General features: G+C 41.3%; 1 protein-coding gene across 1 annotated transcript; it reads left to right on the forward strand.

The window, feature by feature from the left end:
* The first annotated feature begins 9,017 nt into the window (after nucleotides 1-9,017).
* MYLK4 (myosin light chain kinase family member 4) lies at nucleotides 9,018-34,695 on the forward strand. The gene is made up of 13 exons (XM_086469372.1): nucleotides 9,018-9,677; nucleotides 20,400-20,466; nucleotides 20,952-21,417; nucleotides 22,259-22,293; nucleotides 25,039-25,144; nucleotides 25,997-26,090; nucleotides 27,226-27,335; nucleotides 28,463-28,604; nucleotides 31,032-31,102; nucleotides 31,841-31,969; nucleotides 32,494-32,646; nucleotides 33,000-33,072; nucleotides 34,648-34,695. Exons 1-13 carry the CDS (start codon nucleotides 9,018-9,020, stop codon nucleotides 34,693-34,695), a joined length of 2,154 nt encoding a protein of 717 aa, XP_086325498.1.
* The last annotated feature ends 37,394 nt before the right edge of the window (nucleotides 34,696-72,089 follow it).

Below are 72,089 nucleotides of genomic sequence, written 5' to 3' on the forward strand. Positions count from 1 at the left end.
TGCAAGTTACAATCTATTAAAATATCAACTAATATTCGCCAGAATTAGCCAACTCTACAAATAAAACCAGCTCAAATTACCCCTTCCCTAAAAACACTGGTCTCCAGAATATGCATCTCATGGTGCTTTCCCTTCTTCTTCTACACAGCCTTGGATTCTGACATTCATGCTGAATATGAATGTGCCATTTATTTCACTTTTTTGACACAAGACTTTCAAGAAGAAGAAGAGACGGTTCAAGGTATTTTCTGCACTAGCTTTTCGTGCTGATTTGTTTAGTTAAAGTCTGTTTATTCCAACTCTGATTGCAGTCAAACTGGTAAAAAAATGTTTGCTTCAGCAGAGCCTGCCTGGATAAATAACCAATGCCCTGGCTCACCTGCAGAAGGAGTGGATTCCTGGTTTTGGTACAGTGCCTTAGCAGTGGAGCAGGATAAAATAATTTCTTAGTGAGTATGTGATGCAGAAATAGTCCAATAGTAGTTGTGGAGAGCGTTTACTGGTATTTAAAAAAAAACAAGCAAAAATCGCCAAACCTTCCTTCTCACTTCTGCACTCCCTTAGCCGGTCTCATAGTAGAAGGAAGCAGGGAACAAACCACCACAAGTGAAAATGAATCAGTAGTAATTCAGCAAATGAGCACTACGTTCACCTCGTTGCCACGCTGGGACCTTCACTAGCCTGGGTGTTGTTATCTTTGCAGTGTTCTTACAGCAGAGAAAATAGGTTAACTCATAATAAATCCGAAGGTAATTGCCTTTGCTTTTTAAAGGTTAGTTTCATAAAGCTAGCTGATCACGGAGTGACAGCCTGAGACACATGTGGATCTCAACTGCTCTTTCTATTGATACTGCCTGTTGAGTGGGCAGCCACCACACAGGATATCCGCTCTTTCTGATCGGGGCTCTGATACCGTGGGCTGGACAGTAGATAAGTTTTGCAGCTTGAAGGAAGCCGAGCTATCAGAATGTTTCTTCTGGAGAAGATAATACATCCTTTGTAAAACTTCTACCTCCCAACAGGCCAGGGAGCTTTGGGGCTCTTCTCCACAGCTCTTTTAAAAATCTTTAAATCAATACAGTTTCCCTTTCTCCCTGAAATTACATTTACTGTATTTTTAGTATGTTCTGATGGAGCAAAAGGTGTTACATCCAATTTTCCATATAACCACTTCTGATGACTGTCCCTTTCAAGTCTTTTCAGCCTATCCATCCTGAATTAACTTTTTTGTAAGAAAAGGCCTTTCGTGGTTTATAAATTTTAATACAGGATGCTAGCTGCCAGAAAGTTTTGGATTGCAACCAAAGATTTTAACCAGTCTACCCAGCAGATGAAATGAGGTACAGCTCCTGCTGCACCTGGAGACAGTGCTTCTTTCATTGCTCTGTTTCAGAATTATGACACCTCTGCTTTAGCCTCAGAAAGTCAGGAATTTTCCTCTAAACAGGCTTCCTGGAAATAGAGTTTTAGGTTATTAATGGGTAATTTATCACACAGTATTTTTCAGTCTTAAGAAACTCTGGGTTTTGAGGTTTGTTTTGTTTTTAGTGTAGTAAATTGGGGACAGCTAAACAGAGGTGAGACTCTTGATGTGATATCTTGACAGCAGGAGATGATGATAGTGGAGACCAACCCTCAGTGAAAGAACATAGTGCACTTTGACAGTGAAGTGCTTTGAACTTTAGCTTCAGCTGTGAAGCAGACAGATGTTGGTTATGGTGGCTTTCACATGTGGTGTGCAGTTCTTATTCACCCAAAGAAACCCAGTAACAGTGGGATGCTATGTGAGTGAATTGTGCCTGACCTGGATAAATGCTGCACCGTGCAACTTGCAGTGGTTACCTCTCCTGTGCAGATGCTTTTCCACGTGAAAGAGATCTGCAGAGCTCCAGCGTATGAGGAGTATCACCCCTGGCACATGGATAGTGTCTTCCATTATCATTTTCATCTTCAAAGATCTAGATATTTTCTACAGAGAGATATACATCTCAATTAATGCTTTTTTTTTTTTCTGCAAAAAGTGGTCAGAGAGGCTCAAAATTTGAAGGTGGGAGTATATGTAAAAGGCATCTGCAGATTGATCACTGAACTGTAACCAGGGTCTCTCTGTAGTTTGTTTCTGGGACTTGCTCTCATCATTTATCACTTGGGTATCTCCAGGATACTTGGTTACCAGGGTCATTGTAGTAAAGGAAGTCAGAATTCGTAATTAATTAACAGGTCGTAGAGTAGTTGTATGCAGAGAGCCCTGTAGAGCAGTAAATTCCCTACTTCTACCTCATGAAGTTCAGTGCCAGACTTTTCTTGCTGTATGCTCCTACCCTGTATAAAGCTGTTTCCTTTTCTGACCTTTAGCAGAGTTCCAGACTAGTGTTTTGGGCAGACCCCAGGGGAGCCATAAAGGTATATCACTTATGACACAGTATGTCACTTAATCTTAGGCATACAGTTATTTCAGCCCCATGGTGAAAGACTCCTACGTGAGCGCTGATTGTAAAATGTATCATTTTGGATAAATTCCCCCATCCATGTTGATGTATGTTTTTTGGTTGGGAAGGGTGGGAGGGAGGAGTGGAGTGGGAAGAGAATGGCTTTTCTGTTCTACCATGATGGACATCTGTGGACTTTCAGTAAACAGCATGACTTTCTGAATCTGGTTCATAGCTTTCATGCTTGCTTTCTAATCTGTTTCAGAGCTGAGCAGCTGTAACTTTATATTGTTTCTCAGGGAGCTGCTGTTGTGTGCTAGAGAAAGAGCAGGCGTGCTTTAGCTCTCGCTAGTGCACTACTGTGTACAGTACTTTCTCTGCTTCATGACTAGCATATAGCAATCCTTTAATATTTTACATAGTAGCTCTCCTGTTCCCTCAAGTCTAAAGTTGTTTCTTCTTTGAGGCTTATTGAGATTTGAATTCTACTGACATTTCTACGAAATATTCTGTAAATTATATAAAGGTCTTCTTCAAAACATCTTATTTGCAAATGATTAAAGGAGGCAGGCTTCTTTGCTAGGGATGTCTACAGTTTATTACTGGTATCACAATGAGGAAAAATACAAAGATATGATTTATCTCTAAAACACAATTGATGATTCAGATATAAAAGATATTATTGGAACTTCTCTGCTAGTTCCTATGACCAGTCCAGCCACAAAATGTGCATCTCTATGGCCAATCAGAGAAAAAATTCTGCGTCTCTCTTGATCAGAGTTTCAGATTATTTTTTTTTTTTTGCTTATTTGTAAAAGATACAGCATTAGAATGCAGAATTTGAACTAGAACTTTATAAAAGTAGGCGAACATATATTCCCTGTCTTTCTTAGTTTATGATTGAGTTTTCATGAAGTGGAAGAGTACAGATCAATGGTAAGATAAAAGCTAAAGACAAGAAGGTGGTCAAGGTTGCTGGAGAGAAATAATTTTTCGGGGAGGAAGAGGAACATGGAAGTTCCAGGTATATAGGGCAGGGATATATAAAGTATGAAATCGATACTGAAGGGAATAAGAACAAGTAAAAAGTCAGCAGAAAAGTAAGAGAGTGGTAGATAAGGATAATCTTACAAAGGTCTTAATTGAAGTAATTAAAATATAAACCAGAAGATAATAATTTTATTATCTGGGTTTCTGAAAAGTTGATTCCTGCTGTACGTTTATGAGTTGATGTTTTTCTTTTATCTGTCCTGAGATTTAATTTTTAGGGATTTGAGCAATTTTTTTAGTAGAAGAGGAAATGAACATGTTCAAAGGAAAGTCAAGTCTTATTTTTTTTTTCTGGGAGATACAGCATAACATGTTGACTTGTACCATTTTCACAAAGGAACTTATATATCCACAGACATATACAGACTGTCTTCAATTTCTTTTCATGTAGGAAGGCAACTTCTTCAGAAGAATATTCAAGAAAATTTTTCCCCTTTTTTCTCAGTACTGATCACTTCTAGAAAATTGTAATATATTTTTGTGTGCAATATAACTATATACTTGAGAGAATACTGGGAGGGGAGATGCAATAATAATCTTCAAGTACATAAGAGGTATCTGCAAAAGAGAAGAGAATAAACTGTTCTTGTCATCCATGGATGGGGCAAGAAGAAATCAACTTTGATTGCACCAAGGGAAATTTAGATCATGCTTTAGGAAAACTCTAACAGAGAAAGTTGTCAGCACTGCATCAGGTTGCTTAGAGAAGTTATGGAAGCTCCAGCACTGGGAGTTTTCAAGAATAAGCTCAATGTGTGAAACAAACGTTCGTACAACTTCAAGAATGGTATTTGGTCCACGTTGTCTTTTAACTGCGTGAAGACAGCTGACTTTCCTCCACATCTTTCCACTATTTTAGTAATAGATGTGTAGGAAAATTCAGTATAGATATAACTTGAAATACATCATGCACTATCCACTTTTACCTAGATTCCATACAATTTCATATAACGCGTCTCTGAGTGATCGAGGGAGGTTGTTCTGTGTTCTCTGGATAAGGTTCAGCGATAGCAGTCTTCACGAAATGCAGCATATCCCAGTACATGGCTTACAGCTCAAGACAGATGGAGTAAGACTCGACAACTCAAACATTTTCACTTGTGCTCTGTTTATAATGTTTGCTGCCAGGAGCCATAAACTTATGAGGTGCTCTGTCTGGGCCTTTAATTGTTAGGAAGTACGAAGAACTGAACTGAATGACATTGAAAAGACAGGCTAAAAAAGCAGGGAAGGGTAGGAAAACTTTTAATGTGGGTCCAGTAGAAGAAGTTAAGGTAAGGCAGAGTAGTTAACATCTCAGAAGTGTGATCAGAGGACTAAGAGTTGCTGAAGCTAAGTGAACAACTTTTTAAAACAGAAAGCAGTCTTTCTTTGCACTGATAAGTTGTCATGAGAAGTTAAAAAAAGCAAATATTACCACTTTTTACTTTTAGAGACTGTTTGAATGTTTTTCTTTGGTGCCTATGAGACTGACATCCAGATGCTGTGAAACTTGAGGTCCTTGTGTCCGTCACAGGCTTTGGGTCAGAACATGCTAAAAGCTCAGTTCAGGTATCTGAACCAGAGACTCGCTGTTCAGAAGCAGACAGCTAACAGAGCAGGGGTAGCAAACAGACTTGACTGTGATAATTTCCTAGTGCTAGCCAGCTTTCCATATTTGTGTGTGCAGCGAAAATAACACTGACAGCAGTTTGAGTTCAAGAGAGAAAGCAAAAGGAAGTCTTTAGTTTCTACCATGTCCGATCTTCACCTTTATCTATGTCTATACAAAGTACAGAGTTTTGTCACATCTCTTGCAGACTCGCTATCACATCTGCAGACAGGTTAAAAACGTGAAAGGCACAGTAGCAGCAGCTTATCCAGTGCTACTTTGTTGCTCTTTCTTCCAAATTTTAGGTGCCTCTATACTTTGAAAATTACACATGCCGCTTCAAGGCCTTTTTTAACTGAACTTGAAATAAAAAGAAATATGGGTTAATTTTTTGTATAAAAGCCACTCAAAGAATTCAACATTGATAGAGCAGCAATTGTATGGAAGAAATAAAACTCTTTTGGCAGATTATAAATACCATCCATTTTCACAGTTGATTAGCACTATATTATATAGTGCAGGTGTTTGTTACACCTTTGTGCAAAAATTCCCAGGGTTCAGCATCAGCCGTTGGGCTGACATTGTCACTGCCATGGTGCAGTGGCCTAGTGTTACTACTCTGAAATGTAGCATTAGGCGATGTTAGGCATATGAGGAATTGTGTTATCTTCAAAACTGGAATTGTTTGCTTTTTACAGTATTTTGGTTAGTTGTGTTTCTTTGTTTTCAGTTCATGAAGGGTAACCATTGCTGCAGCTTGTACCCTTAATCTCCACCAGACTCTTCAGCAGTTTTGGTGCTGGGCGTATCCAATGGCCAGCCATCACTAAAATTTCTGAGGTGAAAATAAGAAAGCTTATTTTGTGCATTGATGATATGTGCAGTTGCCAAGAGATTCTTTTAATGACTAGTAAAAGTGCATTCAGGTATTTAGTTATTTAAAAATTCTCAAAATATTTACATATAGTATTATTGAATTTCATAAAGTAGCTGCGGTAATAATCCACTGCACAAAGAAATAAATGTCAAACTATTTTTTACAGAAGACTTTCCTTTAAGTAGTTCATTCTCACTGAACTCTTGAAAGGTATCTGAACATGTAAGGTTATTTCCAGTTTACAGATCAAGAGGCAGGGATCATAGATTCCCAGCTGTGAAGAAGTTACAGGCAAGAGCTTTCTGAGCCCAGAAAGCAAGCTGATGTTAGCTTTCTTTCGTTTAGTCCTCTTTTCTAGCCACTATGCAGCAGTTCTCTCTTCCAGTTCATTTCAGCTTCAGACAGAACTACTAACACATACTGATGAGTTTTTAATGAAGCATTTTTGTAGTTTGCTTTCTACATTTTAAAAGTGTCCGGCATTTTTGTATGTCATGGCATAATATTAAATCAATAGGACTTTACAGATGATACTTGATAATAGAATCTTACCTCACAGAGCTTAAAATTTTTATTAGTGTTTATAGTATTGGTTTGAGGTGTTTCACATAACGTTTCCCTGGGCAACTGTTAGGAGAGATTTAAATGTTTAACATATGTGGCTGTGTGCACTAATATAACACATGATTTTACCATTGCTATCTGTATCTCTTTTTTTAAAAAATAATTTTCTTGCTTTTACAAGATAATGTTCTTTTAGAGAGGATCCTTGTGGCTGACAGGCTTTGCCTATTAAATCCCCCCAAAGCAGGAGACCTAGCTGGATGCAAATAAACCTTTAATGTTCTTTTTGTGCGGGGGGTGTGGGGGACAGGGGGAAAGCTTGCTGTGAACTCCTGCAGGGATGTTTCATCCAAGATAAATAGCTCTTCAAACCTGGCCATTTTACAGACATGCAAACACCTCTCCTGGAAGTTTCTGTCTAACAGAGGCTTCTGCAGATGTGAAACTGTCAGGAGGGTTTAGTTCCTGTTTCTGATGGAAATGAATGGAAGAAGGCAAAGGGGATCCAACACAACTGCTCTCTGCTAGAACCGACGTGATGTTCTTTGCTTCGGTATTCTTTTATTTTTTTAACTGCTGTCCTGTATGTTATTCTTTCCATGAAATAGGGATCCCTTAACTCCGTGTCTTTTTTTGTTTGTTTCTTATTTAAAAATCATTTAGCCTTCTCAGTCTACTGAGTGAACATGCTGTGCACAATAACACGTGGTGGTCACCTCTTGGTAATGTCTGTTATGTAAAGAAGAGATTTCAATCCATGTTTTAGGGTCGTGCATGGACACAGTTCACCTTTCACTCACAGTAACATGCTGCTCTCAGAAGGTGACAAATGTACCTAGGAACTTCTTTCCTTTATTAACCTGTGGTAATTGGAGAACAAGCTCCTGAATTAGCTTATCAACACTGAGTACATGTTGATTCATAAATGACTGTGGGAGAATGCCTTTGGAAACTTTTGAAAACTTCAGCTGTGATTGACTCTAAAAGACATCTTTGGTACCTAAAAATGAAATGAAGACCTTTCATGTTCTTCTTTTAGTGAACAGATGCAATTTTGAAGGCTATTTAGTGTGTTAGATATTCAGAACTTGCTATATGCTTTAACTGCTCAAACTCCCTGTTTAAAGGATGGAGAACTGAAATTGGCAAAAGAAATAATGCACCAGGATCACAAAAAGTCACTTATCCTTTGAGTAAAGCAGCAGTCTGGCTGTTTTCCAACCACCTGGCTGACTTTACTTGTTGATTTCTATAAGAGGTACAGCACAAGTGCAGACTGACATATGTGTGGTCAATCTATGACCGTCATTTGTCCAAGGTAACCTTTTCTTTGTATTTCAGAGGCAGCGTTTCTCCGTCAAGGTGATCCATACTGATTTGCTTGTTGCTCATGTGGAGTATAGTTGATTTGAGATGAGAAGTTCTGGTTTTATTCTTTCTTTTTAATTCTGTTTTTATTTTTCTAACCAACATGAAAAATGTTCAACAGTTCAGACCTACGCCTAGGCAAATCCTATTCCCAGTCATGCTATTTCTTCTTTGTCCAATGTTGTCTTTCTGAAAGTAATGAAAGCCTTTTGCAAAAGCAAAACTTAAACAAACTGTTTGAGTTGCAAATACTGATCACTGGTTTTGAGGCATTTACTGGCAGGCAAACAAAGCAAAGAACTGAGTCTCTCTATCAAACGTGGTATTTTGGAATTTGTATGACCAGATCATAGTAAAACATAAGAGCCTCTTAGTTTGTGGCAAATTAGTAAAGTCTCAATAAATGCAGAAGTAAATTAAGATATTGGCTATGGAGAGAATTGCTTGTCTATAAAGAGCTAACTGTGTGGTAGCTGAAACATAGGCTAGAGAAAGGGGTTCTAATTTTTTCAAATATCTGCATTCCAGTGTCTCCTTCTTTAGTGTATTTGTTTTTTAACAAGTCTATTGACTTCCTGCCTGACATCAAAGTCTTTTCAAGCAATAGAGGTTTTAATCTGAAAAGCTCACCTTAAGACATAGTAATTTCAAGCAGCCTCGTTTAAGGTCCCTGTAAGGACCCTTACTCTCTTCAGAGCACAGATCACATTACATACTAGCCTTTTGAAAGGCAACAACACCACTGCCAAAGCATCTCTACCCTTAGACACCTCTCACATATCGCGTAGGCTTTTTGCTGTCAAATTCCGTTGGAGTGCAAATAGTTCAGTCCCTGCTGGAGCTGATGTCACTGAACCGAGTGCATTTAGGATGTGCATCTCTATATTGGCTTCACTTGGAAACATATATATATGTAAAAAAAGAATGGATCAAAGGTGGTTTTCTTCCTAAATAATGTGGATGTCTCTTTCCTCTGTTTTAATCGAATATATGAGAGTAGTTATAAGTTAGTTGAGCTGGAGTTGCCAAACTTGGCTGTATAGCTGAGCAGCCTGGATAGGAAGAAGCCTTTGCAACTGATATTGTCCTCAAGCAGCTGATCATCAGAGCATTTCCTTCCCCTGCCCAAACCAGCAAAATGACCACATCCAGCAGGCAGAGCTCTTCTACATCTATGGTCAGCAACTTGGCCAAAATATTTGATCCAAACGCTTTGCAAAACCAAGGGTCTGATAATAGAATGGAAGTCCCCCAAGTTCTTCATGTGGCAAGCAGCGATGTCAGCACACCTGCAAGTTTTAACATCATGGATATGAAGTTTGCCTCCCTTGAACAGAAAATAGATAAGCTGTTGACTCTGCAAGACAATGTCCTTAAGAAGCTTAACAGTGTTTCCCAAGAAATAGATTGCATTGAAAAAGACATTGAGATTGTAAAGGCAGAAACATCTGAACCTGGATCAAGAATGGAAACAAACAAAAATCTGAGAAGTAATGAAATGAAGAGGCTTTGCCTTAAAATGGAAAAATCTCTTTCTGATATAAACAGGAACGCAGAGCGGCAGGTTAAAAGACTAGATAGACTGGAACACAGTGTTTCTGGACTACAGAAGCTTGTAGGGCCTCTGGTTGAGAAGGTTAAAACATTAGTAATTCATAATTCAAGTGTAAAACACCATGTTCAAAAACGTAAACTTTGCAAGGCAGGTGATTATACAAAAGGAGCTGGACATCTTTTTAGGATGCAAATTTTCTCGGAGACAGCAGCTGATGCCCTGCTCAGGAAGAAGAGTGAAAAGGTGAGCCCAGGTTTGTGTTTCATCTTGTCAGAAATCATTGCAAGCTGCGGATATGCTCTGCTGTGTGCTTGGCTTTTTTGTTTCATTAACTTTTAAGAGAGAACAACAAATAGGCTCTAAAAATGGGAAGTATTAGAACAAACTGAGCAAGTTTCAATGGAAAAGATATAGAAAATCTACTGAGTGATAAATAACTTCATTTTTTTCTAATTATTTCTTTACAGTTGTAAAACATAACTAGGGGTCACTGACATAGGTGGCAAAGATTGACACAGACTTAAGGAGGCTTGGGTCCTGGCCGTACATTTTAGTATGATCTTCTTTGGGGGAATCAAGTTGCAGCAGTCATGTTATATGCAGCAGGGACTAGAGCTTAGTGAAACTGGTAAAAATCCTTCTTGGGTTAGGGCATGTACATATGTATGTCCTTTATTTGAAAGAACATCTTAAGTGTGCTGTTCCGATCTGGTATTTCTGCTGACATTGTTTGGGAGGGGGGGTACTTCTAAACTGGGATCTGAGGTAGGGTTACTGTAACTGGAGCTGCGGCTTGTGTAAACTTCCTCAGGGGAAAAAATTCCCTGTGTCACCATAATGGGAATTTCATCGTGTTCTTTACAGGTCAGATTAAAAGACCACAAAAATCTCTTGAAAGGCTCCATTGACTATAATAGGCTCTTGTAAGGTAGTTTGACTATTCTTTGTTTGATAAAGAAGCCCGGTAGCATTAGAAAATTAAGGAGTTTCTTCTGACGAAGTGTGTTGATATTTAATTAACCTACAGTAAAGCAAAAAGGTTCACTTTCTTTTCCTTTTTTCTCCTTTGCTTTACTTCTTTTTTCCTTCCAAAAATGTCACATACAGGCTTTACTCTTTAATTTGTTTAAGGCGTAATTCTTGAGGTTCTTTTCCTAAAGTTTTTGAGCAGGAAAAACATTAAGTGAAGGTATTATTGGAAATGCATTCCTTGAGAAAAGAAGCACCCAATATTACTGAGACTGGTCAGCAAACCAGGTGCTTTTCAATTTGGTGGTTACTCTTAGGCAGCGCCACATCTCAGGTAGACAAGAAGCATTTGAGCCACCGTAGGAACCTATAAAAATAGCGGTCAGTGCTGAGTAGCAGGAGAGGAGCATCTTGTAAAGCTCTGACAGCTGACCTGGATGATCTGCCACTATGTAAGGATATAAAATGTGCAGTCTTGTTTCCAGAGCTTCATTAACTGAAGGGAAAAGTTGCTGCCCTGCCAAAGGAGATCAACAACAGAATTGTTTTTTACAGGCCCTTCTTGAACATCAGGTTGGACTGGTTTCAATAAAGGAATTTCAACAAAAGAGAAGTTTTCTTGTTTTGTACCATTACTTCGATGAGAAAAGATTACCTATTTTGAGCATCTGAGTTTAAGGCTTCTTTTACTTTCCAAAATATCCCTGAAAACATCTGTTGTAAAAGCCCAATTGTAATGAGACCCACAGGTCATCTCTGTAATGCTGTGATCACTGCAGGCTGTGGTGGAGCTTTACCTATCTCAGTTAAATTACATATTCATCTAAACTATTTATAAATATAAACTGAATGAGTTTTTATTTATAATGACATGTTAATGAACTGGGAGCTTCTGGAGGCCCAAGTAGATGTGAGGCCCTCTGTGCTAGAAATGCAAGGTAAGAGAAAGGAGGGGACCGTGCAGGCTTTGCTGGTGAGTTTGTGGGAGCTGGTGGATATAGTGGAAGAGGCAGGTCAGAGGAGGAGATTATGCTCCCTGCAGGCCAGAGGGGAGCCAGGGTGGCCAAGACGCAAGTGCCCAGTGGAGAGTTCAGAGCTGTGAAGGACCTGGAATTGGAGGGTAGGGGGCGTGGACATGATGGAAACAGAGGCAGCCCGCTGACGGTGACCCAAAGAGGAGAAGGGCGAACAGAGGCTCTGTCTTTTTCCAATAGCAGCTCCATTTATAATCCCCTCACTGATTCATTTTTGTTTAGGCAGACTCTCAGCAATGTTGAATGGACTTGGTGGGAGCTTGTCTAGCGTGCGGGCTTAGGAAAGGTGTCACGAGCATGTCTGGAATCATGCTGGTGATATTATTATGTTGTTAATATTTTGTTTGTTTTATGAGATAGCATACATATGTTAGCTTGTCATTACCTTCCTCCCTGTGCATTTGATTTACTAGTAAAGGACCATTGTAAAATTATCAAGCTATCTTGTGAACCACAGCTGGAGTTAGTAAACACTTAGTCATCTTGGGTTTAAGTAAAAACAGACTTGAATTCAGCGCTGCATTAAGAATAATGGAACATGGTATGATATCCTTCAGCAGAGACTGCTGAGCTTGGCTGTCAGCTTAGTAGCAGCCAGTATTTACTAGTGTTCAGGCCAAACAGACTCTCCTCTGTGTGAGGGGGTAGGAACAGCATCTCTGAGCAAGTTAGTGAGCTAAGACTAGTCCATGAGACACTGAATTTTGTTGCTTGTGCCTCTGCCTGTCACATATTCAAACTGGATTTACGAATAAGGTTTTAAATGGTTATGACAAAAGCAAAAAGAAAAGCAAAGGAATAGAGAAATAAGGGATCTTATCCTTCCAGAGTTTTACACCTGAAATATGCCACTGATACCTGGTGGCATAGCAATGAACAAACCTACCTGATTATGCAGAAATCAATCCTTGCTTCTGTTAACACAATCCTTATCACTGTCTCTAGTCCCCACCTGACAACTATGTTGAACAATGCTGACCCTGCAGAAGTGCAGGCCACCAGGCAGTAAAACCAACATCTCTTTTATCCTAGGTGGGCTCCGTACGGCAACACTGAGGAACCCTTCAATCACTTTCCTATTTCCAATACACAGTCCTATTCTGTTGTCTTAAGGCTGTGAGCAAGGTGATCCATTCACTGCAGTTAATTCGGAAGGACAGTACCCACTTCTGTGCACTGCTGGAGATGATCAGATGTTTTGGATGATGTGCCTATTTGTAATCCACCCTGCTCCGGCTATGAGCAAATGCCACCTCTTAGTTCTAACAGCTGAGCTGTGTGACAGATACTTGGCTGTCCCCAGCCTGGTTCTGCGAAATAATCCAATCATTCTTAATTACTAGGAGGTGGTGCAGTAGGTGGCCATGGATACATCTGGATAAGGCAGTGGATTGTGTTTACTTGCTGCTTAATCACCTGCCTTCCCATCGTTCCCTCTCTAGAGAGGTGCTGTGCTTTGGTTTCTTAATTGTGGGATTGTTTTTTAATTTTTCCTAACTCATTTTTCTGAACTGGATTAAGTAGAGAGCAGTGGAAAAGGAAGAGAGGGAATGGTAGAGAGGTAAAGAAGGCGTGATAAACAGCTGGGGTGTGTAATCTCTCTTCTGGCTTCAGCAGCAGCTGGAACAGTTTCCAGATCACAGACTCCACAGGGACTTTTTGTGCTCTTGCGAAATATAGGGATTGCTCTCCTCTGAAGCAAGATTTCTGCTTTCCTGCCTTTTACAGCCGTCTTGAAATAATTCCACTGCCTCGTACAGGAGGTTAGTTTATTTCTGATTTGGGTTGAAGTTATAATATTGTGTAGCCTGCAGACACTTCATGCTTTGTCAGTGCTGCCAAATGTCTCCCAGCCGTTTTCCACCGAGTGCAGTGTGACCCTATCACCACATGGCTGAGAGGAGTAGCATGTATTTCTTGTCATTTTAAGTTATTTTCTCACTACTACCACCCAGGGAAATCAGCAGTTCTACAGTAAGGGTCTTTAAAAGTCTTGAGGTTTTCCTCAAATTCACCTTTTTAAGTAGTCTGTGGTAATCCTGTTGCAAATGACTCTGTAACTCCATTTTCAGTCCTATTTCTTCCACTTATAAAGAAAGGGGGGTAAAATAATACTTCACTTATTTCCTGCAAATTAAATAGTTTAGAGATTCTATACTATTAACCTGCAAATACTCATCTGGAGAGTCAGAAAGTCGCTTTCGTTGCCATCGTAAAGTGATGTTGAACTTTCTGCAGTTGCCTGCAGGTTGCTGTAATTTTGATCTCCTGCCATTTCTACAGACTTTGCTGTAGGACTAATAACTATAAGCAGTTGGAGGCTGTTTCACACCCTAAAAACATCCCAGCAGTGGGAGCTGTGTTTTCTGTTTGAACCCACTGCAGGTATCACACTGCAATTGCAACTCACTGGCTGCTTTAGTAGGAGTTTGCAATGAAACTGCTGTTTGCCACGTGTTTTTTAAGATCCATTCAGCCTCAGTCTATAACTGTTCTTCTGAGTCCCTCATTTTGCCTACAAATACTAATGGGTCCCTTATGGATTATTTAAATTCTCTGCAGATTGGCCATGTTCTGTGTATTTTTCATATTCCTGCCAAATAGGCAGGAATTGTTTAATTTTCTTCTTTTTCATCTGTCTGCAAGAGTTTCTGCCATCCTTGGTGGTTTTGAGGGTGGAGGCTTTCTGCAGAATCACAGCAGATGGGTTGTCCTCTGCTTGGGGAATGCAGCCAGTCAGTGCCTTCGGCTGCTGTTATCCTTGGGAATGCTGTTCTTCCCCTCAGGACTGATGTCTTTACCTAAATATGGTCTTGGTAGAGGTATTCCACTTTTTGAGTGAGCTATAATATATTACAGTTATAATTTCCCTCTGTCTATAAAACTGCTATGTTTTCTCCAGATGACATTTTCATCTTGTTTTGCCCCGTTCTCTCCCTCACTGACAGCCATAGGAGGTTTTTCATGCCCTCACAGTTCAGAATGCTGTTTAATTTTGCTTTCATTTAGCCTTAGAACTTGCTGTCTGCTCTACAGTGTTCCCTGGATAGGATCCTGCCCTAAGCACTGTAGTTGTGGTTTTGCTCTCTCTACAACTCTGAGGAACATGTGGAATCAAAGCAGGCACAGCTGATTTCTAAATACCTGCATGCCACCTCAGAAGGGTTATGGGCGTTAATGCCTGTGTGTTACAGAGACCATTTTAGGAATCCATTACAATTCCTTTACAAAACTAGGGAAACCTTATCGTGAAGTGAAGAGGTAAATAGTAACTGCAGGAGAGCAAGGCAAGACAGAGAGCCGTCCTGTAAAAGCAGAAGGTTCCTTGAAGGGGTGAGACAGTGGTAAGAGGGATTTGCTCAGGCAAGAGGTCTTTGCCCACTGCAGTCATCTAAAATCCGGCTTTTGTCATCAGATGTCCTAGCCATTTAGCCAGTTTTCAGGTGGGGGCTCGGTACCGTGCTTGAACGCCACCTCTGGTAGAAGAATGCCATTGCAACTAAACGCAGGGTCTCTACCCCGCTGAGTTTTGGTGACAAGGGTAGCTGCTCTGGAACGCAATTTATCTGGTGCCATCCTGACAGCACCCTGTGTTTTGTGCACACGTGAACCAGTTAGGAGGAGCAGTGATGGCTGGCTGGGCAGCAGCCCCAGCAGAGCCTGGAAGGCATCCCACCACATTCCATTCGCTGGGTGCTGCCTGCATGATGTGCCACAGGAGGAGGGTTGTCTATAAAGGGGAAATAAAGAGATCCCAGGTCTTTCCCCTCCACCCAAACCCCCTTCTTGTTGAATGAAGTGCGTTATTAGGAAACCTACATTTCTGGAGTCCAATTCAAAGTGAGTCATCAAAGCCGTAGGAGATGATTTCTGAAGTTTGTAACCCTTTGGAAATCTCCCAACAGTGTGATTTCCCAAAAGCAGCTTAGGAAGGGCAGTTCAAGAAGCCTGAAGATATTTGCCATTCGTATCATTGCATGCTTAGCTCAGATAAGTTAGTAAAGTAGCAAAATACTCTCTTAACAATGAGGCTACTTAATTGATACTGTACCAAAAAATTGCCTGAGTAGTTTGACAGATGGGTGGTTTATGCCCACAGTTAAAAAGATCTGCCACTGATTTGGCTTACAAGCTGGATTTTTTTCCTCCTTTCTCACACTGTAACAATAGTGGAGCCCACTTTAGAGGATGAGCCATTTAATGGTAATGGGGAAAATGTGGAGAGTAGCACCTAGAAAATGTTGGGATTATGGCGTATGAGGCACACGTGCACCTCTGAAGCACATGGGACCCTGTCAGTCTTCACACGTGCCAGGACATTAAGCTGCATAGAGAAGGGGCAGAATGTGAGGCTGTCCAATACCTTGGTAAGACCAGCAGCCAGAGTCTCCAGTGGTTGTGCTTGCCTGACATTGCCCCTGATTTGTTCAGGTGAGAAACCCAAAAGTGATAGTAACAGGTTGATCTGATTTCCCAGATGAAGTGAAAGGACATGTGTCAAAGCCAGGTGATGCTGAACACTCTGTTCTTAGGAGTTGGATGGGTAGCCTCAGTTTTGTTGGTCATTATTACAGGCCTCCATGTGTTCCAGAGACATTAAAATTCTACCAATCAATTGGAGTTAAAAAATCTGTCTCCAAAGCTCTTCTTATGCTTGACGCTGACTCTGTTAAATGACGGTGACTAGACCTCAAAGTAACAATAAAGATGTTTGAAAGCAACCTGTTACTGTTAGTGCAAGATGCTGTGTCTCCACCATAGCAGATGGCACGCTCGAGGCCATGGGCTCTGTCAGGTGCCTGGTTGCATGAAAGCCTTTTCTACTGTAACATTCCTTGTTTTGAGAAGAACAGCCTGGAGGGAGGAAGCATCCATCTGAACAGGACAGCCAGTGCTTCTCCAGTGCAGTGGATGGGAAGTCAGCAAACTGAAGTGGGGAATGGACAAGGCTTTGGTTCCACCGATCTTCAGCTTCCCACCTAGGATGGTGTTATTCCAAGGGATTTTTCAGTATTTAGTACGTGTCTTCATGCAGAGGTTGTTAACTCATTGCCAATGTATTTTCAAGGCAGCAGGCCACTTAGAAATTCTCTTGTGTTTCCTATTGGGGGAATCATGATTCTCATGGCTTAGAGGTTATTTTTTTGTGTGATTAAAAGACACTTGTGACTTGGGTTTGGTTTATACAGAAGATTTCTTTATCTAGTTCAAGGAGCTCTATAAAGATCATGGAAGAGTCAAAATCTTTGGCTGAAGGTGCTGGCAATTTGTGTAGTGTAGCAAAAAATAATGACACAGAAGCAAATGTAAAAGCAGAATTCCCATATGTACATTTTGTATCATTTATAAGTTTGTGTCAGAAATACATTCACTGAATATTTTACATTGCTGGGCAGAAAAAAAGGGTGTGTATTGAAGAGGAACACAAAAGGGAAGGAGGGGATGGATTCCAGTTTTGGGGGACAGCTCAGGAGGCATCACCATGCATGCTGTTGCCCCAAGGTCTCTGACGTATGTGATGCATTCTCCTGTGTACCTGTGTGGAGATACTGGGAGCATCGCCGGTACTGTGCTCAGGTGACAAAGCCCATGGCTGATTACTGGCTGTTAGTGAAATTAATTCATTGCAACATTCAAGTAACTTAATCACGTTGATAAACAGATGGTGATCGGATCTTACACAAAACCAGGATATCTTGCCATAATAAAGCTCTGCAAAGTATCTTAAGAACGTGAGAAAGAGACACTGAGTAAGAAATGTGATTTAGGCATATGCGAAGTTTTGTGTCTTGGTATCGTCTGATTGAAGTTGAGAATAATGTCTTGGCATCAAATGGAATGTGATGGGGTGATAAAGCCCCTCTACTAACTAAAAGGTTGGGGCTGCTCTGTGAGGCCCTTCATTACAAAAATTTTTGCAGTAGGAAAAAAAAATCAAAGAGTTTTATTAGGTGAATAAAAAAAAATTGAAAGTTAGCTAGGAAAACATTCCAAGCATAGGACTGCTACAGTATAAAGAAGGAATTTAACTAAGTGCAGCTCATTAAAAAGGAGTCAGATGTCTATAAAGAAAACGTTAATTTTGTGCTGCATTTGAAACTTCTGTTAAAATATATTATACTTATATATATAATTGCTTATTGCTTAATTTCTGCAGGTTTCTAAAGTCAATTTCTGCAGGTTTCTAAAGTCAATTTAACTAATTTCTGAAAGTTTTTATTTTCCATTGGTCTATACTGAAGTTTCAGCCTCTGGAGTGTCTCGCATTGTTCTGTTATCATCATGTGGGCTTTTATTCTGTCTCTGTGACTTAGGGTCTAGCAATACTCTGTATGAAAGAATATGTTTAAGTCTGGAAAATGTATTTTTGAAGATACAATACCAACTTGTAGGTACAGACACCTTTTTGATTTGGTATATTTTTCAGGGTCACAATGCAACCTTTCATATTTAACCTTTTATGGAATTAAAATGAAAACTTAATTGAAAGCTTTTGGCTTGTATGAGTAGGGAAAATGATTGTAGTGCTATTAACCTCATTGTGCATATTCAAGTCATTAAAGCAAGCTGAAAGAATAAGGTGGAGGCATAATTTTGACTAAGAAATATTGATTCCTATAATTTTAAAAATTACAGACTGGAAAAAGTCACATGTGACCAAAGTTCAGGAATAATAATACATAAATAAATAAAATCCCATTAAGGATTGAGTTAAAAAGACCTTTAAGAAAGCACTGCTAACAGACAGTTATGAAGAGGAGTGTTATGAAGACTAGTTAGGTGGGATGGATGTCATCAACAAACCACCACACCTTTTGGATGAGATTTGCAGAAGAGCGTGATGATCTTGGGTGCTCACGACCTCTCAGAGCGGCTGGCCCAGCTGCCTGGGGTCGGATGTCACAGGGGCTCATGCCCCTGCCAAACTACAAGGAGGTCTTTGTACCTGGGAGGGACGCATTGACTTCTGTCAGCTCCAGAGAACCTGGCACAACTCCACCCTTCACAGAGAAGAAATAGTGAGCGAAAGTTCATGTCTTTATTGTCAGGTCAAGATTTGACAAGTTGAAGTCATATGTTGCTACAAGTAACAAATAATGGAGAAAACTGGGAAGCTTATGTGTAGACTACTCGTGTGTCTACCAATAGTCCAATATCTAGTCCTTATATTTGTATTTCTTATTCTACTGCACTATTTAGTGCAAATAGTGACATTTATTGATTCTGAAGGATACTAGTAAATAATTCATTTGTATTATTTTTTTTTTTCTAATTTAAATTAGTATGAGCTCCTCGTCTGCTATTAAAATGTAAGAGATCAGAAATATGCTTGAATAAACACTGTAGTAATGCCCTGGCACTTTCAGATATTAGGCATCGTCCAGCATTCCTTCCACTAGATGGATTTTCAAAAGCTGGCTTCTGTATTTCACACCTGCAAACTAAAGCAATATTTGGTAGGAAGCACTGTGTGCCTGCAATTAATTCTGAATGCAGAAGTGAAATCTGGCCCCATGCATCAAAGAGCTTGGAGGCTGTTTCTCTGGATATTTGCTCAGCTGACTGTATTTGATTAGAGCTGATGTCCTCAGAGGTACGGTGAGGTTGACATACTTACAGGAATCCAAGTGCATTACTAATTGCGGTCACCTTGCAGAATGAGTAAGTCTGAGGCTTTTCCCTACTTCTTTTAGTGCTTTTCACCATTAAAAAAACCCAGAATGAGCATTGGTTGATTGCCTGTGATCCATCTAGAATCATGACATTTATATTTAAGTTCTAAGAGAACAAGGCTCCAATTTATATTTCAAGGGTACTTACCTAGTTTTATTTGGGCCTTTTTCATTTTGTGGCTTGCAACTTCCTGCAATCAACTGCATCCCAAATAACTGTCAGTCTCAGTTCTTATGCTCATATTACCGTTTCTTTGTCCCTTTGCAGAGGGCTTACCAGAACAAATGTTTAATAATAGGACTGATTCATACCCAGAGTACAATATGAGTAAACCGGGGACTGATTGCGGGATTAAGACACTCAAAATTAAGTGTCTGGCCCTGTATATTTTGTGTGACACTGCTTCAAGACCAAAAGTAGTCTCTCTGGAAAATATTTGGAGATATCTGCATTTTTTACACTCTGTGGATCTGTTACTATTACTAATAATGATAGTGCCAGATTCATAGTACTGTGAGAGGAAGAAGGCAGCTGGAAAAGGAGTGCTGAGCAACAGCAGGCACCATGGCTTACTGTGGTCACCGTCCTAGTAAAGTCTAGGAGTGGCTGATGAAAAAACACACTGAGCAAATGGCACAGCAATATTAGTAAATAGCCATAAAAGTAACAGTAATAGCAGTTTTTATGAGGAGCTGGCTTGGTATAAAGTACCTCTAGATGTCACTGTAACATTGTAAAATGTAGGTAAGAGAAATCTACAAAGTTGTCATTATGGTTTATACATTCCGATTCCTGGTAACTGTTTTGGTCATCCTGTAATAAATTATTGGATCATTAAAAATGCCGTTACCAGATGTTGATTAACAGCAAAAACCTTTTTGAAATCTGTCAGTAAGACTGTTACTGAACATTTTACTAGAATACTAAATATTCCCAGCTTTGGTTTAACTAACCTAGTTTTTAACAGCAAAAGCTAGTGCAGGGCAACAGCTCGTTTCTGGATGTTTTTTTTCTTTTACTGCCTGAGGCTCAATCCTGATCTTTTCTGGGCTGTGTTTATGCCAACATGGATATTGATTACAACTGAGATAATTTCTTTTGCTTTACACTGGTACCAATCTGATCAGCTTGGTAGTGATTAAAATAAGGACCATCATTTATAGGAAAAGCATGACTTAGAACACAGAGTACTTGGATTTGACCAAAAAATCAGCCTGCAATTTTGTGAGGAAGAATACAGCATGAACACTGTATACAGTGACTGATACATCAATTGCCTTCTCCACAGGTCATCAAAGAAAAATCACATTTGAATGAGACAGGAACAAAAGAGAAGAAGCCACCAGATTCAACAGGTAAGAATAGTTTTTTCTGATCAGTTACTAATTCCTAAGGGTACAACTACACAGAAATAGCCATTCCTCTTCTGAGCAGCTCCAGTGAAATTAGTTGGGTTACAGGCAGCACGAGTGAGAATTGCTTAAGCAGTGTCAACCTACTTTTCACATGGCTGTGCACATGGTGGCAAACTGCTCAAAAAAGTGCTTTGCATGAGGAGTTCATTAACCTTGACTCGGCTGACAATAAATTTGAGTGAGAAAAACGTTTTCCAGTGTTGTGTCTGAAAGGAAGGGTTTGTGACCCATGATATCCGTGTTCTAAAGAAGTAATCTGTGCTTGCTTAGGAGACATTTACAGTGACCTTGAAGGTGGGAGAGGAAAGCAAGTGCCTAGTTCAAAATGCAACAAAAGTTACACTAACTGTGCAACCCTACTTTAATATTGTTACTGACTATCAGAGAATTACCGACATATTCCTTGGTAATCTGTTTACTTACAGAGGGGGCCATCCAGAAAATCTTGTCCTGCTCTGAGGAAGAAGAAGTTGATAAGCTCAACAAGGAAAATGCCGAGAAGGAAAGTTCTGTTCTGCTTCAAATTGATCCTCCCGAATTTCATACTGAAGGGCCAGAGGAGAAAGGAGAAAGTTTGGCTTTTGAAAGCTGTTACAAATACCGGAGAAGCTCTGTTCAGAAATCCTTCACTACGGAAAAGCGACAACAAGAAGATGCTGTTGATGATGGTTGTCAAAGGATAACAGGGCAGGAGATAGCGAGTGAGTCCCCAGCAGACGGGGAGAGGAAGGAGGAATGTCAGGTGTCTGGAGGTGAAAGACCAGTGGAGAGGGAGAATAAAAGAAAGGGAAATGCTGGTAAGAGTGAAAAAGATGTTGAGGAACCACCAGCTCCTTCCCAAAATGAAGATGAGGCAGGACAAAGCCATGATCAAGAGGCACCAGAGGGAAGGTAAGGTCTGAAGCTCAGGCTGCACATTCTTAAGAGACTCTTGCTTTAGAAAAATGTGTAGTTCAAGTTTCAAGTCAAGGTGGCTGGTTAATATAAATATTGGTGAAAATTCAGCCCAATACAAAAGTGTAAATGAGTTTCTCTCTCTCTGATCTGAGCTCTAAGCCAAAATTATACCCTTAAAAAGGACACACAAACAATCTGCCATACACAGTACTAGCAGTATGCGTTGGTTGTTTGTTTGGGAAATAGGTTGGGATTGTGGGAATTAGGCTGTTCTTCATCTCTGAAGAGAATTCTCCCATTGTTATGTTTATTTACTGCAGCATCGTATAACCTATAAGCAAAGTAAGGTTAGATTAGGCCATGTACCAGCTGGGAACTAAGTTACTGCAAAATGTAGTAACTTAAGCAATAACATAAAACTGTGAAACTTTGCCCAGGAAATTAAACTGGTAAATTAGTTTACTGTAATTCTTTCTTTGCTGCATTGATATATAGCCCTTCAGGGATAAAGCAGTTTAAGCTCTCAGGAACCTACATGAACAGAATGAAATCCCAGTGCTCTCCCATTGCTTTAAAGGTGAGATTGATAAACAGATGTTAAATTTAGAACTTGGGCAAGGATTAAAGTAATGGGGAAACATTTTGCTGTCATGATTAACTTAGAGGTAATTTTTATTTCTCAAAGTGAATATTGAAACAGTTTATTTTACACCATGAAGCAAAATAACCTAATGTTATTTGAATGCAATATATGTGTAGGCACTTTTCACCTATGTTTCTGGATTTCCTCTGCTTTAAGTGTACCCTGCTCTAATGCCATGTTTTGTCCTTGCAGGTGTAAAGGCTGCGAAAAAGGTACACGAAATTATAGTTCAGTCACTGAGCAGACCTGCCAATTTGAGCACAGTGGTAGCAGTAAGCGTCGAGTGAATGATGAAGGCCTAATCAAAGATGACCACAAAAAGAGCAGGCTAGATGTAGAAATTGCCAATGGCATATGTAAAACTAAAAAAAAAGCTCTTACAGGAAGTATTCCTGAAGGCAAAACATTTGATTCCACTGGTATTACGGCGACAATCAGAGAAAGACGTCTGTAGAAGAGAATGATTTCATGATTGTAATTAGTAGGGGAAAAGGTGTGCATGGTAGCTCTGACAGGAAGCAGTTGTTCCTGGGCCACATCCTAAGCTGATGGGAAATAACACGGTTCTGTTTGCTTCCATCTTAGAGGCTTCTGTTCTGGCAGAAATTAGTCGCAACTAATTTGCTTCTGCCACAACTACTCCACTAATACTATCCTTCTTCCCTCTTGTTTTAAGAGCTGAAACTCCTAAGTGTAGAGTGGTGGGAGAAATTATATCATGTGTGGCAAAATTGATTGACCTGTGGAAGTGCTGAGAATGTGTGTTAACACAGAATCTGCAATGCTTTGGATGTAGCCTGCAAAACCAGCTTGCTCATATTTGTACCATTGCAACCTGAAGTGAGAACGACTGCAGCCTATAAAATAAAGAAATACAGATTTTTGTGTGGAAGCCTGAATGATGCTGTTGAACAGTCAGATAAATGGTGAACAGGCACCATTGGGATGAAGCAGAGATTTCTAACATTGGAACTCCAGCTTGAGATTTCAATGCCTGTCCCTGTATGTGAAATGATGGCACATGAGAAGATGGCCTGAGGGGTTTGAAGATGTATGTGTGTGCGTGTGCATGCATAGGACTCAGAATTAATTTTTTTGCTTTAGGAATGGGGGGAGAGCGGGAAAGGGAAATGTTTATGAAATGTTTCTGTTATGCTCTTTTAGCAGGAAACAGGAGATAGTGTACTGAAACTTTAAACTCAGTAACCTGTCCTGAGCTCTTGCAGATTGTTAGGGTTGACATTAAGGATAAAGTGTCTCTCTTGAAGCATCTTTGATCTGTAGTGGGAGGTCTTTCTTGAATAGGGAGAAATCCCCTCTTGTGTGTAGGAAAAGAAAAATAGAGAGTCTGTTACTGGGAAAATCTTGAAGACTAAAACTTAGGTATAGTTTTAAAGAGGCACTCTGGCCCCTTTAAAAGGACACTTTCTTGCACAAAGTTTGGTAATGTTTGGGAGCTGAGCTTTCAGAAAAACATTTTCTTCTGTCACTTACGTGCTGGGGCCCTTGGAGTTTGTGTTGTTAGAGTCAAATTCTGCCTTCAGGGTGGAGGTTTTCTTGGCTTTTTGTGGGTCTCCGTAAACTCAAAGGCCCATGCTTAAGGTCGTGCAATTCAAACTCTGCAGAATCCCAAGTAGGTGGCAAACTTCCAGAAGCCGCAGCTTTTCACAATTCCTTGACCATGAACTGACTTCATCACCATCTAAGTTATTAATACTGTCAAAAAAAATCTAGGTACACAGCTGGTGTCCTGGAAAAATGGACATTCACTGTGAATAAGGACAATCTACTGCTATGTTAATGACCAAGGTGTTCCTGCCAGCTACATGCTGTCATGGGTTTTTTTTGTTTGTGTTTTTAATCATTTTCACTGGAGTAATGAACAGTTTTAAAATTGCTCAACAAGCCTCACACAAAAGGGAGCCGGCATTCCAAACCAGAGACCTCATGTTGAAATGCTGGGGCTCTAGCCCTCCCAACCAGTTGAAGAAGTATTTGTCACCTTGGTCAGCCAAAGGTCACTCTTGGGAATATCAATCAAATGAAAAACAACATGGGTATGAAATTGAAGTCGCAACACCCTGCAAAAAATCCAAAGAGAAATTAGGCATGCAGGGCTGGTCTCCAGCAGGGATTTTGACATCAGGATGGCAGAATGGTCCAGCATGTGGAGGTCCGGTCAACAATTCCAGAGACCTGCATTTGTGCCGAAACTCCATAGATGCTGCAGTGTGATGTTGGGAACCCATCTCTTCTCTGTGCTCCTCTTTACATTTTATCTGCCATCTTTTTTTTAAGGACAGAAATTCTTCAGAGAAGCACATTACAGTTACCATGTGTCTTACCACACTGGGTGCTGAGACATACTGGAAATCCCAGGTGCTGCCTGCCATGGTGAAATTCCTTCACGTGCTACCTGAATGTGATCTTTAAAGGTAGTGACCACACTGTGGAGAATGGCAACTTGTATCAATCAGTAGAGAAAGGGATTCTTCACTATGAACACCAAAAGCAGGGAAATAGCCTCTTTTAGCTGGGCCTAGAGGAGAGCTCAGTCTTTCTTTCTACCCCACTGGAGAGTTACAGCACATACTCACCTATTAACAGTCCCTGAGGAAAAAAAAAAGCCCAGAGAAGCAGCTGATTTCCTTCCAACCAAATTGCTGAGACCCATTGTGGGCGTGAAGCTACGTTAGTTTAGTCTAGTGCTCTCCACTTTGCCTCTTGCTACGGTTGTGCAGAAGATGCTAACTTAATAAAGAAGTCCTTATCTTAGTAGTGTAGCTCCCCAACACGACCTTAATTTCTGAGCCAGAGCTCCTGGAATAAAACCCTTCTTGAAAGACCTATCTATAAAACTTATAGTAGGTGTATTCAGTTCTTAAATGAGCTTATCTGGGGACTGAAATATGAGATAGACAAGCACTGCATGTGACCACTCATATGCTATCTCTCTGTTTTGTCTTTTGTAGATAATAGTCCTACTCCACCAGCACCATTTGATCACCGGATTGTCTCAGCCAAAAGGGTGGGAATCAGCAGTTATTATAATGTCAGCGAGAATGAAATCCTGGGAGGGTAAGTCAGGTGAACCCAATCAAGCAAGGCACAAATTTACGGCCAGACACCCTGGGAGATGAATGGAAGTGACATACCTCACTAGAGCTGAACTCATGAAGGTCTAAGCTCTAACAGTGCTTTAGAGAGGGATGAATACAGGAGACTGATTTTACTGTGTGAATGAATTTTGGCTTAAGGTTTGGCACCAGCAGACTTGGCTTGTATTTGGTATTGTTCTAGGTCAGCCAGCTACCCTCAGGCTTTATGATGGGGCTCCTAGGATGCTGTAATACTTTACCTCACATTGCAGCCAGCAGGACGTAGAGACATGTTGCAGCCTTCTTTCTCTCAGTGGGTCCCATCCCTGAAAACACATGCATGTTTTCAGATAGATCAGCAGGCTAATCTGGTGGGTCATGTAGTTACTTGATCTCTCATGCTGACATTGTTTAGGAGAGAGTGATATTGTCATTTTTGATGGCAGCATGGTCTTGGGTAAGGCTTTGTTTCATCATGAAATCACAACCCTCCCTTGGAGGAGAATGATGAGAAGGAGAGGGGCAGCTTGTTCACGGAAGTGAGTTATTATCCTAAAAGTATGTTGACTTCCCTGGAATTAGTCATTACATGTTATGAGGTGAGTATAGTGAATCTCATAAGTGGGATAGTTTCAGCTAGAACAGTGAGTGATTTTGGTGTGCCTAAATGAGTAGTAGCAAGTCTAATCTACACAACAAAACAGCGGCAATAGAGCAATTGAAATGGAACCCAGTAGGGAGAGGATAATTTCTCTTGTTTATAACCTAGTTTACATTCAGGGACGAAACCAGTACCTATGGATGATTTTTTTTCTCTCATTTTTTTTCCTAGAGGGCGATTTGGTCAAGTGCACAAATGTGAAGAGAAAGCAACAGGTCTCAAGCTAGCAGCCAAAATTATAAAAGCAAAAGGTCCTAAACAGAAGGTTGGTAGAGTGTGATATTAGTCTTTTGTTCCACAATAGGTCCCACATTGTTCTTCAGCTACACAACAGACCATGGCCAAGTGGCACACAAGCCGTCACAGTCATAGGACCTGCTGGATTACCATTGGCTTTAGTCCTATTTCCCTTTTCCTCCAAAACTTCTAGTAACTAATCAAAATCCTCTTTTGGGATTTTCTCTCTCTTTTTTTTTTTTAATCTTAGTTTTTTCAACTTTTTTTTCAGCTCTTTGTGTTTGGCTTTCCTTTGTTGCTTTCTGCTGTTAATTCTATTAGTGTTTTTTTTAATGGTAAAAACGTGTCAGGCCTGTGACATAGCGTATTCCCTCCCAACCATGCTGTAGCCTTTGCTGCAGTGACTTGATGTCACTGTGAGGGATGCTGGTAACAGGCATGATCTGGGCTCCTGACATCAGCACAAATACAGATGAGAAGAATTATTCTGTCCTGTTTTGCAAATCTCATGGCCATCTGGGGCTTGCTTTCACAGGAAACACATGCATAGCATCCTTTGTATGACAGTGGTATCACTGCTGTCATTCAAGGGTGGGATTTGTCTCAGCTAAGTGGAGTTGCTAAGGTATAGCTGTGGCCAAGCTGATCACCAAGAATCCCTTTATAGTCAATGGAGAGACATTGGCACCAACAGACAGTGATTCAGCCCATCCTAAACTGCATGTCTAAAATAGCTAGGCTGAATGGAGGTACCAGTCTCTCTCCCCTGACTTCAAAAGGAGGTTTTAAGGACTGTCCTTGACTTTTCTTACACAGTTTGATTTTGTATTCCTACAGGTGGTTGAACCAAGTGTACTACACGGCTTCTCACTTTGCATTGCACCCCTGTGAACTCACCACTTGTGCATGTGGGCTCTCTCCTTCCTTTTCCCCCCAAATAGCTTATTACTGAAGCAGTCCTCCACTTAAGCTCTGAGTTCAGTCTAGTAGCTCCTATAGCCTTGACATCTACCATTGTGGTAGCAATCCAAGGAAAACCATGTGTTTGGTTGCCACAAGTGAAAGCATGAAGATAATGTAGGTGTATGGTTCAAACGATGTCCTGTTTCATGTAGCTCTCATAAAGAAAAGGCTTCTGTAACAATACTCATTACTCTTTATAGGATGAAGTAAAGAATGAAATCAATGTCATGAACCAGCTGAATCATGTGAATCTCATCCAACTATATGATGCCTTTGAATCAAAAAATGACATTGTACTAGTCATGGAATAGTAAGTGTGTTCTTTTCTTTCCTTTTCTGTCTTTACCACTTTTGCTAGAATTGTCCATTTCCTTCTTACTTTTTTTCTGAAATTAGAAATAGAGCTTCTTACAGGTGGAAAGAACTTCTCAGGAACAAAAAAAAAAAAAAAGGAATGTAAGAGAATAGTTTTCCCTTGCAGCCATTTATGCATTTTTTCTAGTGATGTGCTACATTCCTGGTGCTATAAAGCTACGGCTCCATTTGAAGATAAAGCTGTGTTACATATCTTATCTTTAATTTCAAATTTTAATTTGTGTCAGCTAAGAAACAAACCTCTCAGAATATCTCCAGTTCTGTGAGGCAAACGAAAAAACATCTTACACAGAAGGGGAGCCAGCTGTAGGTGTTGTGCCTACTCCTTATACTAGGTGCCTGAATGAATAGGATAAACCTTTTTTTTTCTGTTGGGTTATCAGGCTAATAGGCACCTTAGGCTAATGGTGGCCTTAAAGTCAAGTTAAACAGATGTTGTCTTAAGGAAGCCAAAAAGGGTGTAATTGAAAGATTGAAAGGTGTGGTGGAAGTTTCAAAGCTATGTGAGTTAGGCTATCCTGGACTTTTGCAGATAGCCCTCTGAATTTGGTCTACATGATTAGCATATCACAAAAGGTAAATGTCTGTGTAGCTATGAATGGGTAAGCTGGAGGTGTTCTGAAATGTCTTGAGAAATTGTTAAGTTTAGATAGTTTCAGATTGAAATTTTGGATCATGTCCCTCAAATTCTGAGGGAGGAGACTGTGAATTTAAATGTAGGTTCTCCAGCATGTTAACTTGGTTTTCCATGTGACTTCATTAATTTTACTGTCATAAAATGATGACTCAAGACAGCATAAGGTTCCAATTTCAAGATTTTCGTACTTACCAATATTGGCATGGGAGACTGGAATCTCAGACCTTGAAGAAGTTCAGGCCAGTGTGCATCAGAACTCAGTTCTTAGAAAGTTCAGATCAGAGTACAAGCTCATATTGTAAACCCAACTTACTGAATTTGACTGTGAATGATTAAAATAATCAATATCATAAATTCTGTATTACTCTAACTGTGTGGGACTGGATTTGGACTTCATCACCACTTTATTGTCTTTCTCTCATCAGTGTGGAAGGAGGAGAGTTATTTGACCGAATTATTGATGAAAACTGCAATTTGACAGAGATGGATACTATCTTGTTCATAAAACAGATCTGTGAGGGAATTCAGTACATGCACCAAATGTACATTCTTCATTTGGATCTCAAGGTAGAGAATTGAGATGTATGTTTTGTGCAATGACAGCTGTGGAAATTCTCATTCTTAATGGTAGGCCATACAGCTTAGCAGATTCCCATGACAGAAACAACAAAGGACCTTTTTCTGCTTTCCTTAGACTAATGTGTATTTACTTTGACCATATTGAGATCAGTTAAATTATTACGGGGGTAAGTAAATTAGATGAGAATTGTGGTCATATGCCATAAAGCCTCATAGCGCTTGAATTTTCCACAGACTGATTTTACAGAAAGCCAGCAGCTGACTAAAAATATCTTGCTATTTTCAATTTTGATATTTTGATCTCAAGATATTGTGCAAATATTATTTAATTCAACTGCACAAGTTCTCTGTTTTACACATCAGCCATGGAGTAGCAATTATCCCTGTTTTTTACTGTGCAGAAACCAAGGCATGAGTGAGTGGAACTAAATTCAAGGGTCATTCAGGATCAGTGGAAACCCTGCACGTCTTTCTGAGGACTATACTACAGTGTTGTAAGGCATCAATAGATAGCCAGCTTAAGGGAAAATACATTAAAATATAGTTGCTAGAATGAAAGAAATAAAAATAGTCAGTGGCTGATGTAATAAATACAGTATGTCTATATTGAGTTAGGCAATAGCTGCTAGTGCAGCTGAAAGCCCAGAGAAGGATGGCAGATTCACTGCCGCATACTTGTTTAGTTATCTGAACTATTCAACTATATACAGAAAAAGTCCCCTTACTTCTTTTTAAAAACAAATCCACCAGTTGCACATTCTTACTCTGGTTGACTGCTGATGGTTAACTGTCACCCCTTAGAAAACATTTGTGGTAAAGGTATTTTTCATTAGACTGTACATTTGAGCTGGCTCTTTCTTCCTTAATCCAAGTTTTTATCAGATAATAGACTTGTTTCTTACCTCTGTTTAGTGCAGGAATAAAATGGGATGATGTCTTTAGTTTTATGACTGGCCATAAAGCTTCCTAGTGATCCCCGAGCTTTGCAACAGAGCAAAAAGGAACAAAAAGTGCACAAGACGTTTTTCTCTTTGTTGAGATTTTTATTACAGCTGCTGTTTTTGGCTTGTAATAACTAAGTTAATGTAGTACATCTTTAATGTTGTTAGCATATATAATATTGCAGTGGTTAAGCAAATGTGCAAATGCTTGTTGGGATCTGCTTCAGCTGCTAATCAATGACCAGATTCACTTTTTTCTTTCTTTATAAACACCCAGTTACCTAGAAACCTGTTAAGCAGAAGTTTGCATGGTTCTTTGGGACACATTGATTATGTTCTTGGAGATGGCACAATTTTAGTATGAGGGTAAACTGCTGACAAAAAGATACATGTACAATCCAATAGATTCTTCCCAAAGACCTCTTTTCATATGCTTTCCAGCTATGGCTTCTCCCTTCTGTTTCACTTGTTCTTAGATTGCTGTCAGTAATAAATTAGTTTTGGGAAGAAAGCTTTAAATTGAAAGAAAATCATCCTGACCATAGTCATCCAGGACCTCAGAAACTATGGACATATGGTGTTTAAAAGTCCTATGGTGTTTAGAAGTCCTGCGTGTAAAATGAATTAGTAATGGTGCCAAAAGGTTAACTAATGTTTTAAGTGTTGAGGGCTGTTTTGTTTCAAAGAGGACTCAATGAGCAACAAGACAAAGTAGCTATAAAACCACTGGCAGTGAATATGAGACTGTATTTTAGGTATTTGCATTTCAAAGACAATTGGCCAAATTCAGTTCTCAGTCCTTTCTGTATGAATTTGGAGTAATTCTAGGACATTGATGGATTCCTGCCAGGGAAGTGAAGAACAGCATTTGACCCTGTGAAAATCCAGAGGGATTTAACCTGCGAGTCCTACCTTTTGCTAAAATATCTGAGAAAAGAATAAAGTTGATGTGACTAGCTTAATATATCGGTGATCAATCAGGCAGTTACTGCCAGAACATTTGTGAACTCAGAAACTTAAAGCTGTAAAATAAGCTCCAAAGTCCAACAAATTTGTGTTGTGGGTTTTTGGTTTTGGGTTTTTTGCTTGGGATTTTTTTTTTTTTTTAAATCACTGTGAGCTTATTAAGGTCTGTAAAATAACAGTACCAGCACCCTGAGACCCCTCTTTGGAAGTCTGCATGGTCTGTCCCTCTCCTCCTAATGAGCTGTTTATCTGAACTGCTGCCTTATGTCAAATCGAAAAGCCAAGGAGAAGAAAAAGCAGTTTGCAAGGGACAGGACACATAACCCCAACAGCTGTGTGATAGTGATGGTGGGGTGTACCGATGCAGAGAAATCTGAATAAGCAGGAAAGCAAAAGGTGCTTATGAGATGCTTGCTGTATTTTTACTGTTTTTCTCCCTACAGTTTGCTAAAAGCCTAGTTTTTCATACTTATTTCTCATTGAAGTGTTTTTTGGTTTCTCTTGGCAGCCTGAAAATATCCTGTGCGTGAACCGAGCAGCAAATCAAATAAAAATTATTGATTTTGGATTGGCAAGAAGGTATGTGCATGTCTTCTTGCTAATTGTAAACAAATTAGGAAACAATGAAAAAAAGTATTACATGCCTACAGTGACATACTTGATACATAATGGTCTCCTACTGCTAGGACAAATTTAATGTGTCTCTTTTAACTGGGGATATCTTTTAATAAGGAGTGTTTGAAGCTGAGAAAAAAGATTTGTTCTGAAACCCTTTTTCAGGCAGAAGGTTGAAAGAGGGCTGGTTCTGACTATGCATGCACGTAATTATCTTGGAACAGCTAAAATGGACAAAACAAGTGGTACATCTTTTCTGGTCTCTTGTCTCCAATGTTCTGAGATTCTTCAAAACAGAGTCTAAGAGGCCATCAAGGGCTGTTACAATATATCCCATGCTGTATCGCTTTCTATTTAATGGGGTACCATAACAAGTGAAGCATTTAGTGGTTAAAAATTCCATGTCTATGATATGGAGAAGTCCGAAAAGGATGGTAACAGTTGCTCTGAGGAGTCATTGAAATCTGAATTTCTTCCTTTGTGTAGCAGTTAGGTTTTTCCCTAAAGTATGATACAAAGCTTGCGAACATTTTCCATTCTATATATGGGTATATTTATTTTTACTTTGTACCTCTGTCTGTTTTTGTTTTCCTACTGAATTTCCTGTATGCTTCTGAAATCTCTCTAAGTGCTAGACAACTTACAATGCAACTTTAATTAGAGCTGTAGTTGGTGTCCTCTCTTAATGTTTTCATTTCCTAGATATAAACCAAGGGAAAAACTTCGAGTTAACTTTGGGACTCCAGAATTTCTTGCTCCTGAAGTTGTGAATTATGAGTTTGTCTCCTTTCCTACAGACATGTGGAGTGTAGGAGTCATCGCTTATATGCTGTAAGTAGGATTCAGTATCTGCTTTGTAAGCTGTTTCTAGTTTGAACTGTGTCAGTCATCCAAATTTGTTGTTATATTGGAAAATTGACAAAATCTGTTCTCAAAATAGAAAATGCAGGCTTCTTTCCAAATTCCGTATTCAGAGTAATCTCTCCTCTTTTCCAGTCACCATGAACTTTTCTTCTTTGTTTCACTGCGAATCTCTGATGAGTGTTTGAGCATCACACTTGCAGAATAATGTAGACTGCTTGCTAAGTTCCCAGTAGGTATGTGCAAGAGTGATCAGAGGTCTAGAAAATATGGCCTACCATGAAAGACAGTAATGCTTGGTTTGTTATGGAAGAAAGGTGATTATTTGAACATATAAGTAGAAGACAGAATGGAAATGGTCTAGAGACTTTCTTAGGCCATAACATGTTGCAAAATAGGCCAGGAGTGACAGCACAATCATAGATGGCACATTGGAGATCATGGACAGGAAGCGGAAAAGACGGGAGGATTGAACATCTTTCTTTTTGCTTCAGCCTCAGTGGATTGTCTCCTTTTTTGGGTGATGATGACAATGAGACCCTCAACAATATCCTGTCCTGTAGCTGGGATTTTGAAGATGAGGAATTTCGAGGTGTTTCTGATCAGGCCAAAGATTTCATCTCAAAGCTTCTCATTAAGGAAAAATGGTATATAATGCTTGTATCTTTGAAATGTGTGTTCCATGCCATCATGTCACAGTTGTGTCACTTGCTCTGCTCCATTGCAGAACTATCATAACTTAGCAAAGCTTTTTATGTTCACACAGAATTTTATAATGCCACTTCATTGATCTTGTTCATTGTGTGCATAAAATACTCTGGAGCTACCTGAATGAATTTTTGCTGTGAAGCAAAACTTACTTCATGGATTAACTGCCATCTGGCGTAGTGTCTGGAAATGACAGCATTGCATGATGGTAGAACACATGACCTAAAGGAGATAATTGTTGAATTGTAAGATTCTGGGAAAAACACTTAATAGCATTCTGGTTTTCCTTTAGCTGGAGAATAAGTGCAACTGCTGCCTTGAAACACCCATGGTTATCAGACCACAAGCTCCACTGCAGTCTCCAGGTCCCTAAATTTAAATATCCTTGTGCATTGTAGATCTGCTGTTGCCTTCTTTGTGTTGCCACATCACTATTTGCTTTGACATTTTTCTTAACTGTTTTTGAGTCTTCCTTCTGGCTGCATTTCTTGCTACTGTGAGCCATGTGTCTCCCCTTGCATTTTTTTAGCTTTTGTAATTTGCATGCTCACACTTGCTGGTCAGTTCTTGCACCTCTAGGAGGAAATATAAGATCATCAATGACTGTGTGTTGCTGAGTGGTTCAATTTCATAGCAAAATGAGACTATTTACAAAATGAGCACTGAATTACCATGTGAAAAGAGTTTTCCAGTGGGAAATGGGGATGATTCTGCTTCCTGCTTTGAAAAGCCTTTCAAGCTCTCCTGAAGTCCCCCATGAGTGCTGTTAGATTTCATCCTACCTCTTCCTGAGGGATACCTTTCCAAACAGAGCTTGGAACCTCACCCAGTTTGTATCTTCGTTCTTAAGCACCTTCTTGCCCTTCCCAGCTTAGTGGCCACCACAAAAGAATCAATTGTTTGTTCACACAAATGATTCAGTTGGGCTGAGCTGGAGGATCAACAAGATTTTAAATTCCCCTGTTAAGTAGGCAGTGAATTTGGGAGATCAGCAGTGTTGATGAGCTTGCTGTTGGCTGATTCTAAGTGAGTCTAATCTATGGTTCAGTAGTTCATGAGGGGATAATTTTAAGCAAGTTTCAGAATTTTTACAGCATTTGAAGTGCAATATTCACTCTCTTCCTTGCAGGCAAAGCACATATATGTTAACTAAAATGACTGCTGTATTGCCTGGTGTATATGTCAAGGTGCCTTTTGAACCACAGCCGTTAATAATTAAGAGACCATATTATTAATTAACAAAATAATCTTATTAAAATAAGAGATTATGGTGATAATAAAGCAGTAGTAGCTCTGCTAATGAGATGGTGTGGGTTCTGGGCAGGATGGACTGAATAGTGTTCTGACAGCTCTGTCCCTGCAAGATGTTCCTGTTATACAGAGTAAGGATAACAAGATGTAGTATAAAATGGGACATAATAACAATAAAATAAATTATTAAAATTTTAATTGAAATTTAGTTAATTATAATATGCCAGAGTAGCAATGCCCATGAGATTATTAGAAGATTTGTAAGTGTGTGTACACAGTAAAAATAAGAGTTTGTCATGACTAAGTATCTCTTCAGAGCATTACATAGGATACAATTTGACTCCCCTGGCTGGGCTCCAGTGAAGCTCCAATTCCTGCAACCTGGGGGACAGTCTGTCTTTTCCAAATGCTGCAAGAGCACAGGCTGCTTACCTGCTGTGCCACTTCCTATCACCAGTTTTCTTCTGGGGAAACCCTGCCCTAATAGAAACCTTACAACTCATTGTCATCCTTTGTAGCTCCTTCCCCAGTATTTTTTGTTCATATTTCTTGTGCTTTGCAAAATAGCTTCACTAAACATGCTGATGTTGCAGTGTTCTGCCGTTACCTTAACTAGAAGTAAGATGTGATTGATCTTCAATTAATGCTACAATAATGGCATCTTTTTTGTTGTTTTTCTTTTCCCCTAGAAGAAGGCTAAAAGCGACTGTGTGTCCCAAGCAGCCCAGGCTCAATAACCTCTCTGAAAGAGCTGCCAAACAGAAGGTTTGTTTCAGGTCCTAAGGGTTTCTTTAGATGTAAATACTGTAGCCCCTGCAGAAGGGATCAGTGGGCGGCCGAAAACCTTGCATAGTCCAAAGTGCACAGTCCAAACTGTATTCACCACCACCATCCCTGCTGTTGTCTGGAAAGCATTCAAAATGTAAACTGGCCCTATCACTTATATCAAGTCACAGCAATGTGCAAAAAAAATTCATATATATGAAGCCATATGTGCTGCAAACCCTGGCCATTTTAGAGGGAATGCTTATGCTCCCACCAGCTCTCATGGGACAGGATTACACCCAATAATTTTTCAGTGTTGAAAGCTTTCAGGTTTTCATGCTGTGGTTAGGAGTATGGTTTAAAAAGGGTAGAAATATGAAAAGTAATTACTTTTTAGCAGAGGCACGGGCCAGACCCTCAGGGCAGCTCCCCTAACTGTAGAGTAATAAAGCAAATTGTCCCCTAAAAGAAGCCGCTCCGCACTTTTGAGGACCCAGTTCTGACAGGGCATTTCTCTGCCTTTTGAGCCTGTAGCAACCCAAACAATTTTGACAGAGGTCTCTCTCTGTCCTTTTTTTTCTCGCTCCCTGTCTTTGCCCTTTCATTAACAAACACTTTATTAGCGGTTCTCAGGCTGGCTTGGTTGCCTCCCCCGTGGACCAGGGAGACTCAAGTCTGCTCTCACGTTCTGTCTCTGGTCTTTGACCAAAGCATGCTCACTCAACCACTTTGACTGAAATCAGGCTACCTCCGGCGGTACAGTATCTCCATAAACCAGGACACCAATTCCCACAGCCACTTTTACCAACTACCACAGAAGTTGGTGCCTCTGTCGGAGGACCATGGGAACCACTCAAAGGTTCTGGGGACATCTCTGGGCAAAACTCAGTGGAGGGTCAAAATGTGCACGAGGCTAAGAACACACACACTGTAAAACCACTTCCTTTTAGTTGTGCGTCATGAGTAACAACCAGGATGCCAAAATAAAAGTAGTCCACTTTTCACCACAAGCAAGTTTTTAGTGCTGCCACCATCCATCATCTGCTTGGTAGGTCAAGTGATGTACTGGGTTTTGTTTGCAACAGGTTTTGTCCAGCAATGTGAAAAAGAGAGTATTGTGAAAGGTTGAAATTTTTGTTCTGTTTTGACTAAATAAAATTAGAGCAGATTTTACACAGTGTAGTAACACAGAAGTTAATGATCTTTAAATGAGTTATCTCAAGGACTTGAAGCTCCCTTTCCATGGTACACTGGAGGTCAGTGAGGGCTAAGGTACCATTGGTATATCCTGCTTGCTGTCTGAAGCCACATAGCTTCCTGGTAGGGTAATGTCTGAGCATCAACTTCTGCAGTGGGAATCCAGTGAGAATGAATGCCTCTTTGTGATCCACAGCATTCATCTCCACTCACTGGTGCTGGGACAGGTTACGTGAAACTTCAGTCCATTCACCTGTGTGCTTGTATGTAGTAGTTTTCTAAACAGATTTTCCTGACCTGTTACAGGGCTAGTGTTTTTATCTGTATTTCCCATTTCAAGCCACTAACTGCACAACAACCGAATGGTGAAAATTCTCCTTCTCTAATGCAGGAAGCATTGTATTACACGATTGTCTATTACAACCAAAATCAACTTTGAGGTAAATTGACTGTCCAACAGCAGTCAAAATTATTTTTAAATAAACTTTTTATAGCTTTGTAACATAGTAACCTGCCCATGATCTAACTTGCAGGAAAACCTGGTTTGGGCTTTTGCAGTGTTATGTCCTCTGCATGTGTTTTTCTTTTTGAAGTTTATTTGAGTTTACTTAATGAGTGGATCTAAAGTCATAGCAGTGCTTTGTTTTAAAGAATCCCTTTAGCTATTTTTATCAGGCAAGTAGCACGGTTACCACATTTAACCCAAAATAATAGACTCAAGTGCCAGTTGATTTAGACCTGGCATTATAAATGCTTGCAGTGGTAACACAAATAAATGGAGAGGTTTGCAGCATGCCTTTTCATGCTGTGATCTGTAGGACAAGAGAGGCAAAAAAGCCGAGTAGCTGCATTTCAGGAGAGACTTCCAGGACCATTTCTCCACTTAACAAAGAGGCCTTGTCTTTCTAATATTGTATGAAACATCTCACAAATAAGGTGACTGCAAGAACCCTTTGTAAGCAAGAAGCTTCAGTGCCGCTTTGTTTTCCTTGTGCACAAAGAAACCACCAACGTCCTAGAATGCTTAACCAAATAAAAAAATATACTGCTGAATTGACTGGATTCTTGTTTTGTTTGTTTTGCAGAAAAGCTGCTGTGTGGTTACTGCTGCTAAGAGATTTGAAAATATCAGCAGTCTTGGTGCTTTAACCCCCTGCCGTGACTGAGACTTCTACTAAATGGACCAACAGCACTTTAGCTGCAGGACAAGTCCCAGCATTGCTGAGCTGCTGCTTCTCTATTCAGCTGTTGAAAGGAGGGAAGTATTTCTCCAGGTTGCAGGAAAGTGTGTCTCCTGGAGCACTGTGTTCTCCATGTCTGGGAGTGCTACATTAGCTTGGATTCCTAACGAACTTTTCTCTATCTTGTCTTACATCCTCATTTACTTATCAAAGGCCCCTTAAGGTTCAAATTATCAGGTTAAATTGACTGTTTCTCATCTTAGCTCAGAAGGCAGCCTGTCACTGTGTTATATCTGTAGCCAAGGTTGATTTGACACTGGAGTCAAATAATTAAAAAAAAAAAATTGTGGTGAGTTTAAAGCTGCCTTATGTAGAAGATTTGAAGTTTGTTTTTCCTGTCACACTCAAATGAGCTAAGGATTAGCTCAGCCAAAGTTAAAGCCATGTTAATGTAACACCAGTGGAAGTGAGAAATGAGGTTTTCCTTGCACGTAGGTGAATTTACTGCAACTGTGACATGATACATTTTAGGATTTTTTAGCCTTATGAATTACTGTTTCCTTTAAATACACATGGATTAATTAAGCAAGAAAGAGAACAAGGCACTATTCACTTGTACCCATGCAGACTCTGTTCTCCAATATGCAAGTATAATTCAGAGTTATTTTAACAGAGGGTGATTTTATACCAGCTAAATAGTTTAATGCTAATAGGACTGATTAAGACTATTGGCAAAGAGAAGAGTCAATCCTCTGCTCATTATAACTCTGGGTACAGGCCCAAGTGAAAGTCCTCCATTTTTCTAAAGTTTTCTCTTCTCATCTTGCTCCCAAGCCTTTCTGATTCACAACTAGATAAAAAACAGGGAGTAGGAACAGCTGAATTCTTTACGTGAGATTGATTGAGTGTGGATCATCATTAAGTGAATCTGAGTCTTAGTTGCCCAGGCTGTGAGGTTAAAATAGTGAGACTTATTCCCTGCTGTATATGGCTTTCTGACTGCTTGGCTTCAGAGCTACATAAATGCAAAGTATGGTGAGTGTTTTATTCAATGATGCTGACATATTGTGGTGCCTTTAGATTTTCTTTGATTAATCCAGTTCTGATCAAACTACATATTAACATAGCTTTCTCTATATATTTATCTATACATTTCATATATATTTATATTTAAATTATGTCTTTTTTTAAAGGGGATCAACATAAAGACAAAACAGTATTATTTGTCACCACCCAATGAATTGTTTTTCATACTTTTGTCCTTTCTGGATAGCATTCATATTGAAATAAAAGGCTCCCATTGATGGGACATCATGGCCGTGACATTCTCTACAGCCAGTTTGTTCCAATGTTTTAAAGCCATTGTAGTAGATCACTTAAGACTGCTCCTGTAACTGAATAGGCCTTCTTACAGCTGTGGAATCTAAGAAATACTGATGGATTGTACTAGTTGTTGTAAATATGTGAGACCCATTACTACTGTCACACAATGACTCATCATGTAACTATACCATGTAGAGCACTGCCACCTTCAAATACTTATCTGTAGTGTTAACTAAAGTGAACTTTGACTAGCAGAAATTGAAGTTTCTTTGGGAAAAGACTAAGCAGTCTCAAAGCAAGAAAATGAGTATATGACTTTTAGATAGAAACTAGGCTGCTTATTTTTAGTCACCATTTATGTTTGCCTGTGCAAAATAAATAGAAAAGCTACCTTTGTTAGGGCTGGAGTTCTCACTCCTGAGTTCTGACTGCCTTCAAGATATTGTAAGTTTTCATACAATGAGCAACTCAATGATCAGACTAAAATGCAGCAGACCACTTTGGAATGACAAGAACTCATTATGCACTTTAGTGCCAGTATTGTAGGATGAGGTGGGGGTTTTGTTTTTCCTGCGGGTATGGATAAATTGCATGTAATTTTGAATCTTACTAACTATACTAAAATAACAGTGTGACTACAATCTTACCTGCTTTGTTGCTCAGTTGAATTAAGAGGATTTATCATTTGTGGATATATACATCTGAGGAGTAATTAAGACCTTAGTGTCATAAAGATCAGCCCTGTGTTAGAGTGTATTGCGCTGAGTCAGCCACAAATCCTCCAGGAGCCATAGGAGAACGTGGCCTCTGCTGCACACATCCACAGAGTTCATCCGTACAGAACTCTGTCAGAAGTACATGCACATGAATTAATTACTAGGGAGGGTTCAGGAGCTTGACATATTTCACATGCTTTGGGAGGCTAGGCCCTTTCAGAAGGCATGAGTTGAGAAGGGTGCACCTCACTAGCCCCTTGTTTGTGCAACAGGGCAGTGTGCTAATATGCTCAGAAGGATTTAACTTTCATTCTTACTAGCTTGGATAGTGATGGTCACACTCTTGGGTCTTATCTGTAAACTGCTCCGCTGTTTCATCCTTGGAACGGCTGCTGTAGTGGGGGATGAGGCGGACGTGGGGACAGTTGGAGGAGGTTGGACTGAGTGAGTCTCAACAGTGACTGAAAGTGCCATTTGGTGCCCAGGCTTAAGCACAAGCATGGGCCTGCAGGTGTCCAGCGGAGGAGGAAAAAATCCCAAGCATACTTCTTGTTATTGCCCCATAGACTCTAGCTCTGCAGCACGGAGTCAAAACAGAGGCACATTACCAAGGTCATTATCGTTATCAAGGGTAAAAAAAAATATACTGTCGTGTAATTATGACATGTATAGCAGTGTGCTTGAGAAAAATGTCTCCAGAGATGTTTGTTTGTATCTTTTCTGGCTGTTGTCATTTTAATTAAATAATGACTTGACACAGCTTCTTTTTAGTGGCATTCTAATTCTGTCTCGTTGCACTTTGAGCAGCATGCTGGTTTGTGTGTGTGCATGCAAGTTGGGTTTTGGTTCCCTTTTCCTTAAATACATTCTGTAATGACTGATAGCTGAAGACCACTATATTAAATTATTGTTTTGACACATCATTATTTATTTTCTGCTAGGTAATAATAAGTAGACTAATTTCTATTAAGTCAACTGCATCTATGTAAGTTTGCTTATAATTTTTGTGGCGTATTGGTTTAAGCGATTGCATTTGGAAACTGTGAATTACTGTGCTTGAGAGCAGATTTGGGTGTGAAAGGCACTGTACTAGCTGTTGTTGCTCCATTTAGCTGTATACCCACAGACAGTCAGAGGCGGCAGCAGGTGCTACAAGAGTGATGTAGAAGCATCAGTTGGGGTGGAAGGGATAAAATGTCAAGATGGAGTATTTGGTCTGTACAATTGTGTTCTTCCTGACATGTAAAAGTTAAAGGGAACCTAGTGATGATTTGACCCCCGGGTTTGCATACAGACTCCCTGTTGGACCTTGAAAAGGCAGAGGGCTTTCTGTTCAGAAAGGCACCTTTAGCAGTAACGTTATAGAGGGGCTGTTCCGCAGGGACAACCTGCAGGAAGGCACTGGGAGTTGAAGGCGCTCTAACTGACAGGTTTTCCCAGGGTCTCAGATGTGACTGTACTCAGAAAAGCACGACTTTAGTCAGGCACTGAAAGACAGCTGTCACCTAACACTTCTAAGAATTAGGATGCTGTTATTCCCGTTTCTATAGATGCAGTGGAGAGATTCAGCTAGAGAAAATCTCAGAGTTTTGCTCAAGATGTACTAGAGTAGTCTAACATTAGCATCAGGATAAGAAGCAAATTTATTTGGCTCGAGGTGGGACACCAGTGGCTTTCCAGCTCTTTTGTCATGTTGAACATCCTGGTGGCTATGAAATGGGTGAAAACCTTTACCGCAGAAAGATGTCCATACTGTCACATCTGCCTGCAGCCAGTTGCTCCCCTGAGCACTCTCACAGCATGAGCAGTTGGCAATCTGTGACAATCCACTCTGGAGATTACAACTGAAACAAATTCTTAAACTCTTTTTCATATTCGTTCTAATGTCAGAAGCTGAATAAAGTTAAAGCCTAAGCTAAATTCTGCTATAACTTGATTCCAACCAGAAATAACAGTGCAGCTCCACAGAATTAAATAAGAGAAGTGCTTGGTCTACATTTTGTGACGTGAGTAGCACAAGAGCCCAGTTTAACTTCCCCCTTCCTGTCCAAAAAGTCTACTTTGCACCAGTCCTGGCCAGTAGAAATAAAAAGAACCTTAATTTTTTAACAGTTAAGGAATCTCAATCAAGATACAGTTTTTCTGTAGTGGTTAAATTGCTGCAGAAAAACTCAAGGTATTTTAGCATCTTCAATTTAATGCTGACATTACAAATCACTGACTGCCTCTTTCAGCAAAATGGCCCCCACCAGCAGGAGCTGTGAGATAACCAGGTGTTTGTCAGCTCTTCTCTGCTCATGGGGACCTGAAAACAGCCCATGCCCTTCCCCTGGCCCCACCAGTGAGCAGGGCAGTTCTTAGCTTGTGGGCTCTTAATGTGTGATAACGATTGAAGTTTTGCTTAGTGTCAAACCCACAGCAGTGATGAATGAATGAGCTCCAATGCTCCAAACTCCTTCTGGGAGGATGCCGGATCTTCACATACTATTTTTATCGTCACCAATAGATACTTGTCCTTATTTCTCGTGTGAATAAAACTAAACACTGCATGAATCCATTTAGAGGTGTTAGGCTGTTTCACCTTCCATGAAGGTTTGGTAGCTGAACAACTGCCTACCTGTTTCAAATCTTAGATGAAGACTGGTAGAGATAATGCTTTGTAAATATGTTGTTTAGCTATGTCTGTAGAGTTAATGATCACATTCTGGTGTGGCAGAACTAATGTTTGTGTACCCCACAGCAACTTCTCTTAAATTTAGATTAAGATTCTCACAGGCATGTAAGAACTAAATTATGAAGCACGTGGATTTTCATGTACTGTACTGCTTTGGCTTGCATATCTGGTTTTGTAGATTAACTCGTGTATCTCTGGTATGTGTTCTTTTGTGAAAAACATGAAGCAATCTTGTAAAAAGATGACTGAGGAATAAATGCTGATTTTGTTTACTCCAGGGTTTTTGTTTGCTGTATTTAATGCGCCTGTCATTTATACTAGTAAGTAATAGAGAGAAACACGGCCTTTTGCCCAACTGCTGTCTCTAGATACATGAAGATAAGAGTAATTTCCATTGAAACAAATATACCTAAGTCAAAGATTCACTCAGGCTCACAGCTTGTACTCACCCCTTATAAGAAAGCCTCAGCTGTCTCTGCAGAGAACTAGGACTTGAGGTGCTGTCGGCTGCAATCTTGCTGCAAATCCTTAGGCCAGGTCACTATGGGGTAAAGAAGAGACTACTGAAATTTCTGGTGCTCGGTCACTCAAGGGACCTGGTGTCACTCTTTTCTCCCTAAATTTTCACATTTGTTATTCACTATTGCTGTCTGGGGAATGCAGTTTAACCTTACCCCATCTAGGAGTTGACTGACTAGTAAAACAGCCTGAAAACTGAAGAAATGTTTCCTGCAGAGTTAAATCAACCTTAAATCGGTCTGGCTAGTGAGAAAATGAGGAGCAAGAACAAAAACTGAGAAAAAAGTTACAGGGTGAGAAAGCAGGAAGCAGCCTCTGACTGACAGGGGCCTGTATTTGGTAAGTAGCACTTTTTGTGCGTGGTTTATCCACAGCTCTGGTTGCAGCACTTCAGACATTCACTGTGCTTGAGGAGCAACTTTGGCTTCTTATACTGGAAGTCTCCTATTTAACATCAGCCTGTGTTTGATGAGCCTCAGCTTCTCAGGTGTAAGATCTAAGTGTACAACTAGACACCTTCCTGATTAAGCTGCAAGTGAAATCAACCAAAGAGTTGCAGCCACCCACCTGGGGAGCTCAGCACTTCTGGCCAACACGGAGTAAAGCCATTGCAGTCTGGCTGGCAGAGCTTGGGGGATGGAGGAAGCGAAGAGGCCAGAGAACAATTTTACAGCAGCCGAGCGCAGGACATGCAGCTGCTGCCTCTTTACACCCACTCAAGCCAGCTCGGAGACCACCAATCATTTCAGCAGCGCCGTGCTGGTTAGCCCAGGCAAAGCCTCTTTCTTGGCATCCTTCCTATGTAAGTAGGCGAGAGAGTCCTCTTCCAAATTATCAGGCAGAACAGCCTTCACACAAAGGCTTTGTTTCCCTTTTCTAGCATCTAGGGTCCCTAACGTGGTCCACACTGGTAGCAGCCCTGCGCGGCTGGGAACGTCACGGCACCACAGCCACGTCTTGAGCCTCTGCTCAGGCTCCAGCATGTGTCTGCACAGGGCCCTGATGGGTTCAGTAGGTGTCCAAAACTCGTGGGTGAAACCTCAGCGTGAGTTCCTATGCATGACCACACCTTATACATTTGCTCTTTTGCCCTTCTTGAAGCCAGTTGCTCTGTTTTAGTTTTCAGTGCCTTTGACCCTGGCGTAGGAGTTTTTGTCCTGAAAATATTAGCATCTGTGCTGTACAGCTGAGGAGGAAGGCTTTGCCGTAGTACCTTGGTCCTCTCAACAGCCCCTGCTAAATGTGTGCCACTGGCGAAAATAAAATCAATGGGGATAAAATAACAGTCAGCTCCCTGTATGCGTCTATAAAGCAACTCCACACTTTTAAAACATGTTCGCTAAGTTCATGTGGTTAAAAATATGTTGACTGCAGGAAAAAAGTCCAACAAGGGACATTCATAATTCTTCATTAATTAATAGTCAGCCCTTTTTCTCCCCCAATTATTTTAAACACCTGCTCACAGTAAATTTCCTTTGCAATTTTTTAATGCTACTTTAATATTACCCAGAACTTGGAAACACACGCTAAGCTTCTCTTATTTTTAATTATTTTCAAATTAATTTTAATTTTCTGAATATTTTCGAGGTTGCCCATTTGTTCAATAAAAGTGAACTTTAATTTTTATTTTTTTTCTTAAAGGCCTCCTAAAGTTTCCAGAGCCTGCTTTTATGGGCTGTTTTAATGAAAGCTTTTGGAAAGAGACTGGAGATTTCCAAATTCTTCTCTTGAAGCCTCCTCATCCAAAAAAAAGGGGGGAGGGGGAAAATCACTTCATCGAGGTGACTCACATCTCTTGCATACAGCAGATATTCACCTGTGAGCTGAGCCATCTCGTACTCGGAATGCAGGCTGGCAATGTGTTTGTGGACACAGGGCCAGACCCCCTCGGCTCTGGGTGACTGCAGCAAGAAGCGAGGGTGCCTGGCCGTGGGCAGGACCAAGATCTCACAGCTCCAGGCTATGCCATTTGAGGGCCTGACCCAAAGTGCGCAGAAAGCGAGGAGCACCTTCACCCTCTTTGGACCAGGTCCTAAACCAGTGAAAGCCTTGGCAGGGAGTGCAGCGCGTGGGGGTCTGCCCCACTGCCGGTGGTGGGACTAACTGCAGAGGGAGGTAGTGCTGGAGGGTTTGCTCAACGAGTCACAGTTTCCAGGCTCTTTGTGGGAGCAGCAGCAGGGCCACCACCCCCAGCAGGGCCACTCCTGGGCTGAGCTGGCCGTGTTTGCCTTCAGGCTCACCAATGGGTGCACAACGAACATCTTCACTGCCACCAACAAATCAACTGTCTCTGGGGCACAACATACTGTTGTCTGTTGTGGACACAGGGGTGCGACCTGGCAGAGGAAGAGGAAAATAAGGTGAAAGACAGCCTTTTCCAGAGCTGTACACACCTCACCAGCTAATTTAAATGCACTTTCTCTCTTTGCTTTAGGTGTCCAGTCATCGTTTCATAAACTCTTTTCTTCAGCTATCTCCATAACATATGTAGGTGTGATGGCTGACTGCTGAAATTGGGTCATGGCAGGTGACCTTCGAGGTGAGCTTGGACCTCCAGAAACACGAGTACTTTCACAGAGAGGGTACCAAGACCCCCCGCCCTGATCCGCAAGTATATCAACCCCATTTCAGACTGAATGGTTTCAGGGGTTGGAGATGATTTAGAGACAGGTGGTGGGGTCTTGCCTCGTTAGAATGTGATGGCCTTGATGTGGCAGTTGGGTGTTCCCGCTGCAGAGCCGTGTCGCCTGCCGCTTGGAACCCACCCCCCTCTGTCAGGCAATTCATAATGGGTTTCTGATCCCTCACCAACAAAGCTCGCCTCATGGGTAACACTTTAGTAAGCCAAACCACCAGACTGCTGAAAGGAGCTATTTAACTGCCACCAACATTTGCTAAGTTTCTTCGTTTTGCTTTTAGCTTTGGATTTTGTTATGGTTCACTTGTGCAGACTGAAGAAATATCCATTGTGAGGAGCTTTCGTCTATGCCATTCTTAATCTCTGCAGATGCCCATGTTTCAGGGGCTGGAAGAAGCTTTTTAGTTGTATGACGTCTCTTTTGCATGTGGGGATGTGTTTTCTGGTGAAAGTGCTGTCTAAGAACTATTCAGAGGGCCTGAAATGTTAGACTTAGTCCCACAGGTATCAATAGGCAGAGAAAAAAGCAAAGTTCAGAAGCAAATTAAAAATGTGGTATGTCACAAAAAGCTGCAGTTTGTTGTTTGGGTGGCACTGCCACATATAAATGACCAAGAAAATTTTCTGTAATGTATATGACATCAGCTCATGGTAGAATTTTATGTTGTTACAACCTGTGGTCCCAACGCTTTTTTGTTATTGCTGTTGCATTGCAGTTGTACACTCAACTCCAGCAACACTTGGCCTTGCTCAGTGCTCCCTAATCGCTGTCCTCCAGATAGGTCGCTGTTCATCAGGCAAGCAAATGTGGGCAGCCAGTTCTATTTCCGTGCAATAGCAGCAAGTTGGGTCCTGATCATGGATACTATCCTAAGCTGGAGCCAAAATTAGCAGTCAGTCAGTACCACTGGGGTGGAGCCAGTAGCAATGGGAAGGTGATGCCCTCCAGTATGAGGAGCATCTCAAGAGTCAGTGTGTGTGTCAGGTGCCAGCTCCCTTTGCGCCTCCTCCCCAGGGCCAGGGAGCCTCAGTTCTACTGGTACCCAGCAAAGCCTGGTAGCTGTGTACAGCTGATGTGCAAAGATGTCACCTGTGATACCTTGCTGCAAACGGCTAGTATTGCCACGAGAGGTCAGCATTGTTTCTTATTTAGTAAAATGGTCACTCCCACCTCTTTGTTCAGGGGTGGCTTTGGAAAGTTATATACAGGACTGCCAGCGCCGGCTGGGATATGTAGCGCTGTGGCACTCCGAAACCCCAGTTGGGACCACCTTGCCAGCCCGTGCATGTGGAGACAGGTGACCTTCAAAATATCTCTGACTGATACAACACTACTTATTTTCAGGCACAAACTGCACTAAGTACAACTTTTAACCTCTCCTGAAGCGTGTTCTTAGCACATTAAGGAGAAGGACCCAGGGAAGTGCCTGAAGTATGATAGCAGAAAAGGATTGGAGAGTTTGTGCCATGTGAGACTGGACAAGGCGAATGTGGGGAAATGAATGGCAGTACTTCTTATTTACTGCCATTTTACACCATTCTCCCTTTAGCAATAGCACTGCTTTAGGTCCTGTGCAGAACATGAACAGAAAACAGATGTGATTTAGGATTTGCATGTAAATCAGCTGACATGAGTAGAAAAGCATGAAGAAACATGTACACTCCTGTTATAAATAGAAATCTCCACACTATATGGTTTGTGTGTTGAGAAGGAGATTCTGTAAGAAGTTAAACACGTCAAGTGAGATGATGACTAGTCCTCTACTGGCTTGAATGGGGTGTGAGAGCATTAGGCAACTACTAGGGTGGGTCCTTTCTGTACTAAGACACCTATTCTGTCTTTGCTCTGTACACAGAAGTCTCATTGCTGTCCTGAGAGAAAGAGCAAGAATGGAGGTCTCGAGTTCCATATGTTATCTCTTTCCCTATTCATATGGAAGCTGAATGATTATTCATTAAGTAGAACCAGAAATTATATGGTCAGAGAAGACCTCTGTGATAGCCTTATCTGATCTTTCGTACATTAGACGACATGAGACCTCCCCCAATTAATTTCTTTTTGAACTATAGCACTTTTTTAAAAAAAAAATCTAACTTGTCTGATTTTGTTCACCTTCTAGCCATTGGCTCCTGCTTTACATTTGCAATGCTGAGCAAATCCCTACTAGCAAATGTCTCCTCACCTAACTACTTCTAGACTGACTGTCTAAGCCCCCTCCCTACCTTCTCTTTACAATAAGCAGGGTTGCTCTTTCCTGTCTTTCACCACAGAAGGTTTGAATCATTCTCATGAGTCTTTTGAGTAATACAACACAGCATACCAACATCTGTCACCTCAGTGTCAGTGCTATTCATTCCCCAGTTATGTCTTTCCACGCTCTTGGTCACTGCCTCACTGGTTGTTAGGTCACTAAATTTCAGCTATGACTTGCAAGTTCCCAGTGCCTGGCTTTCACTGCTGGCCAGGGCAGAATTTCCCAGTCCACAAGCAGGCCCTGCATTCCTTTGCCATCTGGTTAACAACGTTGATAAACAGGTAGCAGCCACTGGACTTCAGAAATAAATGTCAGTTTGCACTGTGTGGCCTCACCTTCTCTCTGCATACCAGCTGGAGACTCCATGTGACAACAGTGTCCTAGGTCAGTCCAAAGATTTTCACCCCAGCCACTGATTGCTGGAACTACATATTCTTTCAATCAAAGCTTAAATTCCAAAGAAAACAGTACGGTCAACAGAGGAGACTTGTTATGGAAATATGGCATAAATCAGGGAAGTCCCTGTTTGTGAGGGTCAAGGGAAGGAAGATATCCACAGGTAGTATGGGAGCAAGGTAGAAATAATCCAGCCTCAAGAAGTCAGAAAGCTGGCTCACTGTAAGCACATGATGGTGATGGGAGTCAAAGTGAGGAACTCCAACATATCAAGTGCCAGTGAGGAAAAAAATACCCTTGAGGGTTTAGCACAATGTTTTAAAGTAAGGCCTAAAAGAACCGAGACCTAATTAATTTGCTATCATTCATTTTGGTCTTCTAACCCATAGCTAAGTTGCTTGCCTGCATGGTTCACAATCCAAACAGACAAGCAAGTCAAAGGCAGCCAGGAGAGCAGAAGTGGAAAGTGGCTTGACCAGAGTCCACTCCTGTTCCACACTTGGTCACAAATCTCCTCTTGAGTCTTGTCTAAACAAGCTATGTCCCCAGCTGCTGTCCACCACCCATCCATACTGCCACAAACCCCTGCCACCCAGGTGTGCTGCTCCACCTCTTGTATGAGCATTCCCCAGCCTTTCTCAAGCAAAAACTGAGCTCAGGCAGTAGATCATTGCTAACCCTGTTCATGCTGACAGAGAGCAGCTAATAAACACTCGAAAAGCAGCTCTGGCAGCAGCTCTGGCAGAGGGAAGACAACAAACATCCAGAGGTGGGGTGAAGCTCCTCATGTCTGCAGCCAGCTCAGCTGCAGCCTGGTGGACCAGTCAGCACATTCTGTGGAAGAGCTTCAACTTGTCTCTGGACTTATCCCAGCTGCAGCTCATGCTGCCTGCATAAATCCCTGGCACAGAGAGGGAAGGGGCTAGCTCCCTTGAAAAAAGTGAATGTGAGCCCTAGCAACCCAGTCAGTCAGCAGTGAAGCTATTAGAGGATTAAATGGGTAAAGGAAGGCAAAAGGCTACAGAAAGTAGTTTGTTACAAATATGAAAAACCAGACAGCAGAAGGTGGAGGATACAGACCATTTCACGCACACTCTGCTGCTTGACATGATTGGCCAATGGATGACCATTGAAGTTACCGCAATGTTACTGGTGATCTTGCTAGATGGCATCAGGGGCTTTGGTTGTGCTGGTTTGCAGGGAAGGATCTCACCCCAGGACAGTGAAAGATCAGTCATTGGCCTCATTCTCCTGTGAACCCCAACCCCTGTGTTCATGTGTTCCAATTTAAATAACAAAAAAGCTCCACACTGTACAGCGTGCGCTGACACCAGCTTTCTTGTAAGCAATGAGATGTCACAAGTGTCTAACTAGCAAAGGCACAAAGGATGAGCAGTCTCAAGACAGCGAAGGTGAGATGGGCAGTGTCTTCTTTTTATCATCACTTGAAACAAGAGAGTAAGAAACAAGCTGAAATGGCTGATGAAGCAGATGGAGGCAGTCTTTACTCTTAGTTTCTTAAGCAACCTCATGCATGATGGCACACTCAACATAAAGGCAGCACTGCCAATTTTGAGCATCAAAGCATCACACCTTCCAAAATCTTGAGAGAGGCCTAAAGATCCTGAGACTTCTTAAAAACAAGTGCCAATTTCCTTTTATTTTCTTTTGAGTTTTGGCGCCTTTTGGGGAGAATTTTCTTGCCCTTTGTTGCAAAACTAAAGATTTAGTTTTGCTCTGCATGAATGTAAAGGGCCTTATAGGATCCCTTGATTCCAGCTTCTGGATCTTTAAGGGAAACACCAAAAGTCATTAAGATGTGCAATTAAATCACTACCATGGCTAACACAGCAAATATAAATGCAAACCCTGCCTTAGAGAACAAAGACTCATTCATTCTGCTTAAACTGGTCTTGAGACTTGATTGCTGCTTCTTTTTTTTTTTCTTTCCCCCTCTGTCCTTATTTCTCCAAAAGGAGGGGAAACTTTCTTGGCTTATGCCACATCCTGGATAGTCAGAAAAGCCCGTGCTCAGCTGTCTGAGTCCGTCTTGCCTCCTGTCTGCCAACCCTCTAGAAAAGTGAGGTTACAGGCAAACATCAGCAATGAGTGAGGAGAAATATAGAGCCTTGATAACCGAGGTAAAGTGGCCATTATGCAACTACGAATGATAGAGGTAGAAAAATAGGAGCTGGAAATGTCGAAAGGCAGCTGAGGTTACATTCCTCATTGGAAGTAAGAGGTGAAGGAAGATCAGTCGGCGGCAAGCACTCTTGCTCTGTACATCGAGAGGGATTTGCCAGCAAAGGATATTAATGATCTGAGAGTGAACTGCAAGTCCACAAGGGAAATCTGAACTGAAAATGGAAAAGATGGAAAGCTAGGCAGGGGGATTTGTATCGGGTTAAAGAGTCAACATTTAGAGATGAATGGATCACTGGAGCTCAGACTAGGAGGAACAAATAAACCCCACCTTCTCAACAAAGAGACCAAAGAAAACAGCAAAACATAACACCAGTGTTTCTCTTTATCCCAAAGTTAAGGCTCTGCCAGCCTGACCTTTTTTGGTTGGTCATATTTGTGCAACAGGATTGGCTCAGAGGTGAAAAGTGGTAGTCTGCAGAGGGGGCAGATTGCCTCTGCCAGCTTTCAAAAACTGGTTTTGTCCCTTTTCCCCTATACCCCCTTTTTTTTTAACTGTCAAAAGGCAGTTGTCTCTGTCTCTGTGATATTCGGTGAGATTTACCTGGCCAAATCTCTGTTACCAGATGAAGGGCATTCAGAAGCTAATCCATCTAAAGGGATTTTTGGCCAGGAAACTGGAAGGGCCCATGGTGCGATATTTGGGGATTCATTTTTCCGGAGACCACAGTTTGTATTGGACTGCTCTGTTTTATAGTCCTATCTCTGTTTCTGTCAAGAATATATTACAAGATGTAATCTGCGAAAAACATCTCCTATATTTTTCGCTCAGCAGAAGACCTCTTTTTAAACACAAGGACCACACATTTGAAATTTTAAGCTCTGTGCTAGTGCTGCAATTTACAGGATGGGCTGGGGCTTTGATTTTTTTTTTTTTTTTCCCTTCTTAGGAGTCAGTTGAGTTCCAGGCATTTCCAGGACTATTTACGCCCCTTAATCCCTAGAAACTGGCTGAGAGCCTTGGATTTGTCTTCCTATTTCTGAAATGAGGCATGGTCCACTCAGGCCCTATAGCTTGCTAAAGAAAAAAGTGTCAGGGTGTGAGCCAGGTGAGGGGCTGGGGGGAAGGACGGGGAGGTCTGAGCTCCCCCCTCCACTCTGCCCCAGCATGAAGCAGGTCATAGAAGAGCCTCTCCTGAAGAGACAATTAAGTGCCGATACAAAGAACAACATAAAACTGGCACAACATTCCTTTCTTTTTCAAACCACAGGATTTTTCAATCAAATACAAATTTTTAGCAGCAAGATGTGATTTTTGGCTGCTCCATAGGCTTAATTTATTAACAGTTTAATCCAAACTTTCGGGCAATTAGCCAAACTTGTTACTTTACGTGGTCAAACTAGAAACTGGTCCTTGTTTTATTGGAGAAAGAGATTCCCTATAAGTTCCCCAGGACGTCTTAGTTTTGGATATCTGAGAAGCTCAGATCCACCAAAACCTATTCACTCTCCCTGGTTTCACTCTCTCTTCTTCCACTTCTACATGTAAGATATGCTGAAGTGTGTGAAAAACATTTGTATGTATTTCCCACACTTTCCCAAAGTCCAGCCTATATTCCAGGGGAACATGTGAGCTAACTTTTTCCCAAAGCCATCCAGGCTTTGCTAAATAACATAAAAGAAAGAGTTGGGCTACTTCAGGATCTCAGAATGTGGTGTTACGATTGTTGATTTTCATATTAACTGGAAACTGGTCAAAACTTCTTTCATGTTACCTTTATTGTGACATTTTCCCTTAAATTTTTAGTTGTCTTGCCCCATGATTTTTTCCTCACAGATTTTCTACAGTTGTTGATTACCTTATGGAGCTGGTCAAAAATGTCCTACAGCATCAGGATTTGCAGACTGTTCAAAATAAAATAGAAAAGTCAACACAAGTAGCAAAAGTGTTCTGAAATCCTCTTATATATTTTTTTGTTGTGTTTAAGCGAATAGGTTGATTAGATAAAGCACTGAAACCGGCTAGGATTGAACATGCCCATACCCTGGTTCTTACAAGGAAAAGCTTAAGACATTAAGAAGTCAAATCTATGATGAAGGTTCCCAACTTTCAACACTTAGCTCAGTGAATTGTCAATTAAATCTTCATGGGCTGAAGAGAATGTCCTGCTTGCTTCTATTTTATGGCATAAAGTTAGCAGCCATAAGTTTTCCAGGACACTGAAAAAGACTGGCTCATTTCTGAAGCATTTCTTCCATCAGAACATGAGAAAGAACAGAATATTGTGAAGGGTGGGTTTCAAGAAGAGGGGAATGTATTTACTAGCTGGCAACCATAGCAGAAGGTCAGAGGAGTGAGCAGGGAAAGGAGGTGGGTGTACGCTCTGAGAAAATTCCCTTCTCCAGTATTGCGGTGGGTATGTCTGACACTGCTCTTATTTCTTTCTTTTACTCTGTTTAATCTGACTTGTGAAGAAGAGTTGGATTTTCACTAGTCTAGGAACTGCCAGCCACTAGTTAACATACACCCTGGGTCAACAGAGAGCAGAGCCCAGATGCACACAGGCTTTTAGGCACCTCATTTGAAATGAAGTACGGACATACGCCTGCAGACCTGGCTTCCAGGCAGTGCAAACCAGGCACTGGAGCTGGGAACGGGCTGCTACTTCTCACCCCAGGGGCCAGAAATCTCCTGCCAAAAAGAGGAGCCACACAGCTGGATTTCACAGTGAACAAAGAGCTGCAGGGCACAAGAGGAAGGTTGGATGGGGTAAACCTTGGAAAACCGTGCTCCTGCACCTGGAGTGTGAGGTATAAAGGCAGGAGCTCTCCCGAGGCACCTGGTGTGGAAGGGCTGGGTGAGTGTCACATCCAGCCGGTGCTGGCTCTTGACTTTTGGTGATACTGGCTGAGTCATTGCTGGCAAATGGTGTCCCAAGGAAGTCACCGAGACTGCATCGTATGAGTAATTGCTTGCTGGCGCAGACCTCCCAGCCCGTCTCTCCTGTGCTCTTGGCAATGGTGCTTAGAGTGAAAACAAATAAATAAAACCAAAAACTCTCCCTCAACCCCCCAGCTAGTGTTTTCCAATGTGTTCGAAGCCTTTAACAAAATATTTGGAACCTATTTTCAGAAAAAGTTCCAAAGGTTTCCCAAAGCCCAGATTTGTCTAGACTCTCCCATCCTCAATGCAGGGAAACAGGGTGAATGGATAGGGTGTGATTTGGATTTTTTTGAAAGTTTGTTTGGATTTCAGGAAGTGAACAAGATAAGCCAAATGGCCCTTTCCTGCTTTTGCTCTTTTAGTATTTTTTTTCCTCAGTAAGTCCTGACAAGAATGCCTGAACTAAAGAGAACTCAGATGAATTTTTTGAGTTCCCCCCACCTCACCTCTCTTCTTAAAAACCACCCACATCTGTGACTGGGAGATAGCACCAAAACAGTCTTTGCAATTTGAGCCCCTGGGCACATATGAAGGCTGTTTCCTTTGTCATTTCTGTGACATAAAATCTGTTTTCCTTCTTTGTCCATCTCACTCAAAACTTGCAGAGAGACAGCGGGAAATAATCCACTGGGGACTTCAGGATGCACCAGAGGCATGGAGGGTCTGGTCTGGCGGGGAAGAAAAGAAACAATCCTCATTGCATTGTCGCAGGTGCTGATCTGTGAAGGAGCCCTTTGATGTCAGGTCAGTCTTGCTGCCAGACAAGCCCAAGCAAAGACAAGTGGGAGAGACAGGTCTCCAGCCCAACCACCCCATGCCTGCATAACAACCAGAAATCACTTCTGCTCCATACAGGTTTGTTCCTAGGCACATTGATTTGCTTAGCATAAGGTCTGGTGAAGGAAGCTTCATGATTCCTCCATTTTTTACATAGTTTAATGTATTCATGGATGTTCAGCTTGCCCATAGGTGCCTGACCTGAACACAGCCCTTGATGTCCTAAGTTGGAGAGACCTCTGAATTTTAGATGTAAGAAATCTGGATTTCATACTTGCCTGGTTTGGCTGGGACAAAATCCCAGCCCAGCCATGCTACACAGGCCATTAGCAGTTTCAAGTTAACCAGGGCAGCTGACTGAAGTTAATTACAGGTGCAGCCCATAACATAATGTCATGGTCATTACAAAGAGGAAAGTTTTGCTGAGAAGATGGAGCTTCTGTGGGGTTTTTGCTGAGGTTCTGCTTTCCCTGAGGACCTCTCTCTGGTTGATAGTGACAGCTGGATGCTCATTTGGCTGAGTATAAGTCTGTATATCTGTTGGTATTGGTGGTGTTTCCTTAAATCTGCTTCACTTCTACCTGTGGGTCTGCTCCCCTTTTTCCCTGATTCCTCTTCCTGGCCGGTGAGGGGCTTTGGGTCATAGAGTGACTGTTATAGTTCAGCCCCAGACGCAGACTAAATGTAGGCAATGCTGATGCACCTATATCCACAAACTAGTTTCTGTGAGTGTCACCTTCTGGAATAGCACGTTTACAAGAAAAATGAAATCAGATGTCCTGACATAAATTAATTTTCTTTCCCTGCTACCCAACTCAAGTACTACCATGTCACTCTCCTTTCTCCCAGCTCTCTGGCCTTGCTCCTGTACAAAGTACAAACATTTTCCAACCCTGCTTTGTAGAAAGCAGACTTTCAATATTCACTCAGAAAAATCTCTGGAACTCTGAGTATTATTGTAACTTTGAGGCTGGAGAAATAAATTCTGCTCCTCTGCTGGAACATACTGACCTTCCTCCCCTCTTGTTTATTTGTATGGTCTGAATGAATTTCTTATTTGAAATCTACACCCCCTAAAAGCATTTCCTAGAACTATTTTTTTAAAGCAGCTTGCTAAACTGACTCTTGAAGTTGCTTAGTGGTCGTTGGGTATTTGATGGTCATTTACTGTAGTAGAGACTTTTCCACCAGCAGATGTTACCGTAGTATTACAGGAAGATGGAGAAGGACCACAATAGGTAGGATAATAATGCAGCTACAGGAATGTAAAGGGTTAATGCACTAGATAGCCTTTGAAAAGATATATGACAAATGCTTGGAACGTTTTGAAATTTGCAGCAGCCAAATGACCAACATGTCATATAGGATCTGTAATCACAAGACATTGTTCCAAAGCAGTGTTTCTCTTTGTAATATCAGAAAATCTGTACCATTCCTGTAAGAGTTTCTGGAATATTTTTTTTTTTTTGTACAGGCCACTAAGTCATTTGCAGATAGGTGGTGGTCCTTTCTTTGAAGATATATCACTGTTGTGAAAAATATAAGTGCTTAAAAAAATCTTAATAAAGCACACATAGCAGCATCAACATCTGCCCTTCCAAGGGTCTTCATCTCAACTTTAAGGATTTCTAAAATTGGGGAAGAACAGTTTGTTTTCCATGTTTAAATCCTTAGCCTTTTTGATGATTTTGATTAATCAATAGTGAATTATAACAGTTAGATGTCACCTAGGCTCCAAAAAGACTCAGCTTCTCTGTAGTTACGAGGGTACCTTTCCATATTTGTCCCTATCAACCTAGCTCTTTTCTAACCTGTCCCTAATTCATGAGGCTTATTGTCACTGGATCTCGTAATCTATAAAATAGAACTAATTCTGTGCCATAAATTCAAGAAATGGTGGTATGAAATTATTCCAAGACTTTCAGGTAAAACATATGCTAGCCATGGTGTTCCCATAGTGCCAAGTAATGCCAGCCCTGTTGCGGGATGCGAGAGTGTGTGTGAATGCCTGTGTCTCTGTATGCGCTGGTACCTCCTCACTAGGAGGTCTCCCATGACAGAATTGCTGTCAGATTGTAAAGCTGTGACCTCCCCAGCAGTCCAGTTCTTTGCAGACTTGAACTGTGTTGCTATAAAGCCCTTTCCGACAAAGTGTTTTTGAAAAACAGTATGTATGTTTCATCACTCATTCTGCTGCAGCTGCTATTTTTGCCTTTTCCCTCATTTTGTTTCTTTCAACTATTCATTTGTCTCCCTGGTGGAAAGAGAGATGAGACACTAATGTACGGAAACCTTAAACAGCCTGCCTTTTAGAGTAACTGGAACAAAGACAGAGATGTTGTCGTTTGGACAGACTGCAGTGGTCTAAAGAAAGAGTCCCAAAGAAATACTCACCTGAGAGTCAAATGGACGAAATGTTATTGCTCAGACTAACTTATTATTGTGTATTTTGGGCTACCTCATTACTAGTAACATAGACTTGTGTCAAAATTTTTTTTTTAAAAGTGCATAAAGTGCATGCACAGGACATCACAAAAACATCTTCCTTATACATTTACATATCTCGTAAGTGCCCAGATTTGACCAGTACCTCTTGCAAATAGGTTTCTTTAAAGATTTGACTGCTCCAACTGTACCTAAAGCATCTGAGGGGCCAAGGATGCTCTTTTCAGTGTGGGTGGCTACGTGAAACTCAAACCCGTCTGGCAGGTAGTTAGGCTGCAAGTCTCAATCCGTCATGCCTAATTTCACCATTTATGGCCGCAATACATCATATTTGGAGAGGGAGTATCAGCAGCATGCCATGCATTAATCCAATGACTGAATTCCTTAATAGATTAAATAGCCTTCATCTCTTACAAGTGATTGCATTTCTGGTGCATGAATGGTGCTGCGAAGCACATAGCACTGTTAACAGCTGGGAAAGAACACAGCATGAGAACGTCCCTTTCCAGACTTACTTCCTCAGGATGTCATTTGGATTTAGAAATATCTGTGGGCTGCAAAGCTTCCACCCACATTTCTAACTCCAATCTTTCCTGGATGCTTGAGTTCCCTTAGGACCAACATAAAATGGTATACCAAAAAATATTATATATAGCTTTGCCCTCTAGATCAGCAGTGCCCTCTGGAAGAACCCCTTGCTTTACTGGCAGCGACAAATACACGTGTTATTCAAAGTTGCAAGATCAGCAGAAATGAGGAACTTTTCTCTTTGACAGCAACTGTAGTTTTCTGGTCAAAAATACCCCAGATTAGAATGACAGTTTACCACAGAATATCCCGATCCTGGCAAAGAAGCTTGCCCAAAACATGCCCTTTCTCTCCTTACCTTGCAATCCTGGCAGTGTGTGAATGCTTATTTTCCCAGTCTAGCACATAAGAAGCTCTTAAGAAATGTTCCTTCCTCTGTCCTTTCTGCTAACTCTCTAACAAAAGGTTAAAATGCTAAGGGACAAAACTACAGAAAACTGTTTAACAAGGGAACAGGGCAAACTATGTTTCTACAACACAGAAGCTGTAGAGAGCAGCCTATAACCAAAGGTTGAAGCCAATGCTGCTTTTAGATCTGAGATAATCACTAAAGTATTTAGCAGAACAGAATGCTATATTTTATGGCAGGCTTTCTGCCTGAAAACTGTTACTTAATGAACTGGGGTGACAGTAAAAGAAAAGACACGTTTCTAAGAATTTGAACAGCACAATTATACTCTGAAAAGTAAGATATGCCTTTGTACTCTGAGAACCGAAATAAACCTGGAATTAAATGTATTGATTAAAAAATAGAAAGCAAACTTGCTCTAGCTTCACCATTGGATCTAAAAAAAAAAAAAATTCAACCTAAACTCTTGCTGGCTTCTGAGACATTATTAATAAAGATTCTCAAAATCAAATTCTGCACTCTGTTTTCTATCACAACCTCCAGTTCCAGATGTAACTGAAGCAGCAGTTTGGTCTCTTCACCTGAACTTAGAAATTCTGTTGGTGATGTAAGAACCAGAAGAGACTAGATGTCATTCTTCTGGAGGTGCAAGATATCTCAGAAATATTATCAGAAATAGAAAGTAGTCATGTTATTAGTGAGACATGAGATTAACTCTCCATGTCCAAGCAATTTAACATGCTATTACTGCTCATCCACCACCTAACTTCCCAGGGCTCTGACTGTATTGCCTTGGCAATACTTTATATGAGAGTGTTGTTTTACATATATATTTGACACAGGCACCCTCTTCAAGAATCACGTGTGTGTATGAAGGCAGGGACAAAGACCTGGTTCCTTTGTTCCCTCCCAAATCTTGCTGCAAAGGAGTATACTTCCATCTGGAGAGCACAAATGTAGTCACTGATAGAACTTTGTCTTGTGACTTGTTGGGTTGGTCCTGAAGCTTGTCCTCAATATTTGCTTGGTCCCTTTTTTCACTGACTGCAGTCTCTGGGACCATGTTCCAGCGAGTCTTGATTAAATCAAGTCAGTTCTTTAGAAGGGTACGTAAGTAGATGAGGGGTAAAAAATGAAGTCTCAGTTCTTCTTTTGCTGACACAGTTGTCTTGCTGTGAAGATTTCATGGTTAGATTAGGAAAAAATAAAGAGTTCTGAGGTTAGAACTCACAGCTGGTGATTAGTCCAGGGAAGCCATGAACATTTCCTGCTTGCTGTGACCTACCTAGCTACCAGAGGCATCTAACATAGAAAACGCAAAAGCACTTTAGGAGCAACACTACATGTAAAATGCAAGATTTCAGTTTGATGAAGTTCACCTCTGGTTAGCTTTTCTCCCATGGGGGTTTGGTTGTCATTTTGCATTAATGTGTGAAATGATGTCATACAAAAGCCCAACATTTAGAATTTTAAGTATTAAGGAGGTAAAAATCTATCACCTGCCATGGTCCAAAAGTGAAAATGAGTTTGTCCCCTTCAGTATGACTTGAGCACTGGCTGTCCTCATAACACACCAGTCTGTAGGAAAACATCAGCTGCAAAAGGATTATACTTTTGAAAGATTTTGTGTATGTACACATAAATATTCTTCATTAATGCACAAGAAACCTTGAACTACAGGGTTTTCCTCATAATCAAGAAGGATTATAGCTGTCTTTATATCTGACCCTCACCAGGAGGTGCTGGATGCTTGCACAAAATGGATATGCACAAATGGATTGGCATCAGATGTACAAAAGAGAGAAATTTGAAGAGGATCAGAAATGTTCATGGCTCCTCCTTTCTGCTTCATCACTCCTCTCTTACAAGAGAACATTGCAGAAATTGGTTTGGTCTCTCTTATCCCAGCACACCCAAAGGATCCTCAAAAATATTTCTTTGCCATAGTGTTTAGGACAGTGACATTTACTTTTCATGCATTTTCAGAAAAGCATGTGCATCAGTTTGAGATTTGCAGCTCTGATCATAACCACCTAAGCCAGGCTTTTCTTACAGCCAGCAAGGGTGGCAGTACCTACTTGCTTGTTGGGTAGTCAATGCCTGGTAAGTGCACGTGTCTGTAAGGTACTACGACATTTGATGCAGGGCTTTTATGGGCATCCTTAACACAGAAGTTGTGATGAGTCTCCCAGCCTTGAGGCACAAATGGGATCACTGAAAAGCACTCTGGGGAGTGTCAGATCATAGCTTAATTCTTGCCTGTCTGGGGGGATCTGAATGGCATCTTCTACTTCCAGTGAAGGTGCATGTGGGCCATGACCAGGCTGTATGTGGTATTCCAGGCCCATCCTTTCTCACCACTGAAGCAGTTTCACTTTGTTGGTAATAACTCTCCACCAGGCTGGAGAAGGTGAGGTCTAGAGGTCAGGGCATTTATGTGGGAATATGGAGATCTGCGTCATTCATCCCAAGGGGAGGCTTTGTGTGTGGCCTGTGACATTATCACTCACTTTCTCTCTGGATGCTGGCTGTTTATGCAGGTTCAAATTACTGCAGACAGAGGAAAGATCTGAACCAGGGTCTCCCAGATCCCTAGTGAGTGTTTAACCTTTCAGCCCTTGGGGGAAGTCAGTGAGGGGGGACCACCTTCTCTGGCTGTGTTTTCTCTAGGCACCAATCCAGTTGAAGTGTCTAAAACCAAATCCACAAGTGAAACAGGCAGGGGACAAGTTTTTTGTGGATCATGGCAAACCCTGAGCATGGAGGGCTTGCTTTGCAACCCAGAATGTTAGAGAGAGACAAACAATGCTGAGACTATGTAAAAGACCAAGCTTTAGGTGGCTAGAAGATGACAGTGTTTTAAACACATGCATCAAGGGACTTGACACATCTCTAGGATTAGGGGGTAGCTGAGCAAAGGCTTTAGGCACTCTCAGGTTATTTAATCCTCTGGAGACTTTTGAAATTGAGACTGGTGTGTTTTCTTCAGGCAGAGCCTTTGGAGATTGAGTCTTGGGACTTTACCAAGGTCCTTGTCATGCAAAACTAAATCCTCAGTGCCAGCCACAATTCCAGTAGTATCCAAAACGAGCCCATCCTTGTTTCCAGTCCCACACGTGCTCTCTTGGTTTGCATTTGGAGAATGGGTGTTACTGGCTACAATGCCCACCTTTACTGGGGTGATGGAGATTTCTGACCATCTCTGCTGCAAGTGGACGGAAAGGCTCCAGGCAGTTCCACGGCATAACGAACCTAAATCCCTGGTTTATCTTCCTCTGGCCCTGGCTTCAGTAGAGTCATTACATAAGTATGATTGCTATATAATATATAGGTCAGACAAAGAGCTCATAAGACAGCATAGCAGGGGGCAGAGCTAGAAATGGTAAAGCATGTTTTTTCCCTCTTACTGGAAAAAAGGAGGCACATTGGCTGAGGACTGTCAGAAACAAATGTAGGTATTGAGACTCATGCTCTCCTGCAGAGTTCGGTCTTGGCTAAGTCATCTCTGCTGGAGTCTGGCAAGGAGTAGTGATGCAAAGAGTCTGAAAAGGAGTGATTATTTAGCACCAGTAGGTTTGTGAGTCTCTGCAGAAGAGGGTTAACGTGATATGTCAGCAAATCATGGCATAATGCTTACTCTGCCTCTTTGGATACTGTGAATCTCAGTTGCAGGAGTTATGCAAGCACAGCTATAACCAGAGTTCTGCTGTTACTATCTATAGAAGACCAAATTTGACAGGGAAGCCCTGAGTGTCCCAAGCATGGACATGTTGTTCCTTCTGAGTCAAAGGTCTTAATGTGTTTTACTCAGAATTAGACGTGCAACTTGCAGCAAGATAGGTGAGCAGATACCAAATTCATCCCACTGTGACGAAGATCTGCTTAAGTGCTCACAAGCGTGTACAAAGGTTGTGAAAACTAGTGTATACCATTTGCTCTGTTCTCATGGAAATTCTCATTGAAGGCAATGGGAGATTTTGCCAAAGTAAAGACTGAGTTAGTACCCAAACATTTGGTCATTACAGCCTGTTTCTTATTTACACTAATGTTCTTTTGCACAGTTGTGATATCTCAAAAGAGCCTGAGACCCAACTTTCTCAGCATATGGTCTGTCTAAACTGGCAGCATAAGATAAAATAGTCACAACATAAATATGGATTTTCCCCTTTGCAGTTTCCATTGATAGATTTAGTTAAGATGGCAGGAAAAAGCATATTCCTTCAGGAAAGGGCACCAAAGCTTTCTCGAAACATCCAAATATTAGTCAGCTCAGGAATTCAAAATCAAGATTCTGCTTGAAAGAGAGAGAGCAAAATTCAAGTCAGAAATGCACAAAGCATTATGCATGAGGGCTAAATCCGATGGGGACATAAGTGTGTCCTGCCTGGAAATCTGTGCTTCTGCAAAAATAGACAAACCCCACTCAGCCAGCAGCCACCACAGTGTTTTCATCAAAGGCTCCCTGGGGAAACTGAGAGAGGATGTAGGCACAGGATTTAGACAGTTACTGAACCCCCAACCTCACTGCTGTCAGGGGATGAGACCAGCAACTAGAAACTCCTTCAGAACCACCCCATCCATTTGGCTTCCTCTGCCCCTATGCCTCCCCTGAAGAAATCCCTGAGAGAGCAGGCGCCTGCTCTGATGGGGGCTGTGGAGATGGTTTGTGGTCTCTTTCATAGCATAGCATGGCTGGAGGAGCAAAGCCCTGGAGGGTACAGCCTCTGTCTAGTTGGGAATAGCAAAGGAGAAGCCCAGGCACCGGAGGAAAGAGGTCTCAGGGACAGAAGGCAGCAAGCCCAGCAAGGGCTAAAAAGCAGGCAGGCTACACAAGGCAAAGGCTGAAACTCAGGGGTGAGGTGGTAGTGGTGTGGATAAGAAACAGCAGATGAAAAGGATTGGCCCTGCAGAGCCTACCTCCAGCCTGTGCTCCAGGGCCCATCTGGATTCTGGATACTGTTAGGCCCCCTGCCCACCCACCCACCATGCCTGGAACGTGCAAGTACCTTATCTTGCGTCTCTTGTAATGCAGAACACCAACTTCTTTTTATGCTTCTTGGCACGGTTTATGACCTTTTTACAACTCCTTCCCTGTCAGGATATAGGCCATAAAGATATTTTAAATGGCTTCTCTTGGTGGTGCTCTATTAGTTGGAATAGTGGCTCCATATGCAAAATATGAACCCATAACCACTGTAAGCTAGCCTTATACCTTCACATCGTTCAAATCCTGCTTTGAGAGACACTTGTGCTTTGAAGCTACAAGAAAATAGCCAGCAAATATTTAAGTAGAAGGACTGCTCAGCATAATTTATGTAACCTTTCCCATTTTCAAACTACAATTACCTATGTAGGGACTGGATGAACAGTGGGTTTTCAGTTCAATTGCTGAGCAGAAGTATCATAGGAAAAAGCATTTAGTTTAAAGCAAAGCAGAATTTTTCAGATTTTCTTGAAATGTAAAAGACAGGAATTATTTATTTACTGTTTCAAATTACTTAATCTTTTAAAAATGCTTTAGAAGCTGTAGATTGCCTGTGAAGTGAAAAATGTCATTTCAGAGTGAAAATTCACAGTGTCACTTCAGCATTCAGAGAGATTTGGCTTCCTGAAACTTATTGCTTTATGAGACTATCAGGACAAACTCCTTCAACAATTTAAAATCTTCCCATAAGCATGTTATTTTTTGTTCCAAATTCGCAAAAAGCCTTGCCCCAATTTAGCTGATTTATTGTTCAAAACAAGAAAGGACCAAAAATAGAGCACTGTGTTTGCTGCTGAATATTACTCTGACCCTACTGTCTCCTTATTATCTCTCTACCCTTCACTGTCCACCCATTTGCACCCTTTGGATCGCAAGCCTTAGGGGCTGTGTTGGTTGCATTAGCCTGGAGCACAGCCATCGCTCTGTGGGTATTCCCACCACTGATGCCTGAGCAGAGAACTGTTTTCCTCCCAGGTACGGGTTTACAGCACTCTGAGTCAAGACATCACACCTGTGTTCTGGAGAGGAAAAGTTTGTCCCGTGTTATGTAGGGAGTGGCGGGACAAATTGAACAGCAGCAAAACTTTGTCCATTCATCTAGATAACTTAGTCAAGGTGCAGTGAACATAAACTTGGTTCTTTCCTGAATTAGTACAGATCTCTGAACTGCCAGAGAAAGCAAAGTGTCCAAACTTGGACCCCTTCCCACAGCCCAGCATACCAGTGGTATCCCTGATCTCTCTGGTTCATCACACATCTTCACTGCTGCTCACATGCTTGATGTGTTGCGCACTACACTGGCTAGCCAGAAGAAGAAACTATGAATCCAACAACATGAAAGACAATAGCTGTTTAAGGGCTATGGAACAGCCAGGGCAGAAAATGGCTGTTTCTTCAACCTTTTGTGGGCCTTCTCTGGCAATCTGTAGGACGGTCATGTTTTGAGGTGGAGGGATTTCTGCTCCTAACTGCTTGTGCTATTGATTCAACTGCTACACAAAACATACTGCTACATGTTCAGGAACAGATAATTGCAAACTGGTATATGTATTTATCTATGTGCATATGCGTATATGTGTGTGTGTTTAAAAATCAATGCAAGAGTATTGCTCTGGGATTTCTGTCTCAAAGTTCGATAAGAAACGACAGTTATTAGGTGTCAGACACTGATGCTATAGGAGAAACACTGGTTAAAAGCCCTTATGCATTTCAGTGGCGCTACTGAGAAAATGAGTGACATGCATTGACAGACTTTGATTGCAAACAGTTGGTGTGAGAAGGTGTTTCAGGTCTATCAGACTGAGGGCTGCATTCACAACAGATATAAACTCATACACAATACATGCATTTTAAGTAAATTTACACCAGCTTTCAGCCATACCTCTAAAGTGTATGAGTTTATAAGCATAGTTTCAAAGCTGTCATTACAGTGATTTCTTCATGTGTTGAGAAACACAGAGACGATAAGACGTCTTGTTAATGACTGACCATAAAGTGCGCTACACGCAGCACTCCAGCAGCAGTCCCCCCCGGGAACTGCAGAACAGATGTGTGCGTCTGCCTGAGGAAGCCAGCAGGAGTGCGTGTGGGAGCACCAGCAGCACACAACACAGACAGCAACACATGCATCAACACACCACAACATGCAGTGGCTGCGAAGGAGCCGTGTCCTGTTGTGCACCAAGGCGAGGTGGTCATGCAACAGATTTGAGCAGCACAGAGATGCTCCATTGTAGCACACCAGGTCTCCATCACCTGCTCGACCTTCCCATACAGCGTGAGGGACCCTGTGGGGGTCTCATGTCGTTACAGCTGGTTTCTCCCATGAGCCACCCCCCTCCCCTCAGGGAAGCGGTTGTGAGGTTAAAATTTAGAGAGTGGTTCTCTGCAGCTAAAAAATGTGTGGTTTTACCCCAACTGTAAAATATCTCAAATCATTGGGATTAGCCCTTTTCTGCTTTCCCGTGTGCCTTCAATTAGCCGCATGAAAGCGAACCCGCGGCTTTAGGACCGAAAATAGCTGGAGCGAAGTGACGCAGGCTTCGCCTGAGATGAAAGAGCGGCTTCCAGAAGCCTAATTAAAAGCAACTGAGAAACCAGTACTTGATACAGCCTCTACTCACCTGAAAAAATAAACGGAGAGCTGCAGCCAGGCTTCGGCACAGCGTTGTGGGAAAGCGGCTGGAGGGTTTCGCCCGGGTCACGGGAAGGCCCAGATCTGCCGGAGCACAAAATCTTTCTGTTTCTGCCTGCCCCGAGTCAGGGAGAGGTCAGCCAGCCAGCCAAGGCCACCGCCATACCGGCGGTCCTTCACCCTACCTTGGGTGAAAGGACGGTGACATCCACCACCATGGCAGCCCACGTCACTCTTCTCCCTCCTCTGCATCCCGGCCATAAGTTAAGGGAGAAAAGGAGCTTCAGGCAGGTTTTCCGAATTTTCCTGCAGGCTCGTGTTCGTAAGCAACCCTATCCCCCCTGTAAAATGGCGTATAGCTACAACTGTCATTTAGAAAACAGCTGGGCAAGCTGACAAGTTACTGAAAAGGCCCATTTCTCTTTTAAACTTCATTGTCATCGGGATCATCCCTGTGAAGTCCTGCTCTGTCTCTATGAGATGACGCTGGTTTTGTCAATTTTGTTCTTCAATTCAACACATTTTTTTCTATCAAATAACCCTCTCTTAGCTCACCTGCACTAAGAATTATAGGGGTGGGGGTAGTGTGAAAAATCCTGCAGGAAGGTTTAACCACAGCTTAAAAGTACTTGCTGTGGACATGGTCCACATCCTTGGTGTTTGATCTGTTTCCTGATTTTGATGAAAGATCTTGACTGGGGAAAAAAAAGCCCCTCCACAGAATGTCAGGGAGCTTTGGGATACTGGTTTCACACTCAAAGTAAAATGGCTGTTTTCTTCTGAAAAAAAAAATAAAAATCGCAAGATGAAATTTACTGAAATGAAATTTTAATTGGCAAGGCAATCCAGTAAATGAAATGCCCTGAATAAAATATTTGTTCACAATGAAATTTTTATCTTCATAGGGTGGAAAAATACTATTTGCAGGATAAGGTCAAAATGATGAAAAAATACTGGTTTTACCAATAACTTGAAAACTCAAATAGCTTTATGGTTACATGTTAATTAGGATTGCTATATCTGCACTAACATGGTCATAAATTGACAATTTATACCGTAATGTAAAGAAATAAACAGCTGCTTGTATTATGCAGTTATCATCCTGCAACACAGACACAGGAATGGGACAACACAGTATGAATATATTTTAAATTCTGGGAGGTAAAACTGGATGCAGCAGAAGAGAAGGGACCAAGACAAAACAACATGTTGTCACAGTTATTTGCTGTGGACTTTTCTCATTCTTAGATGAAATATTTGGTTTCAGTCAGAAATATTAATGTTTTTTCCTAATTTTTGTCCTAGGGGAAAAGAAAGGCCAGCTGATCCCTACAGCATGCTTCTGTGCGTTTCCCAGGTAGCCTGAATTAGGAGCTGAGAAGCTGTCAAGAAACCCCACTAGAAGCAGCAGTATGCAGCAAAGAAAAACACAGTGCTCAACTTCAACCTGATTTAGAATCTGATAAATTGGATAGAAGTCGCTCAGAAGTTGTAGCTCAGACCCCTGAGCAGAGACCCGGAGTACACTGAAAGGGATCGTCACGCATGGTGGTTTCTTAAATTATATAGCAAGGTGAGACATAAAAACCTTTTTCTCTTGTAACAGGACAGACTGAATAGCTTGGACACAATTAAAACCTAAGCAGGCAATCGGCAGTTTTTGCAGTAGGGATTTTCTGTAGTCTTCCCTGTAACTGCTGCTTAAACTGTGAGTTAACAAAAAGGGACCTTTCTGATCAGTATATTCTTGTTCATGCCCAGTGGGAACAGATGTGTGTGTGATCTGTGACTACGGTGTATACTCTGCTATTGGAGCTGCGAATTCAAAATTGAGATAAACAGGAAATGTTTAAAAATAACACGAACCCACAAAACCAACAAAACCCCAAACCAACCGAAAACCAGAAAAGAAGTGTTGAGGGTTTTGAGAAACACTTTAGGAGAGGAGTGAGGGTGGAACCATCAAACACTGAAAACTCAATAATAAAATCATAGGTATGTATGAGACTAGAGTGACTTAAGAGACTGAAGAATACAATTAATTAGTTCATGCCTCACTCATATGGAGGCAAAGCTTGACAGAAAGCACTTCTGTATTTTACAAGGCTCTGTGAGGAACTCTTTTCCTTAGAAATTGTTGGAGTAACATATTCTCCTTTCTTGAGTTAGCTGAAGCGTGAAACACTATCCTGAAAGCTGTTTATTTATGAGCCCTCCGCAAGGCACATGGAATTCTCAAGCACAAAATCTCTCCATTTCTTGTAAAAATATTTGAAAAGCATTTCAGAGGCCTCAATGCACCTCTGAATACACCACTACTGACTCAACGGCTGTACTTGCAGGGCAGAATCATCTTGGGGGCTCCTTTGAAGAGTCACACTGAATTTTTTGCGTGCTTTTTTCTGTGCAGCACTCAACATGACACAAGCTCAGCCTACGCAGTGAGGTCTGAAATTAGCAGAGAGCATTAGACGTTCAATTTTAAAGTCTAACTTTTATGTTTATGGGTATCATTTCTAGAAGTATGCCTAGAAATAAAGTACAACTAGTTCTAAGTAGGATTGGGCAAGATTGACAAACAGAATTATAAAGGAATAGTCTTACAGATTTTTCTTGAAGCAGATAGTTTTTTTTCTTAGTGAAAAAAAAAAATTAACTACTGAAAGGTTTCATTGTGAATTATCCAACCTTTTAGAAGTTCTCTAGAAAACATTAGAAATTTCAGTTAGTACTCAAACGTGAGATAAGGGTTGTGTTTCAGTGTAATTTAAATGCCTTTATTTCTAAAATATTCGGACATTTAAATTATCAAATTTATTACATTCCCCAGTGAGGATTTTTAAAATGCTTTTTACTCTTGACATCAAGAGAAAGCCTGCTTTTCCATTTCTCTTTACATTGATGTGTGAGGTATGAATAAGGATTTGTGTGTGGGAGAGGTGAGTTATGTAAAGGAACTTTTGTGTATGATAGGGAGAGAGAAATAAATGAATATGTGGTGAGGCACATGTTTAAAAGGTCAAGTTTCTGAGGAAGACAAAATTGCTAATAATTCTGTGAGGCAGGTGTTAGTAGCCTTAATGTTTAAAAAATATGTGTAAAGATTCAGGTAAAGAAGAAAGTATATCATCCACACTTTCTGAATTGCATTACAATAAAAAACCAATTATCATTGCCCAACAAATTGAAATCTTCTGGTTTACAAATTTGGAGATCAACATACGTGTTTTATAATATAGCTGCCATTTTCAGTGTTTTCCAGTCTCAACAGATTTGTCTGTGCAAAGCGTAAGAAAGGGGATCTGAACAGGATCCAGAAAAGTAACTTATAATAGTATAAATCCTGTTAAAACTCCAGTCTTTCTGTGAAGAAGCAGTGGATGGTCAGCTCTGCTGCTATCTTTGCTTGCTTCTCTAGACCTGTGCTTTCCCACCCCAGACCCTGATTTCAAAAGCATTAGAAACCATCCATCACAGCAGAGATTAGCACAAGATTTGGGTACTTAGCAGCATCTTCAGGCTGGAAACTTCCATGACATTGTGCAAATCTCAGTGAAACTATTAACTTTGAATGACTACTGACAGGCCTATCTGGAAGAGCAGAATTTGTGCATGGAGGACCAGTTACCCACAGGATTTCTCTGCACTGGTGGGGATGGTGGGCTCAGGACCTCTCTGTTGGATGCCGGGCAGAAGCTTGCTGGGGAGCTGGCAATGGTGAGGGTGGTGGAAAGGGATGGAGGAAGAGTTTGGTGTCAGGGGAACAGGAGACAGAGGAGAGAGGTAAAACTCAATATGCAGAGTCAGCTAACCAATGTTATTCTTCTGCATTTGGAGGACGTTCATGTGGGGGGAAATAAGCAGATCTGCCTCTCCACCTGGCCCTTTGCAGCCCCATCACCTTCACAGGTGAAGCCAGGAAAGAGGGGAACATGCTACCATGCTCTGTCTACCCAGTTTAATGTTAGAAGGGGCACAGAGTGCTGTTTCTAAAACCAATAAAAGATAACTTCACCATTTGTTTTATTCCTCACAACTTGATCTGGGTAGAAGAAGCCTGGCAGCAGCAGGAAGATCTTGCTCTTGATTACATGCTGGAGTGTCAAGATTAACCTGTATTTTTCTTAGCCTAGTCTGAATTCTCTGAATTAGAATCCAAACGTGAAAAGATTAATTTTTTTTCGACTCACCTCTTACTTCCTCCCCAGTGTCTTCTCCACTAAGGAAAAACAAGAGAGAAATTTACCTCTCCTGGGAGGAAACTTATTCATTACACACCTCAGCATGGGGGGAAAAACTGAAGTTAAAATTTAATTTTAATGTCACTAAATTAAGCCACTAAATTATCTTCTTAAAATGAGGGTGGTAATCCAAGAGGGAAAAACATCTCTCTCTAGGCTTAATTGAGAAAACAATTAGATCTAGATAAAGCCAGCTCTTGCCAGATGACACAGTCCAGAGCACACTGAAAGAAACCAAATCCTCAAAAGCAGAAACGAGAAAAGATCATTACAAAAGCTGTCTTTTCCAGATTTCCCTGGTGTTTCTCTGGGAGCTCTTGCAACTGCCGTGTGGAGCTTCATGGAAGATGGAGCAAGCCTATGGTGTCTGTATTGCAGGTTGGGAGCCCCTGAGCAAAACCCTAATTTGCTCAAGACAGAGCCCCAGGACAGAGGTACATGTTCTCTGTGGGCACTGCAGTGCCCTGTCACAGTGCTCACAAATAAATCAGCTTCACCAGGTGAGGAGCTGGGCAGAGCAGGGACACCCCTGTGTGGCAGGGGCTTCTAAAAATCAATATGAGGTCCCTGCTCTCCTGCTGGGGTCAGGATTGGGCATTAGTCCCAGACTGTGGATGTCTTTCAGGGTTACCTGAGAGCTGAAAGCATCAAGAGAGTGCCAGAGTAGAAAATTAGTTGTGAGAGTTGGGGTTTTTTTTGGTTTTTTTGTTTTTTTTTTTTCTAAAAACCTTCAATTATTCACGCTTCCTGTAGGTTTGCCTGGTGTTACCCGGTGGAGGAGCTCCCCAGGCTCATCTGGGAGTGGGGAGTGTTGTTCCAGCTGGGCCTGGTGGCCTTGGGCAGCCAGTCCCTGCAACAAACCAGTGATTGTTTGGTGGCCCTGGGGGCCACAGGGGCCTCCATGCCCCTCAGGCAGGGGGTCAATGGAGCAGGGCAGGGAGTTCCTGCAGCCCAGTCTAACGCTGGTGCCTTTGGTCACACCACATAACTGTCCTGCCTGTGCTCGCTTCTAGTCATTTACTTTTTTGTTTTTCCTTCTGACAAGCCTTTTTTTGACTTCTCTTTGGAAAACTGTTTGACTTTTGGTTTTAATACTATGAAATAATATAGCTGTTTCCTTATCTGTTCACTTTGAACAGCTCTAGAGACATCAGTGGTGAGTGCAGCCCTAATGGGAATTTATGACCCCTCTCTCTCTTCCAGCAACAGAACAGAAGCACCACTTGCACCTTTTCATAGGGCTTTTGTTCAATAAGCTGGCAGCATGAAATATTTCGGTCATTGTCCTTACTTTCCATACATCTCAAACGTCATTTTGTATGTCAGCATGATGATGTTTTCCAGGAAACTGTGACTTTCCCCCAGCCCCCACCAAAAGAACTATAACCGAGCAACTACATGGCAACCATCAGTTTATTAATGGATATGTGTATGCATGTGTGTGTTGGTGAAAAAGGCAGAATTCAGAGAGGACACGGAGAGAATTAAATGCCATACATGCCTGTAGCAACAGAAGTCTTCTACCTTAATGCACAGTTGAGATCTTTGGAGAATATAAGTCACTCAAATTTCAATGAAACAGCAAAAGTTTGTTTACCCGTGAAGCAGATCACAAATAGTACATGAAAGAATTCTTATATTTATCCTTTATGTTCACTGGTAAGGAAATTCTTCTTTTTTGTTGAGCTGAAGGAAGTGGTCTGCAGGGAATAAAAGGCATCTCTTTCAAGCTATGCAGTCTAGTGCATTTTGCAAAGAAAGGTAGTTCTTCCAAAAACCACTTCATACTTTCTCATTGCTGCCTGCTGGAATGGCTATCGCATAGGCCAACTGGCAACTATTCATGTGCATTCTTAATTCAGTGGGGAGCGAAAGAAGGAAAACATTTTTATAAGACTGCTTAAAAATTATATGCAAGAGAAACAATTAAAAAAATGTGCAGTCATTTTCTTGATGGTGCAGAAATGCCATATCCAATGTCCAATTCAAATGGGCCAATTTTCTCCAACTAGATTTATGTAGCAAAACCTGCCAGGCAGACAGAAAGCTAAATAGTGAAGTGTTTCATTTTAATATAACTTTAATTTAACAATAATGCCAGAAATACCCAGACAGGTTTATAGTGCACAAGTTATACTCTTCCGCTACTTTGCTTCCGGCTGCCCCCAAATGATAGTCAGGTTCTTGTACACCTCTTGAAAAAAACTGGTAAGCGGGTACCTGGTTGGAACTGGTTTGGATTTAAAATCTTCCAAACTTTCTTAGGACCCAAGTTTTCAACCTTAACCCCTCAAATGCCGTGCCTTTGGGCATACTCTGGTCACAATAACCACTAACTTTAAGGGGCTCTTCATTGCTTCAAATTATGTACTCACAGACTATTTTCACTATAGCTCTGTCTATGCTTAATTTTTGTAGCATTTTGACAGTGCAAAAATGACAGTAGAGAGAGGTCAGTGCCATAAAAAAGCATCAGCAAATGTTTTTTGTTCAAATACAGGGATGATAAGAAACTTCTGCATCTATAACCTGCTCCAGCCTGTACTACACTTCACTCTGTGAACTCAGTGCAAGGGCTTTTGGGAACAGCAGCTTTTCCAAAATGCTTAAGTTTCTTCTGTTGGGAAAGTGTTCAGGATGTAACAAAAAAGGTCATTGTTTAATTGTAATAAGACTGCAGAGTCAGGTTGCTTTACAATGCACACAGGAGGTCAGGCTAAAACGGCAACGATGTTCTTCCCTTCTGGCTTTAAAATCTGTGATGTATAAATGTGCCCATGCCCAGATTCACGAAGTGGAGATGGGGTTTGTTGGAGTGGGAGAGGCTGCAGCCCGCACTGTGCAGATGGCTAAACTGCTTGTGGAGGAGCTGCTGAACAGCTATGCTGTACTACAGGGTATTCAAATGTAAACCCTCACCAATCTCACTTTGCCTTTCAGTGCCTTTCTAGAAATCGTGGCAAGTCAGAGGTTTGCTCATGTGAAGATGAACCTTCCCCACACATAAGATGGGGAATACATGCAGGAACTATTTTCTTCTCAGCTGCAACAGCCATGCCAGCACTTCATGAATTAGAGCCCCAAGGCTAACTAACAAAACTTTCAGGTATATCTTACAGGGTAAATATACGGGTGTACCTTGACAGTTTCTCTGAATGATACATGTCCCTGAGTGTGGAAAAGAAATCTCTTACCCAATACCCAGTAATAGGTAATTCTGGGTAAGCTGAGAGTACGCAAAGAGAAAGCCTGTGTTTTTTTCTTGGTGCTTTCATTTAAAATACAGCACAAGTAGAAGTAAGGGGATGCAAAGGAAAGTGTAAGGAAAAAAAAAGCCCCGAGTAAGGTTTAGGAGCTGAATA

The sequence above is a fragment of the Leptosomus discolor genome, chromosome 8 (assembly GCF_034619465.1).
Source record: "Leptosomus discolor isolate bLepDis1 chromosome 8, bLepDis1.hap2, whole genome shotgun sequence".
NCBI classification, from domain to species: domain Eukaryota; kingdom Metazoa; phylum Chordata; class Aves; order Leptosomiformes; family Leptosomidae; genus Leptosomus; species Leptosomus discolor.

Excerpts from the sequence above, each read along its gene's own strand:
- MYLK4 (XM_086469372.1), top strand. The coding sequence starts at position 9,018 with ATGACCACATCCAGCAGGCAGAGCTCTTCTACATCTATGGTCAGCAAC. Across the intron at positions 22,294-25,038 it reads AAAAGGTACACGAAATTATA|ATAATAGTCCTACTCCACCA; the intron begins GTTCAGTCACTG and ends TGTCTTTTGTAG. Across the intron at positions 31,970-32,493 it reads GGAGTCATCGCTTATATGCT|CCTCAGTGGATTGTCTCCTT; the intron begins GTAAGTAGGATT and ends TTTTTGCTTCAG.